Source organism: Mesocricetus auratus, unplaced genomic scaffold, assembly GCF_017639785.1.
Source record: "Mesocricetus auratus isolate SY011 unplaced genomic scaffold, BCM_Maur_2.0 Super-Scaffold_100024, whole genome shotgun sequence".
Classification (NCBI taxonomy): domain Eukaryota; kingdom Metazoa; phylum Chordata; class Mammalia; order Rodentia; family Cricetidae; genus Mesocricetus; species Mesocricetus auratus.
In genome coordinates, this window is record NW_024429205.1 from 29,213,947 (window position 1) to 29,286,035 (window position 72,089).

Genomic DNA, 72,089 nt, shown 5'->3' on the forward strand with positions numbered 1-72,089 from the left:
ATCTTGTCAAAAATTAGGAAGACAGGCAAAGTTAAAATCCCTTAATTTTTTATCTCTGGTACCACTACCACAGTTTACAGGGCAATATACCTGTTGCAATTTAAAGAAAAGGAAAGGCTACAACAGGGGAGCACACATCCAATCCGCACTGCCCTGCATGAATCAATGGCTGCACTTTTTGCACACCGTGGCTATGACAGCCCTGACTAGATGGTTTCCTGTTTAAGCTGCAGTAACTTTTCTGACTGTGGATCATCCTTCCTCTGGGGCAGATTTTTACAGTTCCTCTAACGCATTTGGGACGACTGTCTCAGGGTAACACGCAGCTTTCCTGGCAACTCCTCAAGCTGTAGCCCCTTTCTGCTGTTTTTAAAGCCTTCTGCTACCATATCCACCATTCCCACCACCAAATCCACAGCCACCACCACAGGGACAGCCTGAGCTGCTTCCACCAAAACTGCCCCCTTCATGGGTCCCTAATTTGGTTGCTGTTGTCCACTATGCTTTCCAAAGTCATTATAGTTCCCACCACCACCATAGTTACCTCCACCAAAATCTCTCCTTCACTGTAACCATCATATCCTCCTCCTCCACCACGATATCCACCATCCTGGTTTCCACATCCTGGTCCACCACCACCACAGCCTCCTCTACTACTGTAACCAGGACCACACCATAGTTGCCGCCATCACCTCCAAATCCACTGTATCCGCCATCACCAACTCCATAACTACCTATGCTATCACCACCTCCACCACCATGGTCTCCTCTTCCACCAAAGCTTCCACCATGACCAAAGCTACCTCCACCACCTCCACAGTTTCCTCCATGACCTCGCTGTGGTCCAGCAGGACGCATCTCTTATTCAGAAAGGGTTTTTTTCCATGTGACAATTGTGCCTATTGACAGCTGGTATTTCTGAACAACAATGTCATCAACTATGCTGTGATCACCAAAAGCCACAAAAAGCAAACCCTCTTTTTTCCACTCCCCCCGTCTTCCAGAACTTTCATGGTTTCAATGCCACCGTACTTTTCAAAGTAGTCTCTCAGATTATATTTTTCTGTATCTTCTTTAATACCACCAACAAAGATCTTCTTCACTGTTAAACGGGCACCAGGATTTACAGAGCCCCCTCTAGAAATGGCTGGCTTTGGTTGCAGCACACGCCCATCAACCACCTCTTCAACACATGCGTGAGTCACAAAAACAAAGCCCCTGGGACGTTTTGTTTGGGGGTCTCATTATCACACACTCTATAAGTGCTCTCCATTTCTCGTAAGCTATCTGTGGTCCCAAAGCTCAGATTGCCAATAACACCTTCCTCAGCTGCTCTGCTCCTTTGGATCCTAGCCCTCCATTTGAGACAGACTTGCCTCTTAACTCGTTTTTTTTTCTTTTGTATTTAGAAACATTTTACATATCAGTCCCCCCTTCCCTTTCCCTCCCATCCTCCCATTCCCCCTATCAACCCCCTCAACCTACTACCTACCCACTCCCCAAGGATGGTGAGGCCTTCCATGGAGGATCATCAAAATCTGTCACATTATTTGGGGGAGGGTCTAGCTGCTTCCATCAGCTACTGGATGTAGGCTCTAGGATGGCAATTAAGGTAGTCATCAATCTCTTTATAGGAGAAGGGCGTGAAAGGCAGCCTCTTCACCACTGCCTAGATTCTTAGCTGGAGTCATCTTTGTGGATCTCTGAACATTTCCCTAGTGCCTGATTTCTCTTTAGACCTATAATGGTTCCCTCTATTAAGGTGTCTCTTTTCTTACTCGCCTCTATTCCTCCCCTGTCTCAGTCTTCCTGATTCCTCTTGTTCTCCTCCCCCCTCCTCTTCTCCTCTTCTTTTTTTCCTACCTTCTTCCTTCACCATGCTGCCAATTTGCTCAGGAGTTCTTGTCCCTTTCCCCTTCTTCAGGGGACCATGTATGTCTCTCTTAGGGTCCTCCTGTTTCCTAGCTTCTCAAGAGGTGTGAATTGTACACTGGTAGTCCTTTGTTCGATGTCTAATAAGTGACTGGGTTACTTCTAGTTCCATCCTTTTGCCTGCAAATTTCAAGATTCCATTGTTTTTTCTGCTGAGTAAATATACCACATTTTCTCCATTTGTACTTCAGTTGAGGGGCATCTAGGTTGCTTCTAGGTTCTGACTATTACAAACAAGAACATTGTTGAACATATGTCCTCGTATGAATGTGCATCCTTTGGGTATATGCCTGAGAGTGAAATTGCTGGACCATGAGATAGACTGATTCCCATTTTCCTGAGAAACTGCCATACTGATTTCCAAAGTGGCTGAAAATGTTTGCATTCCCACCAGCAATGGACCCTTTCTCCACATACTCTCCAGCACAGACTATCATTGGTGTTTTTTATTTTAGCCATTCTGGCCAGTGTAAGATGATATCTCAGAGTTGTTTTGATTTGCATTTCCCTGGTGGCTAAGGATGTTGAATGCTTTCTTAAGTGTCTTTCAGCCATTTTAGATTCCTCTATTGGGAATTCTCTATTTAGTTCTGAACGTCACTTTTTAATTGAGTTGTTTGGTGTTTTGATGACTGGCTTCTTGAGTTATTTGTAAGTTTTGGAAATCAGCCCTCTGTCAATTGTGGGATTGGTGAATATGCTTTCCTATTCTGTTGTCTTGTTTACTGTGTCCTTTGCCTTACAGAAGCTTCTCAGTCTCAGGATGTTCCATTTATTAATAGTCCATCTCAGTGTCTGTGCTACTGGTGTTATGTTGAGGAAGCAGTCTCCTGTACCAATTCATTCACTTTCTCTTCTAAGAGATTCAGTGTGGCTGGATTTATGTTGAGGTCTTTGATCCATTTGGACTTAAGTTTTGTGCATGGTGATAGACATGGATCTATCTTCAGTCTTCTACATGCCAGCATCCAGTTATGCCAGCACCATTTGTTGAAGATGCTTTCTTTTTTCCATTGTATTGTTATAGCTTCTTTGTTAAAAATCAGGTGTTCATAGGTGTGTGGAATCATATCAGGGTCTTCAATTTGATTCCCTTGGTCTACCTGTCTGTTTTTGTGCCAACACTAAACTGTTTTCAGGACTATAGCTCTATAGTAGAGCTTGAAGTCAGGGATGGTGATACCTCAACAAGTTCTTTTATTGTACAGGGTTGTTTTGGCCATCTTGGGTTTTTTCTTTTTCCATATAAAGTTGAGTATTATTCTTTTAAGATCTGTGAAGAATTGTTCCAGTATTTTGACGGGGATTGGATTGAATCTGTAGATTGCTTTTGGCAAGATTGCCATTTTTGTTTACTACATTGACCCTACCTATCCAAGAATATAGGAGATCTTCCCATTTTCTGGTATCTTCTTTAATTTCTTTATTTAAAGACGCAAAGTTATTTCACTTGTTTGGTTAGCATTACCCCAAGATATTTTGTTATTTGTGGCTAGTGAAAAGGATGATATTTCTCTGATTTTTTTCTCAGCCCATTTATCATCTGTATATACTAGGGCTACTGATTTTTTTAGTTAATCTTGTATCCTGCCTTTTGCTGAAGGTGTTTATCAGCTGTAGGAGTTATGTCAACTATCATATCGTCTGCAAATAGTGAAAGTTTGACTTCTTCCTTTCCAATTTGTATCCCCTTGATCGCCTGATTGCCTTTTGTTGTCTTATTGCTCTAGCTAGGACTTCAAGTACAATGTTGAAGAGATATGGAGTGGAAAACCTTGTCTTGTTCCTGATTTTAGAGGAATTGTGTTGAGTTTCTCTTCATTTAGTTGGTTGTTGGCTGTTGGTTTGCTGTATATTGCTTTTATTATGTTTGGGTGTGTTCCTGTTATCCCTGATCTCTCCAGGACCTTTATCATGTAGGCATGTTGGATTTTGTGAAAGGCTTTTTCAGCATCCAGTGAGATGATCATGTGGTTTTTCATTTGCAGTTTGTTTATGTGGTGAATTACATTGATAGAGTTTTATATGTTGAACCATCCCTGTGTCCCTGGGATGAAGTCTACTGTCTACTTGATCATGGTGGATAATTTTTCTGATGTGTTCTTGGATTCGATTTGCTAGTATTTTACTGAGTATTTTTGCTTCAATGTTCATGAGGGAGATTGGTCTGTAGTTCTCTATCTTAGTTGTGTCTTGGGTACCAAAATAATTGTAGCCTTGTAAAAAGAGTTTGGCAATGAACTTTCTGCTTCTATTCTGTGTAAAACAGTTTGAGGAGTACTGGTATTAGCTCTTCTTTGAATTTCTGGAAGAATTCTACACTGAAACCATCTAGCCCTGTGCTTTTTTTGGTTGATGACTGCTTCTATTTCATTAGGGGTTATAGGTCTATTCAAATTGCTTATTTGTTCTTGATTTAATTTTGGTAAGTGACATCTATCCAGAAAATTGTTCATTTCCTTTAAATTTTCCAAGTTGTGGAGTACAGGTTTTCAAAGTATGTCCTAAAGATTCTTTGGATTTCCTCAGTGTCTGTTGTTATGTCCCCCTTTTCATTTCTGATTTTGTTAATTTGCTTGTTTTCTCTCTGCAAATTGGTTAATTTGTCTATCTTGTTGATTTTCTCAAAGAACCAACTCTTTGGTACATTAATTCTTTGCATTGCTTTCTTTGTTTCTACTTTATTGATTTCAGCCTTCAATTTGATTATTTCCTGGTGTCTACTCCTCTGGGGTGAGCTCACTTCTTTGTGTTCTAGAGCTTTCAGTTGTGCTGTTAACTCTCTAGTGTGACTGTTCTCCAGTTTCTTCATGTGGGCACTTAGTACTATGAACTTTCCTCTTAGCACTGCTTTCAAAGTGTCCCATAAGTTTTGGTATGTTGTGTCTTCATTCTCATTAAATTCTAGGAAGTCTGTAATTTCTTTTTTTATTTCTTCCTTGATCCAGGAATGGTGCAATTGCGCATTGTTCAATTTCCATGAGTTTGTTGGGTTTCTGCAATTTGTGTTGTTGCTGAATTCTAACTTTAAAGCATGGTGGTCTGATAAGATACAGGGGACTATTCCTATTTTTTTGTATCCATTGAGTTTGCTACATTGCCGAGTATGTGGTCGATTTTAGAGAAGGTTCCATGTTGCACTGAGAAGAAGGCATATTCTTTTGTGTTTGGATGGAATGTTCTATAAATGTCTGTTAAATCAAATGGGCTATAACTTCTGTTAGTTCCTTTGTTTCTTTGTTAAGTTTCTGTCTGCTGGTCCTGTCTAGTGGTGAGAGTGGGGTGTTGAAGTCTCCACTATAAGTGTGTGGGATCTTATGTGTGATTTAAGTTTCTTTTGTGAATGTGGGTGCCTTAGTATTTGGGGCATAGATGTTCAAAATTAAGACTTCTTCTTGATGGACTTTTCCTGTGATAAATATGAAATGACCTTCTTCATCTCTTTTGATTGATTTTAGTTTGAAGTCTAATTTGTTAGATATTAGGATTGCTACACCAGCTTGTTTCTTGGGTCCATTTGATTTGAAAATCTTTTCCCAGTCCTTTACTCCGAGGTAACATCTGTCTTTGAAGTTGAGGTGTGTTTCTTGTATGCAGCATAAGGATGGATTCTGTCTTCATATCCATTCTGTTAGCATGTGTCTTTTTACAGGCGAGTTAAGACCATTAATATTGAGGTATTAATAACCACTGATTGTCAATTCTTGTTTGTTTTGGATTTGGTGGTGGTGGTGGTATTATGTGTAGATTCTGCCCCCCCTTTTTTGTTTTGGCTGTTGGTAAAGTGGAATTATCTATTGCCTATGTTTTTGTGAGTGTAGTTAGTTTCCTTGGATTGGAGTTTTCCTTCTAGTACTATCTGTAGGGTTGGATTAGTGAATATTTATTGTTTAAATCTGGTTTTGTCATAGACTATCTTGTTATCTACATCTATAGTAATTGTAAGCTTTTCTGGGTATAGTAGTCTGGACTGGCATCTGTGGTCTCTTAGTTTTAGTAGAATGTCTATCTAGGACATACTGGCTTTCAGAGTTTCCATTGGGAAATCAGGTGTGATTCTGATAGTTTTGCCTTTGTATATTATTCATCCTTTTTCCTTTGCTGTTTTTTATTCTGTAAGTTTGGTGTTTTGATTATTATGTGGCGAGGGGATTTCTTTTTGTGGTCTAGTCTATTTGGCGTTCTGTAAGCTTCTTGTAGTTTCATAGGCATGTCCTTCTTTAGGTTGGGAAATTTTTCTTCCATGATTTTATTGAATATGCTTTCTGTATCCTTGAACTGTATTTCTTCATCTTCCTGTATACCTGTTATTCTTAGGTTATGCCTTTTCATGGTGTCCCATATTTCCTGGATATTTTGTGGTAGGGGTTTGTTGGATTTAAGATTTTCTTTGGTGGATGACTGTTTCTTCTAATAAATCTTCAACGCCTGAGATTCTTTCTTCCATCTCTTGTATTCTGTTGGTTATACTTACATCTGTAGTACCTGTCTGCCCAGCTTTTCTATTTCCAGCATTCTCTCATTCTGTGTTTTCTTTATTGTTTTTATTTCAGTTTTCAAGCCTTGAAGTGTTTGAATTGTTTCCTTTATTTGTTTGATTGTTTTTCCTTGGCTTTCTTTAGATTCTTTAAGAGGTTTGTTTATTTATTTAATTATTCGGTTTGTTTTTTTCTTCCATTTCCTGTATTTTTGTTTGTTTTTTCTTCCATTTCTTTAAAGGGTTTTCTCATTTTCTCTTTGAGGGTCTCTAACATCTTCATAAATTTGTTTTTAAGGTCCTTCTCTTCTGCTTCATCAGTGTAGGGATGTTCAGGTCTTGATGGTGTAGAGTCCCTAGATTCTGGGGGTGTCATACTGGTTTTTCTTTTGTTGAATGTGTTCTTATACTGTAGTCTTCCCATCCCTTCTTCCAGTGGGTGCAGGTGGGGTCTCTCCTTCTCCTCTTGTCTCCCAGTGAGTGTAGGTTGGCCAAGACTTCTACATCGGCAACTCTGTATGGTCCATTCTCTCCTGGTGTTCCCCTCATGCAGAGGGTGTAGGGGGCCAAGACTGTGACTTGAGCAGGCTCTGGATAGTCCTGGCTGCCCAGGGTGGGTTCACTTCATGCTGAGCAGACCCAGGAAGTTCCAAGGAGGGATTGGGGAAGTTGGGCCTTCGCAGAACCCAGACTCACCTCAACCGGAGGGTGTAGGGAGGCCAAGACTGTGATGCGGGCAGACTCCAGAGAATCCAGGCTACCGGGGCAGCTTTGCTTCTTACTCTTACTCATCCTCTCCACACAGCTCTGCTGATGAAAATCCGTTCCCTGCCTTTTCACTGTTGCTTCTGCTTGTAATGAGTAGCTGGATCTGACATTAGAACACCCAGGGTCAGGCATCTAGATTAGGACTCCATCAACACAACTAGAATTAGAATCATTTTTACTAATAACTTCAAGCTAACCTATAGGAACATGTGTCCATCTGATGGTCCAGCTGGATATGTGTTTATGTATGTAGGGAGATGGTTTTTTCTGCATCCTTAATTAAAATAGGGGAAGAGCATGTCCATAATGCAAGTAAAACAAATATATTGAGTAGGATTCCAATCTTGAAAAATAAAGAACTCTCTATTTGCCAAGCACAAAATGGTAAGTGTTGTAAAGAGAAGGCTTTTTCCTTGTCTGCCACTTTGGTTTAGCACCCGCCAGTCTCCTGGGCTCTGCCGCGTTGTAGTCCCCAAATAACACACAAGACGCTGTATTAATTATGAAGCTGTTGGCCTTGCTTGTTTCTTACTGGCTAGCTCTGACTTAAGTATTTACCCCATAATTGTTAATCTAAGTATTTCTCTTACCGGAGAGAAGTTTCCAGGATTCTTATCCCTATGGCAGCTACATCTTGACTCCCTGTGTTTCTCCTACCCAGAGTCCTCCTCGACTCCTAGTCCCACCTATCTTGCTTCCCTATTGGCCAACAGTGCTTTACTGACATATACACAGGACTTCCCCAACAAAGTGTTTCTCTCGGTGATGGGATTATTTCCTTCTTTGTACTTTTATGATTTTCCCTAAATGGCCGTAGGTTTCTACTGTAATCTAAGAAGTCAAACATGAGAAATATTTGATTAGACTAGTGGTTCCACAATTTTGTTTATTTCTCCACAAATATCCGTTCATATCCTGACATGGTAATACTCCCTACATGTGTGCATGTACATGTATGCAATGCTCGTATACATGAGGTGATTACATGTGTGTAGAGATCGTGTGTATGCAATGTTCCAAAGTTCTAGGTACACCTTCCATCCCTACTAGGGTCCTCTTTGCCTCATGGGAACTCTCCAATCCTGTAAACGCTCAGACCACCCTTCTGGAAAGATGAAAACCCAAGTACTTCAGCTCCAGCATTCTTGTGAGGGTTCTGGCAGTGCCATTCCCAAGCTCGGCTTGGACGGGCTCAACATGGACCTCGATCTTGAACTCCATGGTCACTTTCTGAGAAGTCATCCTTGCTTTGCTGACCTGCCCTTTAACAGGGATGTTTAAAAGTGATGCTTACATTATTAGGACGTAAAGAGGACACTACAAGAGTGGAACCCTAAAACTGACCAGCTCCAAGGATACTATGGGACACCCTACTGGGTGGGCACCCTCAGACTCAACAGAGGGAGCCATAGCACTCCCTGCCTGAGACTTCAGCTGGAGGATTGCTGCCAAAGGTTTGTATTTCTCGTGACATGAACTACATTGTTTCCTCCCTTTGTGTTCTTAAAAGGCAGTTTAAACAGGACCGTGTGCTGGACTCAGCATAAGGTTTGTATTCTTCCGTGCCCTTTTCCTTTTGCATCTGGTAGGTCCTCTCTCACATTCTAGTACTTTCTTTGTAAAAAGCCTGCATATCCTTAGCAACCAAGGCAGTGTCTCTTGGGGCCCAACTCTGATCATCGACACATACCTGTAAATAATTAATAAGCTGTGTTTGGTTAATGAGCAGCATCCAGCTTCAATATCAGTAACAGATTTTAAAATCTAGATATAGCTGGTTACAATTAGGAACACCAGGTTGTCTCAATGTTTCAAAGCATTAGCTTGGAGAGGAAGACTGAACGCTTCCAGATGTGGCCAAGCTTTAAGAAAATAACAAGACAATTGAGTGAAAGGGGGTCTTTTTTTTTTTTTTTTTGATTTTCGAGGCAGGGTTTCTCTGAGGTTTTTGGAGGCTGTCCTGGAACTGAAAGGGGGTCTTAAGATATGCAAGTTCATATAAATGCACATGCAGTGGGATGTCCTTGTCTCTTACAAATACCAGCTCTGTCATCACCCCGCAAGACCCTGTGACTCCTCATCATCATGGCTCTCGTCAGCTCTTCATTTCCCTAGAGCAAGCATATTTTTTTCAGTCAAACCTTGGCGCTCAGTGGTTGGCCATGGGCCAAAAATGAAGACTGCCATGGAAAAGTTGGGAGAAACTGGTTTCTCAATAGTGAGGTTATGAACAGCAACTCCCATGGATCACATTTGCTCAGCCACACTGAGTAGCTTCCCTAGGTTCCAAGCAGAGGGTGGGCTTTGCTCAGCAGGGCTGGTGGCTCATCATTCAAGTTCTTCTGACGACATATACCTCTTCTGCTGTCTCACACCTACCTTTCCCCCACTAACAGTTGAAGTTCTTGCTATGAGTTCCTCCTGCTTTTGCCTGACTTCTCCAGACCCCAGTGGATGGTTCAGTTTGGCAGGGAGCTTTTTTCCACTCTCTGCTTACTGGGAACCTTCTTCGGGTCAGTCCTAACTTTCTTTCCTCTTTCATCCCTCTAACTGCTTCTTCCCTCCTTCAAGGACCAGTTACTTCTCTCTCTCTCTCTCTCTCTCTCTCTCTCTCTCTCTCTCTCTCTCTCTCTCTCTCTCTCTCTCTCTCTCTCTCTCTCTCTCTCTCTCTCTCTCACACACACACACACACACACACACACAGAGCACCAAGGAATGACTAATACAGTAAATTACTTTCTCTTTTGAAGACAAAAAGAGATTCCTCTTTAGAAAAATCAGACCTGATGGGGGAAGTCCTGTGCATTTGTCAATAAAGCACTGTTGAGCCAATAGGAATCTAGATAGGTGGGACTAGGAGTCTAGGAGGACTCTGGGAAGGAGAAACATGAGAGAGTCAAGATGTAACCGCCATGGGGTAGGAAGCTCGGAAACTTCTCCAGTAAGAGACATACTTAGATTAACAATTATGGGGTGATTACTTAAGTCAGAGCTAGCCAGTAAGAAACAAGCAAGGCCAACAGCTTCATAATTAATACAGCATCTTGTGTGTTATTTGGGACTCATGCGGTTCTAGAACCAGGCTGGTGGGAAGGCTTCTCTCAAAGAAAAGGCTTCTCTTTACACAGACCTAATAGGTTACTGACCTGGATTCCTTTTCCTTTTTCAAACTCCCTTCCTGGCACACATAGTGTCTTCTCTTTGCTCATAAAAGGGTGCTAGTCTTCAGTCACTGGCTGGAAGAAGTGCCTCATGGTACTTTCCCGTTCTGACCCGACAGCCCTCTTCACAGATGGGCCCCGGATTCTTCTCTTTCACATACTTCCCCTTCATTCTCTTTGGAAAGAATGCAAAGTTTAACTAGAGTATTTGTCAGGCATCTAATGCCCTAATATATTTTTGTTACAATCAGTGTGACTGGAACTTTGTGGCCCTGGTTGAATTCAGTTTCTTCATCCATAAGATAGAGAGGTTGCTAACAACTCACGGTTTCTGTCAGCATCTACACCTCATGAAGCCCTTCATTCTCAGACTTTATTCCTTGGTCTGTAAATAAGGCTCTTATGGTATTTACATTGTAAGTTATAATGTGTCACTGTAGGATGGAAAGATCTTTCTTAACTCTCAGCAGAATTTATAGAAAGGGTAGGGCACAGGGCTCCCACAAACATCATTTTACACATTTTCTTGACTTAAAGTCCCTCTAGCAGTCAACTTTATCCTGGAGTCACTGATCTTTTAGCCTGTGTTTAATATTCCTATAGAAATTATTCTACAGAGAAAGCATTTCATGGGTGTATTTAAATCCATACCTAGTGTAGTTTATCTTTGTGTGGAGTTTCAAATGGAAGCCTTTCTTGAGCAGTAGCCAGGACTGTGGAAAGTCAAACTACGTTGCGAAGGAAAGTCAAGCAAGAAATGACAGTCATTGTGGGATTTAGTTCTTCACATTGGTTTGCACACCTGAGCAAGCCACATCTTATTTCACCAGCTGTATTGTCAGAAATTATACTGTAGTCTCCTAAAGGGCTGTGCATGAAAATTAGGCAAGACCTTCCCAGGTCTGCATGCACCTTTGATTTGGGGGTGACTTCCTGTCTTAGTTAGTGGTCTATTGTTGTGAAGAGACACCATAGCCAAGTGAACTCTTATAAAAGAAAGCATTTAATTTGGGGCTGGCTTACAGTTTCAGAGTCCACTATCACAATGGCAAGAAGCATGGTAGCACATGGGCAGATCTGGTGCTGAAGAAGGAGCTGAGGGTTCCACATCTGGATTCTCGGGCAGCAGGAAGAGAGAGACACTGCGCTTAGATTGGACTTTTGAAATCCCCAAGCCCACCCACAGTGCCACAATTCTTCTGACCAGGCCACACCTCCCCAGTCCCTCTCAAGCAGTGCCACGGCCTAATGACCAAGCATTCAAACACATGGGCCTGTGGGGGCCAATCTTATTCCAACTACCACACCTCATGACTCAGTTTGATTGGGGGTGACTTTCTGACTTAGTTTCTCTAGACACCCGGAAGAGGAACATAGAAATAGTAACTGGCCAGCAGAAGATCTTATTCAGGATAAGAGCAAGCATAGCTATCAGGTAGGAAGCACCATCTTTGGGCTTCCTGGGGTACAAGGACCTTCATAGCTGGCATGACCCTGTGAGGACCATGAAATACTCATGGAATCCCTTCAGAATATATTAGTTTCTATAGAGTATGGGACGTCTGGAATCAGCATTGCCTTTATGTGACAAAATGCCTGAAGTAAGAAAAACAAAGAGATTATTTTGGTTTATTGCTTCAGTCCATGGTTGATTGGCTTTTCGGGGTCTGCGGAGCACAGCATCATGGCAAGAAGCATATGTTAGGAGAATTACTCATCGCAGTGGAAATGAGGGGCGGGGGAAGGGAGGAGAGAAGCATCCTGATGTTGCCATTAAGGGCACATACCTCCAGTGGCCTGGCTTCTTCCACGAAACCCCACCTGGTAAAAATTCTGCTGTCTCTAAGAGTGCCATGGGCATTTGACTGTGGCCAGGACCCATAGACATGCTAGAACACTCTGCATATCGGCCAAGGTTTATCTGTGTGTCTCCTGGGGTCCAATGTGGGCCTTCTTGACATCATCGGTTTGAATGAATGAGTCTCATGGGTAGACCTCCTGCAAGGTCTTATGAATGGAAATTTTGTCTTTTAGTGGTTTGAACAAAAGCTTTGGTCTCTGAGTTTCTCTTTTCAATTACCAACAAAGTGAATAGATTTTTGTCACACCTGAACTTTAAGTTGGTTCACAAAACACAGTGCACTTGTAAAATAGTTTTGGAAAATTTTATGGAATGTGTATTTTACCACAATTAAAAATCTTAAATTAGAAATGCCTCCTAGATACCCTAAGTTGTGTTTTTAATACCAGATTAATGCTAGTGACCATTTTATTATAAGCAATATGGGAAGAGTTTGTATTGATTTACAATGTTGTCTGCTGACTAGTTGAATTTAAGTATAGTTCACTTTTTGCCGTTTGACAGCTTTAGCTATCAGTCACCACTGGGCCACAGATAAACTCGATGGTTGAGCCCTTTATAAACACAAAGGAGCCTGCTGGGATCGAACTGTGAAAGTACAGGCTACCCAGAGACGAGGGGGTCAAGGCCTGGTTATCCACACTGTCACTTCAAAATAGAAAGAGCAACCAGAAATGGGGGCCAGGATTCTATACAGTGTTGTTTCCCATCCTTCTACCACTTAGTATAGTTTCCAAAAGCTTATGGCTGTAAAATAAGATGCCTTCCTATATTTACAGGACTTGAGGGCAGAATAAATAATCCTACTATGAAGTAGAATGCTAGTTTCTTAGTAATAAAAGTGGCTTTTGGTTTTTGGCCCCTCTTCCTCTTCTTCTTCCCCCTCCCCTTCTTGTCTCACTGTGTAGACTAGGCTGGCCTCAAACTCAGAGACTCTGTCTCCTCGTCCTAAATGGTTTGATCCTTAACCCGTTGCTATTCTCATAAACTAAAAGCATCCTAGCTAACTGGGAATGCAATTAGTCTTGCACTCACTTAAGAATATAATAGAGTGGTCTGGGGGGGGGCATCTGACAGTTTTTTTGCTTTTAAGGAATCTGCTTAAGGCTGCATTATAAACTCGTGGGTCTCAGAACATTAGAACTCACAGAGCTATAGCGAGCAGCTAACGTTGCTGATGCACAGCTGTTAACACACAGTTGTCGTCCCCTTTGACAATTATAGATTCTTATCCCATATGTAAAATGATATTTGTTTAACCTTCATTGATTCTTTGTGGATTTTACGCCATGCATTCCAATCCCACTTATCTCCCTGACCCTCCATGTCTGCATGTCTGCCCTCTGCCCTGTAATCCTCCCCCACAAACAAAACCAAATTTAAGAGAAAAAACAAAAGCCAAACAAAGAAAAGAAACAAAGCAGAGAGAGAGAGAGAGAGAGAGAGAGAGAGAGAGAGAGAGAGAGAGAGAGAGAGAGAGAGAGAGAGCGCAATCTTGTAGTGTGGCCTGCTGAGTCACACTCTTTACCCTTGTGTCCATTCATCTTGACTAGCAAGTGTTCTTGCCACAAGTCATTGGTCTGCCTGGAGGCCTCTGGCTTCTGCTACACCATCCTATCCATACTGGGCTCTCACTGGGGCTCCTCTTGGATGTCCTGTTGTTGTCCTGTGCCATGGAAATCCTGCGGTTTTGGATCCGTAGTTTCTCCCGCTTCATCTGCTCCAACAGTTCACAGATGAGATGGGTATTGAAAAGGAGTAGTCTATTGCTACTTGTTAGAGTCTGAGGGAGGGAGCTCAGCAAGGGTTATCGGTCAAGAATCTTGCCAGCCCCTCTGTGTGTGGTCTACCGTCCTCTTGGGAATGAGTCTTGAGCTACTACCACACAAGTTTGGAGAATCTTCAGAGCCAGATTGTTTTTGTTTTTGTTTTTTTCATAGAAAAACAGGTTAGGGTAGTGTTTCTAGGTTTTTATGATGTCTTGAAAGACAGGGCTCCATTTTTGTGGCCCTCTCTGGGGTGGGAGATAATAGCCAAGAAATGACTCAGTTACAGTCACTGAATCAAAAGAACCCATCCCGGACCTGACAGTTTGGAAGGAAACACGGTACCAAGCAATTCTGATCTCAGTTTGTTGCTAAAGAAACAGAGGTCCAGGATGTATGATTAACACAGTCTTCTGGACTGGGCAGGCACTAGGTTCTTGGCCTCTCTAGTGTGCAGTCAGCCATCATTGGGCTACCTAGGTTATTGTAGGCAGAGCTTTCCTGTACCACCAACCCACTCCTAAATCACCACACAAAGAATCAATATTAGTTATAAATGCTGGCCAATAGCTCAGGCCTATTACTAACTATCTCTTACTACTTAAATTATCCCATTTCTCTTCATCTATGCGCTGCCACATGGATCATGGCTTGTTGCCTCACTCTGTACGTGTCCTGCTCTTCCGTGTCTGGTTGGTGACTCTCAATTCTACCCCTCTTCCTCCCAGAGTTCTCAGTTTGGTTCTCCCGCCTAATCTTATCCTCTTCAGCTATTGATCAGTCAACTTTATTAACCAGTGACAGTAATGCATATTCACAGTGTACAGAAGGATTATTCCACAACATATTATGCTGTATAAGCAAGTCTAATAAAACCCCATTTTGTAATGTGCATTCTTTCTGTTGGTTCTGCTCTTCTAGAACACCCTGGTTAATTCAACCCCAGAGGAAGGACAGGAATCACCAGCAGAGCCCTAACAGTCAGAAAGAAGAAGGACAGGGCCTCTGGACCAAATGGGGGTGGAGTTGGGAGAGTTCAGTAGCAGCATGGTGTGACGGGAGCAAGGAGAAATAAGATGGGGGGAGGGACGCAAGAGCTGTCCATCAAGAGCAAAGACGCCATGGAAAGTCTGGGTGATTTGTGAGTCGTCTTCCAAGGGGCTTCCAGAAAGAGGCGGAGCTCCAGGAGAGTCTGGACTCGCAGTGTCACCGGCAGGAGCACTGCTGTCTGCGTTGTTGCTACACGGGGCAGAATTTTAGATAATCCGTTTAACTTTATTTTATGTGTGCTAGTGTGAAGATATCGGATCCCCTGAAACTGGAGTTACAGACACAGTTGTAAGCTGCCATGTGGGTGCTGGGAATGCAACCCACATCCTCTGGAAGAGCAGTCAGTGCTTTTAACCTCTGAGCCATCTCTCCAGTCCTAGAGGACAGATTTTTTTTTTTAGTTTACTGGAAAACAAGATTGAAATGACCAGTTGTGACATGTTCTGGCTTCCATATTCCCGTGGAAACATCAGAAGACAAACTGGGGTTGCCATGTCTGTCTCCTGCAGCTGCTGTCTGGGGAGCTCAGGGCTTTGTCCTAAATCACGTCTCTCTGAACCTCAGTCTTCTCATCTACAAGCTGAAGCCAGAATTTCTGGGCACCAAATCTGCCAACTTGAAAACTTTGCTGATTCTATTGCTAAATTGGCAGGCCCAGTTTGGGTCTGTTAGTTCAGTAAATAGAAGCCAAGTCATTTCTAGACAGTTATAAGTACTATCCTTTTCACTTAAGTATTCCTTTGAGACTTAAAAAATGGGCAAGAACAGGATACAAGACTTTCAAAAACATGTAAGAGACTTAAAATATTTCATATCACCGAGAAAGAACACAACAAAGCTGATAGCTGGAACTAAAGTTATATTCCAGTGTTTCTCAACCTTCCTAATGCTGCATCCCTGTAATGCGGCTCCTCATGTTGTGGTGAGCACCAACAAAACAATGATTTCCTTGCTACTTCATGACTGTAATTTTGCTACTGTTATGAATTGTAATGTAAATACCTGATATGCATGATTTCTGATATGTGATCCTCCAAGGGGGTTGTGACACGCAGGTTGAAAATCATTGCTATAAGCAGAGATAAATTAACAGTCTAGGTAAATTCTGACAATAGTGTATAATATAAAAAGCTAGAAAGCATGCAAGGAAGAAGATGATGCTAATTTCTTACTTGATTATCAGTATTTTCTTTAAAAAATACAACCTAATGAAGAATGAATTGGTGACAACATTATAATCAGGACAAAGTCTGTTTAAAATTTTATAAATTTAATGATCCCCCTACAGGCATAGCTAGAGATGCCTCAAAAGCCCAGGAGGAATTTCTGAGAGAGTTGGGGTTATGGCGCCTTCTCACCATCTCTTCCACACATCAATGAAATCCTGAGCTCAAGACCTCACTTCACCGCATCTGCCTCCAGCCATGAGTGAGGCTATGGTGCACTTTGGGGTGATGCGGAGGACAGGAAACTACAGGCTCTTCATAAAGCAACCTTTATGAGAACAAGTTTTCTTTTTTGTTTTCCCCCTGGAGGTTCAAGTTCCTGGCACATATTCAGTTAAATAAAAACATACTGAATCAAGAAAAATTACTTTAAAATATTAATTAGGGTTAGCAAAATGGCTGGGAGCATAAAGGTAATTGTCACTAAACCTGAGTTTGATCACTGGAAACTATATGGTAGAAGGAGAGAACCAACTATTTCAAGTTGTCCTTTGACAGTTGCAGGGTACACACACACACACACACACACACACACACACACACACACTGGATGGATGGATGGATGGATGGATGGACAGATGAAAGATAGATAGATGATAGACAGATAGACAGCACATTAACTACTGAATTTGCCCATCTATATCACTCCTCACAAAGCCATCTCTAAACTGTGCCAGCCACAAAGTACACTGTGCTTTTTCTGAAACCATCCTTTGTTACCCGACCACCAAGTCTGCGGACTTCTCCCATATTCATCCACGCACCCTTGAGGACAAGCACCTTGTCTTCTGCTGACCTGCTGGCAGGTCAAGTACCCAAACGGACAGAAAGTACCCAAGAAACAGCACAACCAGCCCTCCCCCGTTTGCAGCTTCAAAGCAACACCAAAGTCTAAAGACATTAAGAACCAAACTGTTCAGGTCAGAGGTGAAAATGGGGGGAGTCCACTCGATGTGCTTTGAACAGGCTGTTGGAGGTTGCCAGGTCCTGGGCAAGAATCATTGAAGAAAAGCACATGCAAGGACACCCCAGTGTCTGTTCTGCTTTGAAGACAAACACCCCCATAATTAGAAACAGCTTTAGTCGCATGCCAGATGTTCATGTTTCCCTTCCAATTACTTTCAGAAACATCATAAAGAACCATTAGCAACAGTGTGAAATGTCCTGGCTTGTTTTTATTTTTTAATCTGTCCATCCTTATGTTTTCAATCTAATGAAAACACTGCAATTCAATTCCCCTGAAAGGTTTTTGTGTACTGAGGATACGGAGTTCATGGTAAGGATATATATGCACCCAACTTTGATCACCAGAAATCCTACCACACACAAAGAGCTTACAAATTTTTCACAAAATGTCTTTTAATAATGTGTGTGTGTTATAGAAACACACACAGAGAGAGAGAGAGAGAGAGAGAGAGAGAGAGAGAGAGAGAGAGAGAGAGAGAGAGAGAGCACAATGAGTCCTGAACCCTCCCTATGGAGAACGACGGAAAGTTCTTGGAATCAGGAGGTCTGTGGCAAGAGATCATGAGTCATATTCCCCCTGAAATCCTGTGCTCATCAGACCCCTGGGGAATATAATGTTAAATTCTGGAACCCATGTTTGGAAAGGGACGTCGATCAATTAGGGAAAGGCCAGAGCATGGGGAAGCACAAACAGGATAAACCATAGGTACTTCAGGACAGAGTCTGTGTACTGGCCCTCTCTTGACCCCATCTGTGCAAACTCCCTTACCCTGAATGGGTGTGTGTAAGAACGTGTGTTACGCATAATTCTTGAAGGTGGTAGGGATGGATAGCATAGGCACACAGAGGATGGGCGGCTCGTTTGAAACCCTTGAAGGGTTGTCACAGCGGAGGGACAGAGCCCTGCTGTCTGTTGGTGTACAGAAGAGAACTGCAACAGTTTAGGGAAAGGCATGGGAGCATGGCTCCTGCTCAAAACTGCTATGGTTTTGAAAAGCACCGTGAATGCTGGACCATTCACAGCACCCGAACTGACGTACTTGAGGAGCAAATAAAGACGTGCAGGCCTGCGGTCAAATTAGTTACCTGTTAGAGAACTCTTTGTTGAACCTGATGTCCAGTGATGCTGGGAGGAGGGCGGAGAGGCAACAATCTTAGTTTGTTTTCCATCGCTTCCATGAGGACACCACAACCAAAAGCAACTTGAAAGAGGGAAGCGTTTATTTGGCTTACATGTCCTGCTCACACTCTGTCCCTGAGGGAAGCCAAGGCAGGAACCGGGAGGCAGGACCTGAAGTAGAGGCCATAGAGGAGTCCTGCTCACTGGCTTTCCCTCCAGCCTTGCTCATCCTGCTCTACTATCCCACCCTGGACCAACTACTCAAGGATGGTACCATACAAGGTGGGTTGGGTCCCCCCTCCTCACTCACTATCTAGAGAGAGCCCCACGGAGTTGCTAACAGGCCAATCTGATGAAGACATTGTCTCAGAAAAAAAATAATTCCCAGATCCCAGATGACTCTCACTCGTATCAGGTTGACAAAACAGGAAACAGGACAGCAGCAAAAAAGAGGCTAGGCTGGCTCTTCCTCTTTGAGACTTGCAGTCTGTTAAGGAGTGCAGAAAATCATGTAGGTGATCGCGCAGGGCAACACAGGCCAGGGAGAGCTCATAATGGGTACCCACGGATTCCAGGTCAAGTGAGCATGTCGTGAGATGGGGCTGAGCGGTGTGTGTGTGTGTGTGTGTGTGTGTGTGTGTGTGTGTGTGTGTGTGTGACTTTATCATTCATGAAATCCGCAAGACAGGCATCAGTGTCACTCAAAGATAACCCTTGGAAAACCCTCTGTAGCCTTGCCATCAGCCATGCCATTAACGTCTAGTTCCACTTATCCTTAGGCTGAAATTTTTCTCACAGTTTCTCCTTGCCAATCAGCCTTGCTCAATGATTGAGACCTGCTTTAGCAAACAAGGCAAATGCACTTAGGCTTACTACGAGGGTCAGTGTCCTTCTCATGTCTACGCCCAGCCCTCTGCCAAGGGAACTGGACCCTTAGAAGGAGAGGGTCACTTGAAATAGTTGATATCTCAGACAAGATGAAGTCTATACAATGTTAGGACACAATTTGCCTGAGTTAAGTGCCACCCATGAGTGACACCACTCTTGGCCTAGTAAGAATGGCCACCAAAAAGCAGCACGATGCAAACACATTACAGAGTTGTGCTGGAAACACAATCTTGTGAATACATAAATGCCACTGAACTGTACACCAGAACACGGTGAACTTTATTTCTTCGGTCTTCAGAAATTCCTAACAACCTACAGCCTTGTCAAGGCATGAAAAATATTTCATTGGTGTTGACTCAATACACAGCCTATTAATTAATAAAATAATTGTATACGGTCTCTGCAGTACTTATCAAAGCTAAACAGTGAAGGAGCTTCCAGGAAGAAGCTGAGGCCTAGATTGTGTCATTGAGATTGCTGATGACCTCAAAACCTCAATGACCTTGCAGGGGTCACAGGACTGTCTAACAGCAGAGACTAAAGCCAGTATGTCTGACTTCAAGATTTCTAACTTTTGAAATGTTCAGAACAACCCTGGAAGACAAGCTGGTAGGAATTACTCATGACAAATTAAGGACCAAAGAATTCAAGTGATTGATTCAGATTTATACCAGGAACAAGACTGAATTTGCCAGAAGTCCTGTAGTGTAAGAAATTTAAAAAAATGAACCCTTCATCCCAGGAACGTACGACTCATGTGATGGGCTTCGAGGGGAGGGTATATGCAGAATCTTAAGAGAAACGTATAAGGTAGGCAAGGACAAAACCTGTTGATGAACTTGAGTCGTGGTGTCAACAGAGCAGATTGACTGGGAAAGGTGACATGCTGAGGAGTTTGCATTTCCTCCAGAAAGGAAAGAAGGAGTTGCTGGGAAATCCTGAGTTTCCCAACTTTGGCAGTCAGTATTCAGCAGAGTTTTTACAGGAAACTGTCCAACTCTCTGGAAATTTTATGTGGCAGAAATATGACTCTGAAATTCTATATATTAGTTTGGCAAAAGGCAGAAATGCTTTATAATACACGGGTTTAGAACTCCTGACATTATTATTACAATTATTTTCCATAAAACTCTCTAATATGAAATTGTATTTTTACAAGGCACTTAATTTTCTGATCCTCATGACTTCTTACAAACAAGCAAAACAAGCAGAATGAATGTGGATTGGGAAAAGCAATTTATTTTCAATAAAAATAAATTCAGTCTTGGCCTGCCTCAAACAGAGCTGCATCCTCAGACGAGTCACTGAGCTTCTTGGTCTCTTGACTTCCTTTGCAGCAAATGGTGGGGTTAGAGGAGGTCATCCAGCTCAGCCTAAGACACAATGAGCCCATGTCACATGATTGAAAGCATTCTTTCCCCTAGCTGTTGGGGAGTTCCAGTCCTCAGGTCTGTACAAATGGAATCTGATGAGTCACTTTCATTCTTCAACTTAAGAACAGAAAGCCCCAGCCATAGTCTACCACCACTTCCAAAAAGACACTTAACACTCATAGTGTTTACACTTCCAAGGGAAAGTTACATCGGAGAGCCACAGAGGGCCTGACTTGCTGGAAGGACAGTCTGGTTTAGTGTTGAAACATCAGACTAGACTCTGGTGTCAAGCAGACTTGGAGTAAATCTACCATAGGCTAATAACCTTGGTCAGGAGAGGACCGTGGACCGAGTGGTCATTCAGGTAGGAAGGGATAGCTGTGTGGCTGTGTGCTCCACGGGAACACTAAGTGCTTATAAAAATCTGTATGAGATAATACATCTAGATTTCCTAAAGGAAATATTACTCTTTCCCTTAACGTTCCTGGCAAAGTTATTCGCCAAAGGTAAGAGGGCCAGCCAGTCAGGAAGGAGAGTGAAACTACATCTACTCAAGGGGAAAAATGTGCAAATTTGTTGCACGCTAATGAGGGAGTACAGTGACAGGAGAGGAAAAGACAGGTATGGGTGGGAAGTTAAGGAACAAGAGAAGAAACGGAGACAGTACATCGTTTCTATTGTCAATAGAAGGCATTTCTGAGCAAATTCTAACCATCTTATCAAGGTTAGAAGGAAGAGGTAATGAATCAGCCACCCTGTGTTCCCACTTAATAAATGCATGGGCATCTTTATGGGCATGTGGTACTTACTGAAAAGCACTGCAGGGTTTGAAACACCTGTGTGTATTCTGGACATGCACATTCCAACCGACAGAAGCTTGTCAGAGCCTCCATGTGTCACTCATCTTACCAGTGTCGCTCTCTGTGCAGACGCCACACCTGGTGAATTGGCACCGGTGGCCTCACACGAACCTGCCAGTTGCCTTTGGGTGACAGAGCTGCACACCAGAGACCAAGGCTTGTCTGGGCAGGTCTGTAGCTGCCAAGTACGGAGGCACAGAAGTGTGACCGGCTGCTGAAACATGGACTGTCGGTCCCAACATCTTCTGAGATGCGTGACACAGGGCAATCACTTTAAAGCTCGATTTCCACATCTGCAAAATAGAGTGGGGGCACGACTAGTTTCGCTGAGGGTCTAGGTGTTTATGGTTCACCCTAAATTCAGAAAAATAAGCCCGTTGAACCGTAACATAAAGCATAGAGGTGGATCTTACAGGGTATACCACGACCTACGCCCCATACCAATGTATATCCATATTAAAGTACAATCTCACACCAATGTAACATCTATACCAATGTACATCCATATTAAAGTACAATCTCACACCAATGTAACATCTATACCAATGTGCATCCATATTAAAGTACAATCTCACACCAATGTAACATCTATACCAATGTATATCCATATTAAAGTACAATCTCACACCAATGTAACATCTATTTTTTCAGTGAAATACCCTAAAATCACAAAAGAGTAGAAAAAAGAAAACAGATCTTTATTAAAATCAGAAATACAATAAAACTACCAAAGTTCTATCAATTCAGTCATATGAATTATAAAATTCTAACAATTTTTATTTGGTTACCATTTAAAAGAGAATATTTTATACAAGAAAAAAATAAAAGCCAAGGAAAATATTGGGCTCTGCCTTTGGAAGAACCACTCCTCCCCACCTGTGGTAGTCTGAATGTAATTGTCCCCCATAATCCCAGAGAGAGTGGCACTATTAAGGGGTGTGGCCTTGTTAATGTAGGTGTGGCCTTGTTGGAGGAAGTGTGCCACCCTGGGGGTGAAATTTTAGGTCTCTTCTGCCCAAACTTCTCTCAGAGTGCCCGACAGTCCACTTTCCTGATGCCTTCTGATCACGATGTAGTCAGCACTGTGTCTGCCTGAATGCTGCCATTTGAAACTGTAAATGTCTTCCTTTATAAGAGTTGCTGTGGTCATGGTCTCTTCACAGCAATAGAAACCCTAAGACACCACACCACTATGCTTTTCAAAACAGTCATCATTTATGGTGGCAGGAAGGGAGGCAACTGCTCTACAGATCTTGTTTCGTTTAATTATCCTGAGAGCCCTCGCTCTGGGCATATTTGTGTCATGCCCGTTTTAAAATGAAGCAACATTTGGAATTCCAGAGTGGAGCTGGCACTCACACGGAGTCAGCATGGCCCCAGGCTCTTTCCACCAGTGTGGCTCCCTCTCACCCGGGGCCAATCTCAAGGACCCAGAGAAAGAGACCAGAGGTACACTGAGAATAGATCTGATCTCCATTGTCATGGTTTGGATTTTAAATGTTCCCTAAAAGCTTATTTTCTGAAGGCCTTGTCCCCAGCAGAGCCATGTTCAGAAAACTAGGTCTCCCTCTTCAGTAACTGATTAATCCATTGATGGGCACATCCATTCAACTGACTACTGGAAGACTACAGAAACCAGGATGCCAGGCTAACTGGTGTCCTCAGAAGTCTGCCCTTGAGGACTAACTCTGTCTTATAGATGTTTATCCCTGGCATTCCTCCCTTCCCACCTCTCCTCCCTCTCCTCCCTCTCCTCCCTCTCCTTCCTTCCCTCCTCTCCCTCCTCCCCTTCCCACCTCTTCCCCTCTCCTCCCTTCCCCCTCTCCCCCTCTCCTCCCTCTCCCCATCTCCTCCCTTCCCCCTCTCCCCTCTCCTCCCTTCCCCCTCTCCTCCCTCTCCTCCCTCTCCCCCTCTCCTCCGTTCCCACCTCTCCCCCTCTCCTCCCTTCCCCCTCCCCATCCTCCCCTTCCCACCTCCCCCTCTCCTCTCTTCCCTCCTCTCCTCCCTTCCCCCTCTCCTTCCTGCCCCCCCACTTCTCTGTGTTTCACTACGAGATTCCCACCACTGCTTGGCCATGCCCCTGAAGAAATGGGACTAAATGTCCACAGACTGAAGCCTCTGAAACTGTGAGCTGAAACAGTTTCTCCTCCTTTAAGTTGATTTTCATAGGTGTTGTGCTCCAGCAAATCAAATGTGCCAATACACCAGGCTGCAGCTGGGACAGAATAGGTGGAGAGAAGCAGAGTGGGCTCTAGTTTCTCTCATCATCTCACCCCTCTAGGGCCTGCTCTAGAGCTGTGGAAGGTGCTCCTCGGCAGGCTCGCATTGCTCTCCCCGCCCCCAGCCCAACAGCTCAGGGCTGTGTGAAGCCAAGCACCACTGGGCCAGATCACTTTTCCTGCAAGCCTCCCTCGTAGTATTACCCTCTCATGCAGTGAACTACGGAACGATTTCACCGTCTGAATCTTTTCTGTAAGACTCAAGGTGCTTCTAGGGGTAGACAATCTACCCGCGGAACCAGAGATGAGGGAAGGAGCCTGCTCGTACTGTTTTCACATCACAGGCTGAAAGATTGAGAGCTACAGAACCAAATAATGGGGCTCTGCAATTTGCAAAACCATCTGTGATGCTATAAAAACGTCTCGCCATCCTCTTGACTGCATAAATCAGTTTTTATTGCCCTCTCCCTAGATAAGATGGGGCTTAGTTTGAGAGAGCTGTTTATTGTTTGGCAAGCTGTTAAATAAAAGGACTTAATTTAAATTCTCCCTTCTAGTGGGTGGTAAAAATAAAGGGAATTTTGCTTAGGACAAAAGGAAGGAAATGTTAGACGCCGAAGAGTCAGCTCAGAGGCCTTTAGGCCAACGTGCAATAACTGAATTTGCCCAAGCACAGGCTTAGGAGCGATGACGAGGGTTTGAATTGTGGATCATTTGTCGCTGCTGGCTTCTGAAGCTCCCTTTCACATCGAATCCCTAAAACAGGCACACACCAGTGAGTCAGTGCCCCACGAGGGTGGGGGAAAAGAGAGCAGAGGCGGATTGCTTCCCTCGTCTCCAACTCTCTTGCTCCCTCTGCTTCTCTCAGCCAGTCTTCCTGGATCCCGTGCCTTCCTTCTTCCTTCCTGTTCACTGCCCCACTCTGAGACAAGCAGAGGCCACGGTCTTCGGCCAACGGTAACACTCAGCGGATGTGGCAACCAGGAAGCCAAGGCTGGGCCCAGCCAATGGCCTCCCTTGAAGCAGTGTACAGTCCTCATAGCCACAAGATCCGTTGCCTTTGGTTTTGTTCGTAGAGCCTTTGTGAAAGGCAATTTAAGATTTAGAGTCTTATTCACCCATTTTTCTTTATGGTCTCCAGGTCTGTGTCTGCTCAGCAAAGTCTCCCCAGCGCTATGTTAGACATAAATATGCTGCACTTGTCCAAACAGAAATTTGGGCAAGTTGACACACTGAAGCAGGACTATCACATTGCGGTTTGGAATATATGAATATTGGGCATGAAGTGGGACTCCTAAGATTTACTCTCTGCCTCCCTTACAACCTGTATCCCAGCTGTTTCATCTTAGCATGGAGAAACATTTTGTTTCTAGACCAGAAACCTGCTCAGACTGTTGTAAGCAGAGAGAGAATGACTTTCCCGTTTGTACAGAAATGTGACGAAACCCAGCTGGAGGTACTCTCTAATCCCTGCCTCTCCACTATCTTTGTCTGAGTTTCTCTCTAGCAGCGACTCTCCCATCCCTGCCTCTCCACTGTCTCTGTCTGAGTCTCTCTCTCTTCCCTCAGTCCAGCTCCTTGGACTATACTCACTGCGTAGAGCCGGCGCTCTCTAGAGCAGTGGTTCTCAGCGTTGCTGATGCTGCGACCCCTTAACACAGTTCCTCATGGTGTGGTGACCCCCAACCATAAAATTACGCTCATTGCTCCTTCATAGCTGTAATGCTGCCACTGTTACCAATTTTAACATGAATATCTGATATTCACATGGTCTTAGGCTACCCCTGTGGAGGGGTCTGAACCCACAGGTTGAGCGCCACTGCTCTACTCCTGTAACCCATAGCATCTCATAGGTCCAACGCCCACAGACAACTGGTGGCCTCAGGCTTTCAGGGTTCCAACCCCAAGTCCGGATACAGAGGCCTGATTGGTTTAAAAGGGGTCATGCGTTTGCTCCTGACTCGATTATTGATGGCCAGGGAGTAGGTCGTGTAGCTGCCACTAAGGGAGGGCAGGCAAGATAAGGTTTGCAAAGAGGGGAGCGTAGCACAGAAGAAACGACTGCTTGAGTCGACCATGTCCTCAGACCCTATTGCACACTGACTTGCGCTTCCCTTGATTTACCTGTAGATGGATTTTCTTTTCCCATGATGCTATTTGTGTGAGGGGGTGTGGGGGTGGGTAGCCTGTGGTTCTATGCCCTAGGGAAAACTCTGACATAAAGTTGTATCTTTATGGGCATCATGGAGAGAAAGGGGCTGAGTTATGGACAGATAAGGACCAGACTGTTGCAGGAGTCATGGCCAAGAGGACTTCTGGGGACATGGTGGCTGTTTAGTGCAGCCATCCGCCCCCAAGAAGGCCACCGCTGAAGTGGAGGGTGGGAAGGATGTAGAGGAACTTCTTTGGCCAGATCCTGTTTTTGCCTCATGCTCCAGTTTAGTCCTGTCTTATGACTGGGGCATGTGAGGGTAGAAAGAAGCAAAACGACTTGAATTCTGGGCACTGTTTCCTGGATCTTCTTTATGGAGTCTAAATGAAATAAAGAAAGAAAGAAAGAAGGAAGGAAGGAAGGAAGGAAGGAAGGAAGGAAGGAAGGAAGGAAGGAAGGAAGGAAGGAAAGAAGAAAGGAAGAAGGAAAGAAAGAGAAATGCTTCTGAGAAAAGAATTTTCTGGTTTTGCAGCCAACCACTTTGCTCTGTGAGACAGAGCTCATCAGACAGAGTATAAATCGGTAATTTGGCTCAGTGTGACTTTGGCCTGTAGGTCTTATTTGCCAACTTCTACAGGAGCTGGCTTTTGGAACTAGAGCAGCCAAACATCCAGTTCGCTTTTGTGCCTCCTAAATGCTTTGGGGTCTCAGATGCCATTTCCCAGGAGGAACTTGGGTATAAGCCAAGCCACCCGCATGTTTCTTCAGGGGAGAAATTGACTACTGAAGTGAACATCAGAGAAGGTACCGGACGCTCTCCGAGCTCCCGACCTCCAAACTGGCACAGCAGTCTGGAGTACTAGAGTACACTAAATCCTCCAGCTTGGTACACAGGCGCTGCAGCTACTCTCCCAGACGGAGAACTGCACGTGTGAATGGGGCCGGTGACATTTGTCATGATTCTCACTTGGGCCCTTAGCGTGCTGCCGGTACAGGGGAGAGAGCGCGAGATAGCATTGGTTGGCGAATGCCACATTTCAAATACTGTGTTTCTTAAATATGCCACCAGATATGTGTCATTATCTTCTCTAATACATCAAGGGCTGTCCCTTCTGCCAGACAGAAGGCTTCAGGCAGCAGAAGCATGAGCTTGGAGTGACAGACACGAACCGGACCTCCGTGGGCCTCTCCCTCAGCCTACCTGCCCCGGTGCTGCTCGCTTGTCTGCCTGGCTCCTTTGGGACCTGGACTCAGCCTGCCTGCCTTCCTGCCTGGGACGGGGCACATCTCTTGCTTCAGACACTTCTTTGAGGGGCTCACACAAGTTCAGAAGACTAACAAGAATTCCCTTAGAGGTACTATGTTCTAAAGTGTGTTTGGCAAGATTTTTTTCTCTTTTATGAGTAGGGGTGTTTTGCCGGCTTGCGTGTCTGTGCACCATGAATGCAGTACTCTTGGAGGCCAGAAGAGGGTGTTGGATTCCCTGGGACTGGTGTTACAGATGAATGTGTGTACCATAAAGGGTGCTGGGAAAGGAATCTGAGTCCTCTGGAAGAGTAGCAAGTACTCTTAACCACTGAGCCATCTCTCCAGCCCTGCTCAGTAAGGTTACCCTGAATTTTTTTTGTTATCATTATAATTCTTTGTTAAAATATTTCTATATTATTATTTCTCTGTATCTGCCTACTTTGTATTTGCGGAGTCAGCCAACTATGAATTAAAATATTTGGGGGGAGCGAACTGCATCTGTACTAAATATGCAGAAACTTGTTTCTTATAATTATTCTCTAAACAATACATCTGTTTAGCCAGCATTTACATTGTATTAGAAAATGTGTGCAAACTGGAGATTATTGAAAACACATGGAAGGATGTTTCTGGGTTACATGCAAACGCCACACCATCCATGCAAGGTACTCAGTCATCTGCAGATTTTCATATCCACAGAGGTCCTGCAGCTAATCCCCTGCATTGCAAGGGATTGCTCTACTACAAGGTAGACACTGAAACTAAAGCAGGGTTTGTAAGGAACGCATGCAAAACCCCCTTCCGTCCATGTGTCTCCATTACAAACAAGCTGAAGAAACAGGGCCAAAGCAGACACTTCAGAAGGGACCACTGGATGCTTACGCCTCAAGTATAGAGAGCCTTGTATTGCTCGGGGGAGATGAATGAGCTGGGACATTATCCTCTAAGTTCATGGTCAAGCTCATCATTTCTTTTTCAAGCACTGTTTGTGCAGCACCGAATGACAGCAGTGTACCCTTCCCCTGGCTGGCTGCTGTCCTGGTGACAATAACTGTAAGCAGCTGCAGCAAGGACCCGCTAAAGCATCCAAGATGACTACAAATTGGAAACTAGATAAGTGTTCTCAGCACATGATTCTGAATATTCAAGAAACGCTAGTTCATTGGTAGGCTCCAAGACATTGCAGATGCTGGGTGTGGATGGCGTGGGCCGGCGCCATTGACGCAAATGTTAGTGCATGTGGGAGACTTTGCCAAACTCTGGGGGCCTGTCGGGTTTGTGGCACACACGTTGGGGCCTCCATTGGGGCTGGGTGGAGGCCAGGGAAGGCACAGTGGCCTGGAGATCCGAGGAACATAAAGAAAGGTCTCAGAGTTCAGTGTGCATGAGAAGCTGGGTGTTTGAGAGATCCGTCTGGGTTGATGGTCCTTTCTAGCTGCAAGTCCTGTAGCTGAAGGTTCAGGACCTAAGTGCTGAGACTCCACGGGCTCCTAACAGTGTGCAAACACCAAGGCCTTCTTGACCTTCCTCCACTCAATGCCTTCTCCTGCTGTCCCCCTCCCCCTCCCCCTCTCCATCTCCCTCCCCCTTTCCCTTTCCCTCTCCCCCCTCTCTCCCTCTCCTCCCCCTCCCCCTCTCAGTCTCTGTCTGTGTGTGTGTCTGTGTGTGTGTGCATGCGCATACATGTAAGTGCAGACACATGCAAGCCACAGTGTTTTTATGGAGGTCAGAGGGACAACCGTGGGTGTTAATTATCATCTTCCACCTTATGAGAGGCAGGGTCTCTCATTGTTCACCTGTATGTAAATTGCTAACCGTGCTATTTGGCCTGCTAGTTTCCAAACCATTTCTGCTGCTCGCTGCTGCCTCCGTGTACACAGGCTCTAAGGATCTGAGGACTCCACTTGCACAGAAAGAACTCAGCCACTGAGCCACCTTCCAAAGCCCTGATCTGTTCTCTGTTTTCAAGCAAATGTGGGCTTCTGAGCCGACCTACCCATTTAGAATGACATTTACTGTAAGAGAGCGGTGAAGGAGCTCAAGGGAATCAGAGGTTTTGGGGAGGGAAATGGATTTAGAGTATGTCTCAAAGCGGCAGCTCTCAACCTGTGGGGCATGACCCTTTCACAGGGACCTACGACCATCTGCATTACAATCCATAACAGTAGCAAGATTATAGTTATGACGTAGCAACGAAATAATTGTATTTTGAAGCTCACAACATGAGAAATTGTATTAAGGGGTCACAACATTAGTTAGGAAGGTTGAGAACCATTCTAAAGGCTGTCAGAGCTGTGATACCCCAGAAACATGAGGACAGAATGGACCTGGATTCTACAGCACAGTTCGATGGGTGATCCTTCAGTCAGGGTCCTAAAGCCTCCCACCTCTCCTTCCCAGTGGGCAGAAAAGAGGACAAAGTGTCTTAAGGGCAGCTTATGTTTAGATGACATGGTGCTGATATGAATACCTGGTATAGCCACCTCAAACTCAGTTGATGGTAAACTTGTAGGGAGCCTCGAGTCAGCTACTCGTAGCTGATACCAGAAATATGGGGACCCTCAAAGTAAACAGTGATGTACTCTGTCATGTAACTAACTATTCCTTGCAGACTGTCACTTTTAAGCATTCTATATAAGCCTGGTGTTGGTGATGCACGCCTTTAATCCCAACACTTGGGAGGCAGAGGCAGGTGGATCTCTGTGAGTTCGAGGACAGCCTCCAAAACAATACAGGGAAACTCTGTCTCGGAAAACCAAAAAAAAAAAAAAAAAAAAACTGTATAACTAATGACCTTGAGGTGGGGGAGGGGCTGTCTTCACCTTTTGTGTTCGTCAGTCTGTTTGTCAGCCGGTGTGCAGTCCCTGGGTGCCAGAGTGTGCCTGCTGGCATCAACCCCCTAGCAGCCTGGATGCCAGCAAATGAATGCCTTATCTGCTTGTGACGCCTCGGTTCTCTTCAGCTTCCTGGCCTCATGTACTTCTCCTCTCTTCCTGGTATTGGAGCTTGGACATCACACACAAAAAAGGTCCCTGACAGACTGCCCCAGATCTGGTTCACCCCAGTGTGCCCCGGGATAGTCAGGGCCCAGGCAGACTGGAGTTACACTGGAGGACTTGCCTCGGCTGCGCTCCCTTCTGGTTCTCTAGCGTCCTGTGACAGGTCCTAAGGTCCTGGAGGAGCGCAGGCCTTAGTCCCTCTGGGATCCTCACTCTTCGGAGCTGACTTAGGCACAGGCTAACGCACCATTTCACTCGATGCTTGTGAACTGAAACGCACGGCTCCAAAATGGCTGCCACTCCTGGTGGAGAAGGAGAGCCGTGAAGGAAAGCAGGAATGCACTCCCAACGGCCTGCTTCTGCCACTCACGGTAACGTGACTGCTGTGCTAACGTCAGTGAATCTGTTTGCTCATCTGTAAAATGGTGCCCGCTTCCCTGCAATGCACGGTGCTCCCAGGAAGATAGCAAGCGGTGGACCGGTGTTTGGTTTGTTACAAAGTAACTGCTGTCAGGTTTCTTAGTTTTCTTGAGCCGGGCAGTGGTGGCGCACGCCTTTAATCCCAGCACTTGGGAGGCAGAGGCAGGCGGATCTCTGTGAGTTTGAGGCCGGGCTGGACTGACAGCCTCCAAAACAATACAGAGAAACCGTCTGTCTCCTAAAACAAAACAAAACAAAAAAACAAAACTGTTGGGGTACCCCGAATTGAGGAGGGGTCTCCAAGCAAGATTCGTCACCCCAAGAATCAAGAGTCCACACGCCAATTGATGCAACACGCAAGAGGCTTTAATTAGGCATCTGCAGATGGGCCTCTCGGTCAGCTTTTAGACCGATTGGCCCCGAGGTTCAGTTACAATCAGCTTTTAAAGACAAAAACCACAAGCTTTTGGAAGGGGTCCCTATCTCGTGACGGGGGAAGGGGGTACGAAACTCCTGTCCCGGGGAAGTAGGTGTCTTCCTGACCTACATGTTGTAAATTCCTCAAACCTTGGCATGAGTTAATTATATCTCCCTAAGTAAATAGTGTTATCTCCTTGTTTCCCACTAGTCTTGTCTGCCCATCTCTGACGCCCTGGTCAGTTCTTCACAGATGGCAGCCCATAATTGGCTTTTTGTGGATTTACAGCCCTTCTGCAATTAAGGTCTCTAAACCATACATTCCATTCTGTGGTATGGCCGGTTCCTGGGATGGGGTCCTTTGTTCACTTCCCAAGTTCTCTAGTGGGGTGCCCTCCCTGTTTAAGCTTAAATTTTATTTCTATAAATTCGGGGTCTTACAAAAACAAAACAAAAAAACAATAATTTGCTAACCCACTCGCTGTGTGGGTCTCTAAAACATGTATTTAAATGTCTTGTTTTGTATAAAACAACAAAAAAGCTCATTTATTTTTTTATGGTGGAATTTCATCTTTGAACTGCTTTAAAATGTTCTTTGTAAACATATGACCAAGTATCTTTTCTTTGCTTTAAAAAAAAATGAAGGGAAGCATTCTTTTTGGTTTAAGAACAGTTACCGCTGAAGTTTGGAGGCCCAGACTTTTGGATCTGGAGGAGGCTAATGTGCAGAGGAGGCCACCACTGCAACCTGGTTTCCCATGGAGGTTCCCGGGAAGATGCGCCCCACTAGGTTACGGGCGATGCTGTTTTTCTTACCTTTCCTAATCCACGGTAGGGGTGGAGGAGCTCACTTACTCTTTAGGTAGTCTCTGTACTTTCTAAACAAACGTGAGGCCATGATGCCACTCACCTGTCCTGTCCTTACACAACAAACAGGAACACACATTGTGAAGTGAACGAGTATGTTCAGGTTCCTAGCCCTCCTGAACCAGCTCTCTTTAACTGCCTTCCCTGTTAGTTACTTTTATTTAACTCTAGCCAAATACTAGGGGAAAGCAACTAAGGATGGAAAGGTTTTACATGACTCACAGTTTTGCTAAGTTCAGTCCATCATAGTCAGCTTGGTTGTTTCTGAGCGTGTGCGGGGAAGTGTGTAGCAGGGCATGTGCAGGGAAGTGTGTAGCGGGGTGTGTGTGGGGAAGTGTGTAGCAGGAGCGTGTGCGGGGAAGTGTGTAGCAGGGCATGTGCAGGGAAGTGTGTAGCGGGGTGTGTGTGGGGAAGTGTGTAGCAGGAGCGTGTGCGGGGAAGTGTGTAGCAGGAGCGTGTGTGGGGAAGTGTTAGCAGGGGCATGTGCGGGGAAGTGTGTAGCAGGGCGTGTGCGGGGAAGTGTGTAGCAGGAGCGTGTGGAAAGCAAAGAAGACTGAAGAGGCAGACAGGAACAAGATCTCTCCCAAGGACCTGCCCCAGGAACCTGTTTCCTTCAGATACCATCTAAGGTTTCCAGAACTTCTCAAAATAGACTACCATCTAAAGATAAAGTCCCAACACATGCACCTTTCCCAAGGGAGACAGTCTATCTCCGAACCATAACTCTGTCTCTGTCTACCTCTGCATTGGGTTTTGAAGGTCGGTGCAGAAACAGGCCTACCCAGAAGGGTGGAGTCCCTGGACAAGTATGCACATGTCACTGAGCATACTTCTCCCTCGCTCACTATCACAGAAAGTGATGTTATGAATTATGAGGCAATAATTGGGTGTATTTGACTCAGCTCAGAAATTTGTCTTGCCAGAGTATATTTACTTAGAAGCTATCCAATTAGCTGGGCGTTCTGTGGCACACACCTTTAATCTCAGAACTCGGGAGGCAGAGGCAGGGGGATCTCTGTGAGTTCAAGGCCAGCCTGGTCTACAGAGCAAGTTCCAGGACAGCCTTTAAACAATACAGAGAAATCCTATCTCGGAAAAAAAAAACAAAAACAAAAACAGAAGCTATCCAATTAACAAACAAACAGACAAACAAAAAACATCAAAACTAAATGTGAGGGAGAGATACTTGAACAAAGGGCCTTTTCTTCCCGAGGCTGTCATGGACTATCACAGCTTCAGGTCTCTTCTGGAAATGTTGTTCCCAGGCAGAGAATGTGGGGGTGGGAGGGGAAGGAGACGTTCTTGTAGCAGAAGCAGAAAACACCAGACTGTCCTCTGGCAATGGACCTTCCCTCCCACCCAGAAGAGGCCTCCCGGAAGGGTAGCTAGTCATCTGGAGGTCAATGGAGCGCCCAATGTGGTCTCTCCCAGCTGTTGCCGTCAGCCTTATCATAGCACTCATCTTAGTGAGTCCGACCCGCCCAGGTGTTGGAGACTATTTTTCCTGAAGCTAGAGCAAGCCTCGAGAGTCTGTGACCCTTGAAAGGAATGTGCTCCCAGCCTCGGGGAACTCGGAGTTCCCACTTGCTCTTTTGGAATTATTTCACCTCCCATCTGTGGGCTGAATCATCAAAATAAGTTCAAATGTTGAAATAAAATTATTGACTTATTTCCCTGAGAACTGAAGAGCCCAGGAACAAAGGGACATCTTTAAATATGTGAATTTAATGTGTGGAATGAACGAAAGCCCCCTGTTCCAGACAGATAGGTCAGCTGGCAGCACTTAGTTAAAAAGAGAAGTACAGTCCGTACTTTGTTTTTTAAAGGAGCAGTTTGTTGGCTGTGAGTTCTAGTCCAGTGAGGAACAAAGGTGGCTGTGAAGGAATTGGTTGGTGCCTTCAAATACTTTGCCCCTTACTAACTGGAAAGCTAAGGACCACTGTTGTCTTTCTGCTTAAAAGTGTACGAAATTCTGAACTCGTCCAAGAAGCACAGGAGGAAAATACCACAGGAGAGGAAGGCATTGATAAAAGCATCTAAAACCCATCTAGTTTCACCATCAATAAAGCCATCAGACTTCATGATAAGTCTTCTGTTGCTATGGTGAGACACCATGATCACGGCAACTCTTACAAGGAAAGCATTTCATTGAGAGGGCTCACTTACTGTTTCCGAGGTTCGGTCCACGGTCCTCACGGCAGGGAGCACGGCAGCGTGCAGGCGGACACAGTGCTGGAGGAGTAGCTGAGAGTCCCGCACCTTGCAGGCAACAGAAGTTCACTGAAGGTAAGATCAGAAGTGAGCTAGGCACAAAATCAGGTCTGTACTCAGTCATGGCTTTCAAGTTCTACCATAACCACCTGCGAAGTTCTGCTTACAGGGTTTTCCTAGGACTTCTCTAGCCTGCATCGCCAAACACTTCCAAATTTCTCCTGCAAGTCAGTTGCAAAGACCTATAGACCACATAATCAAGACCTTGAAGGAATGGTACAAATTAAAGAGCGTAAGTGGATGTTTGGAGTGACTTACGGAAAAGACAAAGGCACGCCCTGCCTTGGGGCCCAGTGATATCACTTGTGGCTTTGGGGGACTCAGACTGGCTCTCCCTGTGACCCAGGGTGTGCTTTTCAAAGATACATCCCACCACACTAGATTTGGGAGCCGCCTCTTTCTGAGGCTGGTCACGTGGTCGCCTGGTTCTTTGATGGATTTCCCCTGCTCACCCCGGGAATGATTTTCAATGGAGTCACATAAGCAGGGGGCACCAAAGGCAAATTCCTAACTGTGAAGTCAACAGGGTAATTAGCTGCTTCTAATGTGCAGTGGCATAAGACAAACATTCACAGGGGCAAGAATGAGGCCGTCCCAAGGAGGAACTGGACCAAAGCAAGACTGAAACCCAGCAGGGAAAACATTAAGTCTCACAACTCAATGTCCAGTTTCTACGGCTCAGGTCTAGGCTGTCTCAGCATCCTTTGCATCCTATATGACCACAAAGCAGGCATCTTCTGTTCCTGCATCTCCAAGACCCTGGCATCTCTGTGGCAACCTGGGTACCACTCTCACAGATGCACATAAAAGCTTCTCGGGTATCTCTTGTGGAGGACCCACCCATGCTTTCTCCAAAACCTTGGTGGAAGCCTCCAGGACCCCGTCACTCAGACTCTGCATGTCCACAGAATCAGTTACCGTGTGGATGGTGACAAGTTCCACTGTCAGCTCAGGGAGTGGCTGAGCCTCCTTGGACGATGGGACTGTAGCAGCTTTTTAGGTGTCTGAGTGGCTGAGCATGGGAAAATAATTCCCTTGGTGGATCTTCTTTAGCAGGGTGTTGGGAATTCTGTCTTTTCAAAGAAAAATCTTGTAAATGGGTTTTCAGTTTTACATCACAGAGCCTGCAGCACATGGGATCTTGCCAGTTACGAAAAGCCCCCAGCCACCTTTTCTATTTTCCCACCAAAATTACTTGGCATAAGTCTCTTTCACAATCAAGGCCTCTTAGTTTCCAGCTTCAAAAACAAGCTTCCTTCCTGACAAACAATATGGCTGCTGCTATTGTTTCATCTTTCTGTTTTACTTTCTGATCCCAATTCTCACTGTAAACCTGGCTAAAAGTGGCCAGTAATAACCATGCCACTGATTGAATGCTGCGCTAACTTGAAATTTCCTCCTCAATTTCACTAGTCCATTACTTCTAAATTAAATTTCACTCAAATTCTCATAATATAGATGGAACCTAGGCAAATTATTTGCAGAGTATAGCACGCATTTCCTGTCTAATTCCCATCTGAAACCTCAGGAGTCTGTCATTCATTGTCTAAGCATTCTGGTTTTCTGAAGTTCTACCAGAATCATCTACTAAATTCTGCTTGCAGGGTTGTTCTGGGACTTGTCCAGCCCACATCATCAAACACTTCAGAATTTCTTCTGCAAGTCAGCACAGTCAGGTTTCGGTCACAGCTTTTGCATTTTAAAAGAGGAAAGTTTCACTTTGCCTCAAGGTTTCTGAAAGTCCAGTTCACTGCTGTAGAGATCACATGTAGGGTCACTCAATTCGTGGTGTCAGAAGAGCACAGCATGTCACAGCAGACCAGCAAATTAAACGTGAGTCAAGAACCAGGGACTGGGTAAAACCTTCGAAGACCTACCAGGAGAATCTATTTCTGCCAACTAGGCCCCACTTGCCAGTTTCCAGAATCACGGGTTATGGGCTAGTCGTTCAAAATATGTGGGGGAACGTTTCAGATCCAAACTGTAAAATATTTCTTGGAATTCTGAATGACAAAAAAAAACCCTCCTTAATTTGTGTCCCAGACACACACACACACACACACACACACAAAAAAAAAAATTCACAACAATGACCTAGAACCAGTGCCAGGCGGCTTTGATGTGGAGTTTTACTTGTCTAGGCTCATTGTATTGGGAATTTCCCAAAAAAATGTTTTCCTGAGAATTTTTGTCTTTCCACAGATGTCTTCCAGTACAATGAATCCTTTTTGTTTTTAAGTTGATGGATGAAGAGTGATGTCACAATAATACATTCAGGATGCTTTTCCTTAACAACACAGTGTTATAACCGTTTGGACTAAAATGCAGAAGAAAACGGTAATGGGTAGTTTGTCATATTTCATGACAATAGAAAACAGTGGTCAAGGTCAAAGTGTGCAATAACTTCACACAAGGCTTTGCCTCCCACTGAGGATGAAGCCTCCAACACACAAACCTCTATCTGACACCCAAATCAACCAAAACAGGTTTGTGTAGTTTGGCCTCAGGGATCCCATCTTTGATAGCTTACCATCTTTCCTTTCCACAATAAGTTCTGTCCTTCAATGATTCTGCTGTGTGTACTCACTATAATTTCATGTGATGATGTCTACGAGTGCTGAAAGTCAGATAGTAGAAGGTATGGTTAAATGCGGTTACTCTGGGGGCACACGTGGGACCTGTTAGGAAACATGTCTTTTTAGCAATTTGGTCCCCAGGAACCAAGTACAGCTGGATGCAGAGACCTTAGTGTTTGTAGCTGTTGATTTATTTTGGAAGAAGGAAGTAAGTCAAGTGTTCCCTCTAGTAGAATGTACATGTCCTGTGTTCCTTCATCTCGAGATCCAGATTGACAATACCAATGGAGTTTGCAGCCTTGATATGGTCACTTACAGAGAAACAATCACAACATTGCTCAAGTTACAGCATGGGGAACACATTTGGCTGCAATGGGACAAAAGAGTACCAAATGGACAAAATACTATGTAGAAAATATTTAAAATTGCTTTACACTCCATCAACACATAGTAACCTACACAAGAGGCTCCAAAACATGTAAAACCATGATTGACTAATCAGACAAGAATCTGAGAGTAGCCTAGTCATCTTAACAATCACAGACCTAAGCATGTCCTTCCAAAGTTGTTGAAGTAAAATGTGATCAAAAGCTTTCCTGGATGTTAAGAGGACACATAAAAGAAGAGAAAGAGGGAAAAAAACAATTTATACAAAAAATAATATTTTGCTATAAAAAGATCTGCTTGAAACCCAGATATGATAGCCAACATCTATAGTCAAAGCATCATCGGGAGACCAAGGCAAACTGATCACGGGTTTGAGGCCAGCTTGCCCTATAGAATAAGATCGTGTCTCATTAAAAAAAGAAGCGTTCTTGGAAAAGAGCTCCAGGCTCCTGGGAAGCCCTGACTTCCCAGCCTCCTTTCCTTCCTTGTGCGTGTGCAGAGAACTCTCTGATGCTCCTTTGGACCCCAGACCGCTCGTGCTTTCCCCCTGCCGGGGCCTTGTCCTGACTGGCCTGGCTGTTGATAGCCTTGGGAACAGTCACACGGCCAAAGCAAATGTTCATCAAACCAGCAGGAACATCAAGCCCACTCTGCTTGTTAACCCCGCCTTTTCACTCACACCCAAGAAGAATTTCTCAAGAAAGCTTCATTTTCTCCTTCTCTGGGACTCCTTTAACTTGAAGTTTCCAGTTTCATAAAAACATTTAATAATTAACAACATTTGTTGATTTCTTGTTGACCACAAAGAACCAAGAAAAGTTTTATAAAACACTTAAGAAATTAGTAGACATTTACTTACAGTAAACACAACTAGCTGAAATGCCTAATTTCTCAGATGTCAAATCCTAGATGACAGAACAGAGACTGCTCTCGTAATAGAGGGAATCAAACAAACAAGTATTTTACTATGGTAGGGCTGTCCTGAACACTACAACTCTCTGATCACATCCTAATCGTACTGTGAGGATGTCTATATTTCTATAAAGGTTGGTTTTTGTTCCATTTTTAAGCAGATGAGGCACAGAGTGGCAAGACATTTAACCAAAATCCAGAGCCAATCACTGGCAAAAGTAATAAATAATAAAAGAAATAAATGCCTTCAGAGTCACGTGTTTCTCCTTCACACACTTGGCATTGTTCCCCTTAGATTGAGAGACAGGATGAACTGTGTCATTCTCCCGCCATCAGTCCTTGCCCGGCCTCGAACTCACAGAGATCGGCCTGCCTCTGCCTCCTGAGTGCTGGGATTAAAGGCGTGAGCCACCACCGCCCGGCCTAAATCTTATATTTTTAGTGTGATCTTACTCAGAAAAAAAAACTTTCTGCAGGCGTAATAAAGTTAACTACCTTAAAATGAACTCATCCTTGGGAGCGTGGAGGGGCTAAGTCCAATAACTAGCATCTTTGTAAGAGAAGAGGAAATAGATGTGAAATCTCAGAATGGAAAGCTGTGTGAAGACAAAGGGCTATGTAAACCTAGGTCAAAGCACATAGAGTTTCCAGATTCTACCAGAAGCTAGGAGGCAGGCATGCAATGGATTCTACCTCAGAACTTCCAAAGTGACCTCGCCATGGCAGCACCTTGATTTTGGACTTCTGGCCTTCCCAACTCTAAGGGAATACATTTCTGTCATTTTTAAGCCATGAAGTTGTAGTAGCTTTAGTATAACTGTGGTCCAAGGAACTCGTTCAGACTGTCAAAGTGAGAGCATTCTCTACAAAGACACAGACATAGAAGAGACGGGAAGGGATGCAAACATAGGAGATTTTAGAGTGTGCTACCTAAAGCAGAATGAAAACATTGTCCCCTGAAGAGGGGGCTTCCTACAGCCTGTGGACAAGCCCTGGGACTCCTGCATCTGGATTTAGTCCTGAATGGCTCAGCTCCAACAATGTGTTTTGCCTCAGAGCTGCTAATCTATTCAGTTTCCTCCACTTAATGGTTATTGATTGACAAAGGTGGGAGCCAATCCCTGGGCAAGTACGATCTCTACAGACACTACTTCTAGGATTATTATTCTCTAATAAGTGAGAAAAATCTATCATAGTTATAGTTTTGTGAACACCCTGAGGATATAAGCTTTCCACAGCTGATGTTATGGTCACTGGAGATGATTACCACTGATCAAAAATAACTCCCTCCGTGGTTGTTGGTGGACCTGAAACTTTTATTCGTCTATTTTTACAGGCAGTCTCTGAGTTAAGTTGCTCTCAGAATGAAGCCATCATCAGCCATGGTCATAATACTCCACGGGGAGCAGCTCCTCAGTGATTTATTGAGAAATGAGAGGAAGGAGAAACGCTACAGCCAAGATGGAAGGAGACACAGCTGGGGGACTTGGGTGCTAGGCAGCAGCAACAGCTTGAGGAATTGACTCACACAAAGATAGTGAAGACTAAGAGCAAGCCATTCTGATATCTAACTCTTTTTGTATTGGTTTTCCAAGCTCCAGCGTGGCTATTGATTAAATCCCATGTAGAACTTAGTAGAGACAGAATGCCCAGTTTGTGGATGTCAGTGGTGCAGGGTGAACGGTGCCAACACTCAAAACAGAAGATAACTTAGGGAGTCAGGCTGCGGCTGGCGTTTGATTAGGAATAAGGGGAAGGCAACCACCCCATGTCCTTCACCTGCTGGGTGAAGCTACCATGAGACATTAGTGCTAAGAGTTCCATGTAACCTTGCTGAAAAGAGGCCATGGCCAACAAGGGCTCCCCAGAACCCTGACTGCCCCAAGATCCACCCATGGGTCAGGGATTTGTCAAAGAAGGGACAGTGTGCCATTTTGTAGAGAACAGGACCCAGCCACACAGACCTTTCCCTTTCTTGGGGGGAAGAGTGCATCTGGTTTTGAGGAAAAACACCAGGAGTTTGAGAGAAAGGTTGGAAAAATGTTTTGGCTTGTGTGCCGAGATGTTACAGGTCCTTTCCAGGGAGAAAAAGCAAGCAGCACATCCTCCATGAAACCTTTTTGGGTTTGGGGGGCACAGATCAACATAGACAGTGAAATCTAGGGCAGAGAGCTAAATGAAGAGAATTAAGAACAATTCAAATTCTGTTGTCATTGCTGTTGCTTCCATACAACCCAGTTTTCCCATGGGACAGCTTCTGGTCTCCGCCCACCCCAACTTCCCCACATGGAGCATAGACAGTCAGCATGAAGGAGTCCAGATGGAAAAACCAACAGGGGAGTTCGTTATTCATCACCCCAGGCAAGAAGAATAAGCTTGCTTAATCCAGTCCCCTTAGAATTGCACATTCTGCCCATTTTTCATCATTTGCGGATAAATATCTCTGGTCAGCCTAAGGAAACCCAAGCTAACTGCTATATTTTCCAGTTCACATTTTCAGCTATGGACATAACTTTGGAAGAGCAGCTTACATCCTTTTAGCTCTCTCACTCCATCTCAGATTTTTAAAAAAATGTATTAAGGAATCGAAGCCAAGTGAGGCAGAGTTCAGGACTGGAGAGAAAAACACTGCATACAAGATTCAGCAGTAGTAGCTGGGTGCTGGACCTAGAGAGTGGGGAACAAAGCAGACGGCGGAGACAAATGAATGCCAGCCAACGGAGCCAAGATAGCCCCATTGTAAAGTGAGCAATGGAGAACTAACTATAATGAATTCCCTGAAAACACGGAGAGCTGGAGGCCACGCTTAGGTTATTCGAACTCTGCAAGGGCTCTGAGAGGTCTGCAGAGGGAGCCACAGAATCTCCATCAAGCCAAGCCGAAGGAGTCTGCTTGACTCAGGAGAACTCAGTCTAAGCCTCCTGGGAAAGAATCTGCAGACTTGGGTGGAGCGCTGGCTTTCCGGTTTAGTACAGGGGTGAATCCGTGCTCGTCTGCGGCTCTCTGTTCCCTCCCTGATGAATCCTCTGCGGTGAGTGTCTGCTCAAAACAAGCCCAACTATCGCATTCACTCCAAGGAAGAGTGGAGGAGCTGGGACAGAGATGCTAGCCAAAGCTGAACAGGGAGAGGAGGAAGAGGGCCTCCTGCGTTGCTGTTAGTGACCACATTCGGGATGGGAATCCAAAAATAAATAAATAAAGATTTTGGTGGGGCTGAAAATGAGGAAGGGTCTTTTTTAGTAAAGCTGTAGGGGCCCAAGGCTGCTAAACGTTTTTCGTTGCAACCCCGTACTTGGTTGGCAGTGAAGTCAAGTACTGTCTATGATGACCAGGCCTTTTTTTAGACAGAACTCTCTTCCTCTCGTGCTTCCTTGCCAGATACCCATGGAGCACGGACCTGGGTCCCAATTGGGGGAGAGGAGGACACATTAAACTGAGAGGAGATGGCTTGTGGGACCTTTGGACCCAGTAGCAAAGCCCCAGATAAGCATGTTGCCACCAAATGCCAGAGAAAACCTTCAAATAAAGCCAGATTTTCTTTTTTTCCATTTTTCTTTTTAATCCCCTTTCAACTTTTAAGTCCCTTGCTTTCAGAGATGTTCTCCAACTCTACCTAGCCTGTCTGAGTATGTCACAAAACTCAGTGTTCCACCCCGTTCCTCTATGTCCTGGGCAATTTCTATTCCCAGAATATTGATGTCAATCCACTGAGGATTTTTTCTAATCTTTAATTTATTCTTGGGAAATTGTATACATGGATGTAATATATCTTGATCTTACCTTCCCCTCCAACTCCTCTGGTACTCCCAACATCTTCCTCCCAATATCATGTCCTTCCTTCCTCCCTCCCTCCCTCCCTTCCCCCCCTCTCTCTCTGTCTCCCTCTCTCTCTCTCCTTTCTCCCTTTCTTGTCTTTTATTTCATTTCTTTCCTTTCTTCTTTTTAAATCACCCAGTGAGCCCAGTTAGTGCTGCCCAGGCACACACACGGGTGTGGGGCTGACCCCTTAGGGTCACACCCTTAAAGAAAAGGGACGTCCTTCACCCCAGCAGCCCTTGTCTCTGGATCCTCTCACCAGTTAATATCAAGTGATGTCAAATTCAGTTAAATCAGATCAATTCAAAATAGTCTCTAGTGAATAGGACTATAGTTGAATGATAGTGTGTATTGGTTTAGTACAAAATAGGCCCTGTGTTCAATCTCTGCACCACACACATGTGCACACACACACACACACACACACACACACACACACCTCTCAATGGTCTAACAAGTATGGGGATATTTTTGCATTATTTTCCTGTGACCTATTTCTTAATCATTATTTCATGAAATAAATGCAATCAACTGAAACCCATCCACTGTCACTTCACCTCCAATGCCTGCATCAGAAAACCCCTCCTTACAGAGGTGTGGGCTATCCAAGCAGAGGAAACATTTCCATATTGGAAGGAAGAGGTACTCTGCTATCAGCCGCTCTTTCAGAGCAGTAGGCTTCACAGCACAAAACACATGGGAACTGAAAGCACGTGGGGCTGTAGAACCCTAGTGCTCCATGGCGTAGTCCAACAGCCCGGTCCAGCAGCCCAGGGGAAGAGCCCCACGGAGCCGGAGGGCATAGGGACAGAAGTAGAACGAGGTAGTCCATCTGGCTCTTGGGTCAGCCCTGCATGTCAACACTGCCTCCCTCTGTTCAGGAGGGTAGGCTAAGTGCCCTTGGACCCCCCACAGTTTTCAGGTATCAGCCCTGCTTCCAGATGGGACGCCATGTCAGGTTAAGGAAAACATCATGCTATCGTATCTACTGGTTGCCTAGCCTTATTTATGCAAGGGTCAGTGTGTATGTAATATTTGTTCTCTGACTTAAGAAAACTTGAAAGGAACCTGTTCCATTACTTGTTTTCAGCATGGGCTGATTTCAAAGTCTCGGAGAAGATGTTTTCTCCCTGTTTACCTCCCACACCTGCAAACCAAACTGCCAGTCACTAGCTTCCTTCCTGGGGTTCTCATTAACTGCCAGTCCCTAGCTTCCTTCCTGGGGTTCTTATTAACTGCCAGTCCCTAGCTTCCTTCCTGGGGTTCTCATTACGCATTCATATCTGTCTCTTAGCTTCTACTTGACTGTAATTGTGTGGTCCATGGCAGTTGCTGATTCATTGATTCCCCAGCTTTCCTTGTGTGACCCAGTACGGTTTGGACCTATGAGGACCTGGTGGAAATTCAAAGTCATGTCATCTTACAGAGGACAGTTCCTAGAGCAAAACACCACAAAAGTGGATGTCATCGTGTCAGGCTCCTCTCTGAGACCCCAAAGGAGACTGATTTAGTGCTGAGGGTTAAATGATATGGCTAGAAATACCCCCTTGGAGAAATAAGACAAAAAAGAAATATAGGTGTCTGTCTGTGTCACGACGAAGGCAAACGTGAGAACCACAGATTCAGAGCACTTTCCTGGCTTCTACAATCATCCACACTTGCTTTCTGTCTTTCTTGCAAACATCTTGTTCGAGTTTGAGCTTGCAGAATGGAAGCTGGAGTAGGAATGGTGAAGAATAACAGGGCAAGACTCAACTTGGTTCTATTATCCCCTTGGTTTCCATCCATCACTCCATCCTGTGGGAGTAGGTAAATAGCAAGGGAGAAAATTCTAGAAGTATTGCTAGATATCTCCAAAAGGAAAATTCTTGGAATAGGACCAAGCTTTATCTTGACTCCTTCCCGGGGCTTCTAAAGATGATTTCAGTATAACTTCAGCTTTTATTCTCCTCCAGCTTTTCGTTTATGTGGCATGCAAGGGTCAAAGAGGCCATAGAAAGCTGGGAATCATTGTCTTCTAATTAGCAGATGCCTTAGTGACTGGAATTATATGTTAGGAGCTGGGCCAGAACAGTGCTGGTATGTTAGTTACTGTCAACAGTCCCAAAGCTTGTTTGCAGAACAATAATGATTGCAACGATGTCACCACTGCAGTAAAAGACTCATAAAAATCTTTTGTCCTGTGTCTATTAAATGCCATTTGGCAGTGACTCCCAAATTTGATTTTGGGTGGACTACAAAGTCAAATGTGCCCCCTCCTGAACTCTAAGAAGTGATCAGGATGCGAGGGCTCTGCCGTTACGGAAGGCTTTCAACCAGAAATGGGCTTGTTATGAAAGGCCACGTTCACTCTCTTGTTCTCCCACCTTCTGACATGGGGTAACACATCGAATACCAGTCCCCTCAACAGTAGACTCCCCAGCCTCCAAAGCTATAAGAAAAACTTACCTCAACACTTAAATGTCAAGTCTAACCTCAGCTGCTAAAGGAGGAGAAGTGTAAAAGTTCTGAGACTAAACTTATGCCTCTTTGACTGCTTTAACCATACTTTACCCATGTCAAAAAGGGGCCTTCCCTCAGTCCCTCACTTGACCCACTCCAGCCCAGTCTTGCAGCTGTTTGCTTAAAACTAAGACCATTCTGGTTCCTGTACTAGGCTAGGTCTCAGTGTTCAGTGTGGGGGGTATGACTTCCGGTTTCAGACACTTTCAGAGCTACACATGAACATCTCTCCAAAGGATGCCCTCAGAACCACACATGAACATCTCTCCGAAGGATGCCCTTTGCACTGAGCTGGTGGACTGTGACATCATGCAGGAAGTCAACAATTCATATTGTCTTTCCCTATCGATCCTCCCATGACCCATAGTCTCAGAGCCAGCTCTGGTTATGAGATTGTTTCATTATTCTAAGATGCAAATGTTTTCCCTCTTCTTTGTGTAAGCTTACATCTGCAAACAGATGTGGGGAGATGAGGGGGAAAAGTTCAGTTGTTGGCTTCTGTGCCCTATGCAAAAAGTTCTATCAACAACAGAAAAAAAATGCTTTAAAACTTACCTTCACCCATCCCCTCAATCTTCCAGGGGCCCGCTCCTGGCATCCAGAAGACCCGCACACACAGGAAAGCCATCAGCACTTCCAGACCCCAACCTCCGGCGACCCCAGCTTCAGCTTCAGGAAAGAAGGAGACCAGTGGAGACAGAAAGACCCCACCTGCACCCACTGGAAGAAGAGATGGGAAGAAGACAGAATAAGAGCTCACTCAGCAATAGAAAGACCAACAGGATCCCACCAGAATCTAGAAAACCAATGCCAGCAAGACCTGAAAAGCACTACATAGACGAAGCAGAGAAGACAGACCTTAAAAATTATTTTATGAAGATGAAAGAGACCCTCAAAGAAGAAACAAGGAAATCCCTTAAAGAAATAGAAGAAAAAATAAATTAAAAATACATGAAATGGGGAAAAAAAAGAACCAACAAATTCAAGAAATGAACAAATCTCTCAAAGAATCTAAAGAGTACCAAGAAAAAACAACCAAACAAATGAAGGAAACAACTCAAACAGTTGAAGGATTGAAAGCTGAAATAGAAACAATAAAGAAAACACAGAATGAGGGGATGCTGGAAATAGAAAAGCTGGGTAAATGATCAGGAACTACAGATGCAAGTATCACCAATAGAATAGAGGAGATAGAAGAGAGAATCTCAGGTGTTGAAGACTCATTAGAGGATATACAGTTGTCAACCAAAGAAAATCTCAAAACCAACAAATCCCTAACACAAAATATCCAGGAAACATGAGACACCGTGAAGAAGCCAAACCTGAGAATAATAGGTATAGAAGAAGGTAAAGAAATACAGCTCAAAGGAGCAGAAAATATATTCAACAAAATCATAGAAGAAAACTTCCCTAACCTAAAGAAGGATATGCCTATGAAAATACAAGAATCTTACAAAACACCAAATAGGCTGGACCAGAAAAAGAAGTCACCTCTCCATATAATAATCAAAACACCAAACCTACAGAGTAAAGAGAAAATATTAAGAGCAGCTAAAGAAAAAGGCCAAGTAACATATAAAGGCAGACCTATCCGAATTACATCTGACTTCTCAATGGAAACTATGAAAGCCAGAAGATCTTGGACAGATGTCCTACAAACGCTAAGGGAACAAGGATGCCAGCCCAGACTACTATATCCAGCAAAGCTTTCAATTACAATAGATGGAGAAAACAAAATATTCCATGACAAAGCCAGATTTAAACAATACATATCCATGAATCCAGCTCTATAGAAAGTGCTGGAAGAAAACCTAGACCCAATGAAGATAACTACACTCACAAAGACACAGGCAATAGATAATACCAATTTACCAAACACCAAAAGAAAAAGGGAGGATAAACTACAAACAATAACTCCACAAACAAGAATCATCAGTCAATGGTCATTAATATTCCTCAATGTCAACGGTCTCAACTTGCCTATAAAAAGACATAGACTAGCAGAATGGATACAAAGACAGAACCCATTGTTTTGCTGCCTACCAGAAACACATCTCAATGTTAATGACGGATGTTACCTCAGAGTAAAGGGTTGGGAAAAGATTTTCCAATCAAACGGACCCAAGAAACAAGCTGGTGTAGCAATCCTAATATCTAACAAACTAGACTTCAAATTAAAATCAATCAAAAGAGACGAAGAAGGACATTTCATATTCATCAAAGGAAAAGTCCATCAAGATGAAGTCTCAATTTTGAACATCTATGCCTCAAATACAAAGGCATCCACATTCGTGAAAGAAACATTACTAAAGCTCAACTCAACTAAAGCACATAAAATCCCACACACTAGTAGTAGGAGACTTCAATACTCCGCTCTCACCACTAGACAGGACCTCCAGACAGAAACTTAACAAACAAAGAAAAGAACTAATAGAAGTTATGACCAACTGGGTTTAACAAACATCTATAGAACATCCCACCCAGACACAAAGGGATATACCTTCTTCTCGGCGCCACATGGAGCCTTCTCTAAAACTGACCACATAATAGGAAACATAGCAAATCACCACAGATACAAAACAAAATTAGAATAACCCCCTGTATCTTACCAGACCACTATGCATTAAAATTAGAATTCAACAATAACACAATCCTCAGAAACCCTACAAACCCATGGAAATGGAATGATGCACAATTGCACCATTCCTGGGTAAAGGAAGAAATAAAAAAAAGAAATTAAAGACTTCCTAGAATTCAATGAGAATGAAGACACAACATACCCAAACTTATGGGACACTCTGAAAGCAGTACAAAGAGGAAAGTTCATAGCACTAAGTGCCCACATGAAGAAACTGGAGAACAGTCACACAAGAGAATTAATAGCAATGCTCTAGAACAAAAAGAAGCAAACACAACCAGGAGGAGCAGACGCCAGGAAATAATACAAATGAGGGCTGAAATCAATCAAGTAAAAACCAGGAAAACATAGAGAAGAATCAATGAAACAAAGAGTTGGTTCTTTGAGAAAATCAACAAAATAGACAAACCTCTCTCCAAACTAACAAAAAGACAGAGAGAGAGCATGCTAATTAACAAATTCAGAAATGAAAAATGGGACATAACAACGAACACTGAGTAAATCCAGAGAATCATCCACAAAATTCGAAAATTTAAAGGGAATGGACAATTTCCTGGATAGATATCACTTGCCAAAACTAAATCAAGAACAGATAAACAATCTAAACACACCTATAACACTTAATGAAATAGAAGCAGTCATCAAAATTCTCCCAACCAAAAACAGCCCAGGCACAGATGGCTTCAGTGCAGACTTCTACCAGAAATTCAAAGAAGAGCTAATTCCAATACTCCTCAAAGTATTCCACACAATAGAAGCAGGAGGCTCACTGCCAAACTCTTTTTATGAGGCTACAATTACCTTGATACCCAAGACACACAAAGACACAACTAAGAAAGAGAACTATAGACCAATTTCCCTCATGAACATCGATTCAAAAATACTCAATAAAATACTAGCAAACCTGATTCAAGAACACATCAGAAAAACCATCCACCATGATCAAGTAAGCTTCATCCCAGGAATTCAAGGATGGTTCAACATTAGAAAATCTATCAATGTAATCTACCATATAAACAAACTGCGAAAGAAAAACCACATGATCATCTCACTAGATGCTGAAAAAGCCTTTGACAAAATCCAGCACCCCTTCATGATAAAGGTCCTAGAGAGATCAGGGATAACAGGAACATACCTGAACATAATAAAAGCAATATACAGTAAACCAACAGCGAACATCAAACTAAATGGAGAGAAACTCAAAGGGATACCTCTAAAATCAGGAACAAGACAAGGCTGTCCACTCTCTCCATATCTCTTCAATATTGTACTTGAAGTTCCAGCTAGAGCAATAAGACAACAAAAGGAGATCAAGGGGACACAAATAGGAAAAGAAGAAGTCAAGCTTTCACTATTTGCAGATGATATGATAATTTACATAAGTGACCCTAAAAACTCTACCAGGGAAATCCTACAGTTGATAAACACCTTCAGCAAAGTGGCAGGATACAAGGTTAACTCAAAAAAATCAGTGGCCCTATTATATACAGATGATGAAGTGGCTGAGAAAGAAATCAGAGAAACATCACCCTTTACAATAGCCATAAACAGCATCAAATATCTGGGGACAATGTTAACCAAGGAAGTTAAAGACCTGTATATTAAGAACTTTGAGTCTTTAAAGAAAGAAATCAAAGAGGAAAATCAGAAAATGGAAAGATCTCCCATGCTCTTGGTTTGGTGGGATCAGCATAATAAAAATGGCAATCTTGCCAAAAGCAATCTACAGATTCAATGCAATCCCTATCAAAATTCTGGCACAATTCTTCACAGACCTTGAAAGAACAATAATCAGCTTTATATGGAAAAACAAAAGGCCCAGGATAGCCAAAACAACCCTATACAATAAAGGAACTTCGGGAGGCATGATTTCAAGCTCTATTATAGAGCTATAGTCCTGAAAACAGCTTGGTATTGGCACAAAAATAGACAGGTAGACCAATGGAACCGAATTGAAAACCCTGATTTTAACCCACACACCTATGAACACTTGATTTTTGACAAAGAAGATAAAACTATACAATGGAAAAAAGAAAGCATCTTCAACAAATGGTGCTGGCATAACTGGGTACTGGTATGCAGAAGACTGCAGATAGATCCATGTTTATTGCCTTGTACAAAACTTAAGTCCAAATGGATCAAAAATCTCAACATAAATCCAACCACACTGAAACTCTTAGAAGAGAAAGTGGGAGATACTCTTCAACGAGTTGGTATAGGAGACCACTTCCTGAACATAACACCGGTGGCACAAACACTGAGATTGACAATTAACAAATGGGACCTCCTGAAACTAAGAAGCTTCTGTAAGGCAAAGTCACAGTCAACAAGACAAAAAGGCAGTCCACAGACTGGGAAAAGATATTCACTAACCCCACATCTGACAGAGGGCTAATCTTCAAAATTTACAAAGAACTCAAGAAGCAAGTATCCAAAAAACCAAAAGATCCAATTAAAAGGTGGGGTACAGAACTAAATAGAGAATTCTCAATAGAGGAGGCTAAAATGGCCAAGAGACACTTAAGAAAGTGCTCAACATCCTTAGACATCAGGGAAATGCAAATCAAAACAACTCTGAGATACCATCTTACTCTTGTCAGAATGGCTAAAATCAAAAACACCGAAGGCAATTTATGCTGGAGAGGATGTGGAGAGAGGGGAACACTCCTCCACTGCTGGTGGGAGTGCCAACTCGTACACCCACTTTGGAAATCAGTATGGAGATTCCTCAGGAAAATGGGAATAAACCTACCACAAGACCCAGCAATTCCACTCTTAGGCATATATCCAAATGAGGCAAATTCATACAACAAGGACATCTGTTCCACTATGTTCATAGCAGCATTATTTGTAATAGCCAGAACCTGGAAGCCACCTAGATGCCCCTCAGCTGAAGTGTGGATAGAGAAAATGTGGTACATTTACACAATGGAGTATTACTCAGCAGAAAAAAACAATGGAATCTTGAAATTCACAGGTAAATGGATAGCACTGGAAGAAACCATCCTGAGGGAGGTAACCCAGTCGCAAAAAGACAAACATGGTATGTACTCACTCATATATGGATTTTAGACATGGATCAGGATAGTGCCAGTCTGCACTTCCACTGACAGAGAATCTGGGAAACAAGAAAAAACCTAAGAGAGATATGCATGGTACCCCAGAGAAGAGGAATGAGGCAAGATCTTCTGAACAGATTGGGAACACAGTGAGGGGTGGGGGGAGTGGGAGCTGGGAAGAAGAGAGGGAGAGAAGAGGAAGAGAGAGTAGGTCATGGAGGAACAGGAAGGTTGAGTGGGGGGGGTAGAATAGGGCGAAGAGGGAATCATAGGTTAGAAGACAGATCAGGCACCAGAGTGACCTCCAGTGATCTAAAGGGATGACACCAACTGGCAAGCTAAGCAATAGTGGAGAGACCACCTTGAATGCCCATTCCTGATAATGAACTTGATATCTATAACCATCCAGGAGCCTTCATCCAGTGACTGATGGAAGCAGAGTTAAACACCCACAATTAAACACTGAACAGAACCCATGGAACCCAGTGACAGAGAGAGAGGAGCGATGAGCAAATTGGCAAAGAATGGGCTGGCAAAACCAGCAGAGACAGCTGATCTGAACAGGGGAGAGCTCTTGGATCCATACCGACAGCTGTGAAGCCAGCATGGAACTGATCCAAACCCCCTGAGTGTGAGAGTCAGTGAGGAGGCCTGGGCAACCTATGGGGTACTGGGCAGTGGATCAGTGTTTATCCCTGGCATACAAACAGACATCGTGTTTCCATAACACAAAGAGGGATGCTCTCTCTCAGCCTGGACTCTTAGGGGAGTGCCTGGACCCTGCCCTTAGTGAAATGACAGACTCTAGATATCCCCTATGTGGAAGGAAGTGGCGATAGGGTGGGAGGCTGGGGGGGGGATGGTGGGAGGGTGTGGGAGGAGGGGAGGGAGAGGGAACTGGGATTGACATGTGAAGCAAGCTACTTAAAATTAAAATAATAAAATAAAATAATCTTACCTGCAAACTCCAGAAAGACCAATGAAGCTGTTCTTCCCAGAATTTCAGGCATTTTTTTCATCTCAAGGAGTCTCTTAGAACTCACAAAAAACATCTTCCCAGAGACCAAGCCTCCAAAATACAGGCGCTTGCGGGGGGGCAGTTAAGACCCAACTATAAGCTAGGCTTAGCCATCAGGTTTGATGGCTCACACCTGTAATTCTAGCACCATGGAGACTGAAGTAGGAGGGTCACTGTGAGGCTGAGGCCAGCCTGGGCCACAGAGTGAGATTTTAATCTCAAATAGCAAAAACAAGCTAATGAAAACAAAAGGACTCATATCATTGTCTTGATATGTGTCCCCCGATTCTGGCTGTTCTTTAAGGGATGTTTTATTCCACAGGCAGCAAATCCGCACCTCTAAGATGTGCCATGTATCTGTTACTTAGAATATGACCAGGGACTGGCTCGGAAGTACACATCAGAACCAAGTGAAACCAAGCAGAATGAGTTCTGGCCTCGGCGCTGAGTGAGACTCTTCACCTCTGGACTCAGGCTGTGAGACTGAAGCTGGCAGCCAACTGGTCACAGAAAGTTTATGTTAAAAGAGAGCCCTCGGGGAAGAACAGTAAGCCAAGAGTTAGAGAAACTAGGTCCTTCTGACATAATTTGGAACTGTGCGTCCAGCGATGACTCAACTGGAACTGTGGATTTTTCAACCACAGAAGAAAACACATTATCCATTTGTTTAAACCAATCATGCCGGTTTTCTGTCAGGAATGGAATTACTACCCTCTTTCGATGATGATTGGATTGATGCTTTTCATGCAAAGAGATACTGTCGTAGGACAGACGGACATAAAAACTGTTCTCTACTGAGCCACAGCTGGACTCAGAATCTTGGCTGCGCATGATTGGTGAGCGGTAAACTGAGGGCCATTGCAGAGCGCTATCCAGGCATGTTAGTATGAATCCGCCTCCTCGAGTCAGAACTGAGTGAAGAAAGAATATATGGGTTCTGTGTCTCCTGCGGCGTGTGGAGCTAAGAGAAGGGGGCAGTCTAGGAAAAGGGGAACGGAATGGATGGATAGTGAAAACAAGCTGAATCTTGCCTGAGGTCATGCTTCCATTAATTGACTTTTGGAATTGCATCAAAAATAGCAGAAATGAAAGCCCAATAAAAAATAGAACCCACGGAGTGAAAAAAAACTTTTTCATAACAACCCAAGTGAGAGCAACAATGTGAGCTAATTCAATTTGAAGTATAAACGAAGAAGTTATTCCATGCTACAGGACTGAGTCGTTTTATTTCTGAGCTAAACACCATGAAATAGATGGTAGATGGGGAATCTGGCTTAAGTATCTGGGGGTGAGGGAGGTGGAGATGAACTATTCTACAGGAGGGCAGAGGGAAAGGGGATGACACATCCTTCAACAGCAACTGGCTATAGAGACTCCATTTTCTATTTACAACTAATGAACTTGGCTTCCCCGGCCCAGATTTATTAACTGGCTTTCAGATATCAAGTTCTGTGAGAAGTGCGAACGTTTTTTAAAAGCTTCCTTTTAAATAGTGCCTTCCATCCTTTTTCTGCCATTATGCACACAGAAAATGAATACTTTATACAAGTGAAAGGAACAGATCGTATGAGGCACAAGTTGCTACCTCAGACAGACAGAGTCCCCCAAACGAGAAGTACCTCTTTAGGCCACAAGTGAGCTGGGAAGCCCAGATCAAGTTTGTGCTGAAGCCTCAGGGGAAAGAGGAGGGAAAAAACCCCAAACTGGACGAAGAAGCCAATGCCCTTGGTTAAGACACTGAACCAAACTCCATCTTGGAGAAGGCGGCCCCAAAGGGCGTGGCACTATTAGATGCGGCCTTGTTGGAGTAGTGTGATATTGTGGAAGGAGGTGTGTCACTGTGGAGACAGACTTTGAAATCTCGAATGTGCTCAACCCACGCCCAGTGAGACAGTTTACTTCCTGTTTCTCGTAAGATGTAAGACTCTTGGCTACTTCTCCAGCACCGTGCCTGCCTGCAGGCCACCATGTCCCGCCATGATGACAATGGACTAAAGCTCTGAAAAATAAGCCACCCATTGGATGTTTTCTTTTATGAGAGTTTCTGTGGTCATGGTGTGTCTTCACAGCAATAGAAACCCTAAGGCTTGACCTTGTTCCGCTTATGTATAAAATGAAGAAATACCTGTACCCTTACAGGGTCACTGTGAAAATCGGGGGTGTCATGTTTCTTAACGCATTTTACAAGCAGAGGGTGAATAGAAATATATGACCCTACAACAACAGAACCTTGGCTCCCGTTTAGATCCCAACTTCTAAAACTGTGGATTGCAAAAAATTGGTCAAGGGAAAAGTTTCTGAGCACTCAACAACCAAACCCTAATTCCTTGGATTGGTTTGTGTTGGACTATTTGATTTTCAAAATCGCCATCTGGGTATTTGACTTGAATTTCATTTTTAAAAAATCACTAAGTGGATTTTGACTTTGAATTAGAGGAAAAGTTCCAGTGATTTCTGCAATGGTACTAAACACATTTCTGCCTTTTGCCCTGTAAGGAGAGAAAGTCAAATGTTCTCAGCATTGATGTTTATAAAAGCCAAATATTGGGCAACTCTGAAAAAGACACTGTGTCCTGCAGGATGAAATATTCAGCCAAATTTCATTCTTTAATGTGAAAATAAACAAGTACATTCATCTCATTTGTATCAAATTTGGTCTCCTCTTTAATTAGTGGAAATAAATAGATGATAGATAGATAGATAGATAGATAGATAGATAGATAGATAGTAGATATGATTTGTATATTTGATTTAAAATACATTTGTTGTTGATATACTAGCAAATGTTTCATTTATATGCCTGTTTTATGTTGCTCTGTACCAAGGTCATGCAAAACTGTCTTAAGCAAATGGGAAGAAGTCTGGATAGAGCTCCCAGACTCCCGGTGGTTCCCAGCAGCAGACAGGCAGTGCCATGAGAGCAGCGCTGGTGAACCTTGACGAGCGAGTGTGTGGGAGGCGCTTCTCTGTCTGGGCTTTGAGTTGGGCCAAAGAGCTGAGGGGGTTTTGGCTTCCTGAGTACCTCTGTTGAAATTCCCTGGGGAATTTGATTTTATGAAATTCCCAGCAACTGTGAACCTCACTGGCTAACGATTCAAAGCCTAGCGAGCTCACTGGTAGGTGAAAACAATGTTTTTGAGGTCTGCTGGAAGAGCTGTGGGAGGGAGTTGAGTTTGTCCATGATGCCCATTGTATATTGACAGAAGCAGCCTCTTCAATCTTTATTGCCAATTACTTTTGCTTCCAAAGCCAAAGAAAACTATTTGTGGTGAGCCTTTTGGATTGGGCCGGCTAACACCAGGATCCCAGGTAGTGAAATCTTAATGAACAAGTGGGTTGTGCAATTTTCAAGATTGCATTAGAAATGATCTTGTAGGCTAAATTCTTAACACCAGAGGTGCTGGCATGTATCATAGCATAGCTGTCAGACATCAACAGAGAGTAACGTCTGACTGCTCAGCACAAGGTCTACATTGCTAAGAACAGAAGTGGGTGAAAGGTTTGATATTAACAAATAGTATCATTGTGAAAACAGGGAAAGGTTGTTTGTAATGACTTTCCAGCCAAAGCCTTAGCAGTGCCTAACAATGGTAGGTATATCCACACTTCTCTTCAGTTTAAGGAGGATGTCCTATGAAATTTACTAGCTCTTCAGAATGACATTCATCAATGGAGGAAGTCCTAGAATCAATCCCTCATCTTTCACTGTATGTATGAGGCTGTAAAGAAGCATCATCACATAGCAGCTCAGAAGCAACTAAAGCCATTCCAGATGCTCCATGAAGACGTTTGTTTAGGAAACCTGAAGGTTTTCTCCAAGATGCTCTCATAGTGTTCTCTGACTTGCCTCTGAGGTTCGGATTGTCTGGATCTTAAGCCATTTTCTCCAGCCCTGGACAATTCAATAGTTATATGATCTTATTTAGATTCTTTATTTAAACAAACCAACTATATTATAACATTCTGAAGATACAAACAGACATTTGGGTGTAGATTGTGTATTTGATGATACCAATAACTTATTCTTAGTTCTGACAAATATGGTATGGCATTGTAGCTTTGCAGGTAATCACCCATACTTTTAACAATCCACACTTTGATGCACAGGGTGAAATGACATGATTCTGGGATTTGCCTTAGTATTAAGAAATAGAAATTAAGAATAAGGAAAGACCATGGATGAAGTAAAAGTAGGAAAATGGTACTAGTTTTGGAATTAAGCAATTGCTATTTGAAGTTTATTTGGGGATATTCTTGAGTTTTTTCCTAGGGAAAAATGTTTTAAGGAAAAAAAGAATCTAGGACATGCATAGCTATAATCCTAATACTCAGGAGACTTGAGGCAGGAGAATGTTGAAACAGTATGAGATACGATGAGCCCAGTGTAGACTCCATGTTCCAAAAAAAATCAAAAGCAAACTAAGACTGACAGAAAGAGAGTAACAAGTACAAATATCAGGACATCACCTAAAATAAACAACCCTGAGAAACACATTTAAAGCAATAATAAAAGATGTATGTTGTTGACAGATATAACCATCAAAATCCTCATTTATCTGAGTGCCCTTCATGGAGCCACAAGTTGATAGCACAGTGTCAAATGCATTATAGTGCAAATTATTGACATTCAAGAGGCATGTACACATGACATTTCAAGTTTTTATAGTTCTTATTCCTAAAATAGCCTATTTCCATCCATAAAATATTTCCTAAATTTGTATTGAGCTTAAAATTCACACTGTTGCAAATCCCTCCCCTCAGGGCACAGAGAACCCTGCAGGAGGCAGGCAAATTGTAATAACCAGGGCAGATGGAGGACCCAAGAGAGCAAGGGCCTCTACAGCAACATGCCAGATCACCTGTGAACTCAGAGAGACCGATCAGCGTGCACAGGGCCTGCACGGGTTTTCACCAGGGACTTTGCACGTGTGTTATGACTTACAGCTTAGTGTTTTCATGGGACCCCTAAGTGTTCAAGAGAGTGGGTCTCAGATTCATGCTTGTTTGTCTTGTCCAAGTCCAATGTGGTAGTTTTTATAGTAACCTATTCTATTCTATTTTATTATTATTCATAGAAGTCTGTTTGTTTTCTAATGAAAGGGAAAAAAGAAAGTGGATCCAGATGGGAGGAGGCGTGGGGGCGAAACGGGAGGGGTACAGGGAGGGAAAACCATAATCAGGATGTTATGTGAGAATAAAAGATCTATCTTCAATAAAAGGGAAAAAAGAATGTGAAACTCTAGAGTTGTATTTATTGATTTAAAATTTTAAAGGTAATAGATTTGTTTTCTAAAAAAAGAGCAATACAGCATCCCTGGATTGAGTAGTAACAATCACGATAACGAAGCGATGAGAGGTGAGGAGGGGCTAGGGAGAAAGGGAGCCAGGCAAATTTCAAAGTGGAAGTGAACCTCAAATTTTGAGAGCCTTGTTTTCTGCAAGATTCATGATCTTCCTCCCACACTCTGGTGTGCCGCCAGCGTCTGGAGGAAAAGTATTGCTACTCTAAGCAAGATTCAGAAAGAAACAGCCACTGGTGTTCCGGCCTTTCTCAGGCTCCTCAAAGAGCTCTAAAAAAGCACTGAAATATGAAGAAAATCCATTTTGAAACAACACATACAAATCCGTCAAATCACCCTCGTGTACATAATGTAAAATAGCGAGACTCACAGAAACAGAGAGAATGGAAGAAATGAGATGTTTACGAAGGGTAGAAAGTCTCAGCTCTGCAAAATGAGCGGGTTTGTAACATCTTCCATGTGGCCCGGCAGCTATACCTAACGACAAATTAGAGTGCATTTGCTGTTTGCTAAGAGGGAAGATCTGGAGTGTCCTTAGCAACAAAACCAGTAAAGGCAGTGTGGTAGGTAAGCTAACTAACTTGGTGGTGGTAATTATTTAACAGGATTGCATAGATCAAAACATCAAGCTCTACTGCAGTTTTTATCTAAGTTGTTCTATTTACCAATAAAGACTCGGGAATCAGATATTGGGGCGAAAACCTGCTAGATCGAAGAAGAGAAGCAACCAGCTGACCTTTCTTTTTGTCTGGAGACCCAGCAAGAGAGCATCTCTCCACCCCTCCCACGCCAAAAAGGACTGTGAGTCTCTAAGTCCCTCCCTTCTCCTTCCTGTGTGACTCTCTATCCATGTGCCTGGCCCCTCTGTATTCTCTATGGTTAATTCCTGTCAACTAGTCACTGGCTCCGCCCCCTGATCCAAGGTTAATTTTATTAACACAGTCTCAACGTTTCACAGTGCGGTCAAGTATCCCACAACATTATATGCCTTAAATATATTCAGCTTCTCTTTACTCAACTATCCTTTAACAAGGCAAAAATGAAGCCCGTGGGAAGAGCTGCACCCATGCGATCTAGCACTGGCTTACGCCACCTTTGTGAGGTACACAGTCCAGTGCCGCTAAAAGCAGAGCGCTCAGAAGCAGAGGGCTGTGCTGGATGAAATACTGCCTGGAGAACAATCAGGTATTTCGCATACCTCACAGTCTCAACTATTTTTCCAGGGCTGACACATAGCGAGCCCTGTGTGTCAAGCACTGATCTCTTGAACTGGCTTCATTGAGAGTTTACTCAAAGTGGTTATTTAGCGTCTTGTTAGACGAATGGGTGCATGTGGACCTTTGGACATTAGAGCTTCTATACTAACGTGGAGACTTAAGGGCAGGAACGAAGGCTCCCGGAGCTGCAGAGGCAAGGTGAGCACAGATGACCATCAAGAAAGCATGTCATTATGTCAGCCAAGTGTAGTTCTGTGCAGAGATTTCAAAAGGGGAGAACCATTAGGCATCAGGGAGACGCTGTTTAGTCAGACGTCCAAGGACAGAAAGGGAAATCAGAGAGAATGTAGCATGCACAAGTGCACCAAGACTGTAATGGTGACAGCCAGCGTGTGGGGAAGGGAGGAGGTCCCGCTGTAAGCCGGCGGAAGGTTAAGTCGGGAGACTGAGGGCAAATCTGTAATGCCAAAACAGAACTGTTGTGTGTTGCATAGCGCAATGTTAAAAGTGTGCTTTCAATACGAGATGCGCCCTTCCACCCCAGCTCATGTGCTGAAAGCCCCTCAGCTGACGGCACTATTTGGGGAAGCTGTGGGAATTTTAGGAAGTGGGACCTAGATGGAGAAAGCAGGTCATTACGGGGAGCGAACTTGAGGATTTTTGTCCCTGGCCACTTCCTGTCACTCTCCGCTTCCTTTGTATAATGAAGTGAAGAAGCTCATTTCATAAGCTCCAACCACCATGTTCAAAGTGTAAGAAACCAAGCAACCCTGAAACAACCCCTCTGAAACTGTGAGCCATAACAGAGACTTTCTTCCTTGAAGTTGTTTGGGCCAGAGACATAGAAAGGGGGGCTAATGTAGATTACAGTATTGAGGATGTTATAAACAGGATTCAAGGTGGCCTAGCGAAGATAAACTCAACCACAGTGAATAAAATGAACTGGAGTTGTGAGAGGGCTCGCAGTAACAGCCTGCTGAGTTCACATCACCGGGTATTTGAAGGCATATATATGTCTTAGGGTTTCTTTTGCTGGATAGAGACACCATGACCATGGCAACTTTACAAAGGAAAACATTTAATTGGGGCTGGCTTACAGTTTCAGAGGTTTAATCTGTTATTGTTATGGCAGGAGGCGTGGAGGTATGGGGACAGACGTGGTGCTGAGGAAGGAGCCCAGAGTTCTACACTCAGATCTTCAGGCAGCAGGAAGTGAGTGCCACACTGAGCCCGGCTTGAGCTCCTGAGACCTCAAAACCGGCCCCCATGGCACACTTCCTTCAACAACACCACACCTACTCCAACAAGGCCACACCTCCTAATAGTGTCACTACTTAGGAGCCTATGGGTGCCATTTTCTCTCAAGCCACCACAGCATACCTCTAGATACCCATCGTTTGTCTGAATTCTCATAGTACGAGACATTATTACTATCCCACTCTAGAGGCTGAGGCTTGGGGTGACTGAACGTACAGCTAACTAAGAAGAGTCAGTGTTTTCATCTAGATGGGTGTACCCTCTCAATTGCTACTTAATGGAGCTGGGATGAGTGATGTCAGCGGAATTCTCATTGGGTGTTGATAGCTGTGGCAAAAGGAATCCAACTCTTGAGAAGTAGGATCAACAAGATTTAGTAAACAATTGCCCGTGGCAATGCTTGATTCAGAGTGTTGGTGAAAGAAAGAATAATATTCCACTAATCTATATAAAAAGCCAGAGGAAGGTTGGCTATAGTATACATGGTTACTAATTTGCCTTTGACTCCATTGAACTGTGAATAGCATTGATATATTTGGGGAAGACATCTTCCTGAATTCTGGGAAAAGATCATTTATTTCATAAAAGAATATGAAGCTAGAAAGAGAAACTGGAATGTTTCGTGTAACACAGAAGACAAACAATCCAGGTTTCCTGGTCTTTCCGCTCAGAAGAGATGGCTTTTCCTTGGCTGTGTCTTCCCAAATTATCTAACCCACTCAGAAATGAAGCAAACACAACACAAAGTTTTATAAAAAGCCGTGTAGAATAATTCCTTAACCTCCCATCTGTGGGAGAAAGAGGCAGGTTTTATGAAATCGAGATCCTAAATAAACTTAACACGCAATTCTCTCTGTCTTTGCCTTGTGTTTCCTGAGGAAATAAAGCCTGAAGGCCTGGTCCATTTCCCTGAGGAAATAAAGCCTGAAGGCCTGGTCCATTTCCCTGAGGAAATAAAGCCTGAAGGCCTGGTCCATTTCCCTGAGAGTCACCCCACCTTCACTTCTGACCAGAGCAGCCTTTGCTTGCAGGGGCCAACAGAGCTCAGGACTCTTGGAGGTGAGGCCCTGCAGGGGAGGAAGAGTCAGCTCTCTCACACACCAGCCAAAACGAGGGAAAGGTCAGAGAGAGGTCAAAATTGCTCTAGGGAACTCTTCAGAAGGCAAATAGATGGCAGTGTCAACGGGGACGAAAATGGAGCAAAGGCTGACAGCCTGTGCAGTGTCTTGTAGCTTGCCACCTCATCCTTCTCTGACAGGAGATTCCCATCACTGCCCTGACCCGCTCACCCCTCTGATGTGCGTTTTCGTCTCAGATTGCATGCGCTGCTCTGAGTACTCAGGGATTACAGTGGGATGGCTGGCTGGAATTACAGGAAGCAAGATCGCTTCCTGAGAACCAGGCTTTACAGACAATGCAAAAATACAAGTAATCCCTTTAAAGAACAGTGTGTCCCCGCCACAGCAGGGCTCAGCTGGACTCTGGCTGCTGAGGTTAGCCTCATGCGTGAGAAGGGGAGTCGTGCTAGGCTGGAGAAAGACAACTGTCTCCGTGGTTACTTGTGGGTGCCTACTGTGTGCCAACAGTCCTCTCACATGCCATCTGGGGAGATGGAAAAATCGACGTACATGGTTGGGTAAGGATACTGACGAGCACATGTCCCGTGGAGGATCCAAAGAACGAGGGCAGCATCCAAGGCTGAGAGGAACTGAGCCAAATCCTTTGCTACGGCCCAGGAGCAGGGGTGGACATGGACCCTCAGAGCTGCACCTCTAGTGCTACCGTGACCTACATGGAGAGACAGGAACATGTCAAAGGGGTTCCCACTTGTAATCCCAGCTACTCAGAAAGCTGAAGCCAAAGAGTCATGAGTTCAAGGTCTACTGAGTGGCAGAGTGATGTCAAGGCCAGCATGAACAACTTAAGTGAGACTTTGTCTCAAAATTTAAAAAGCAGAAAGTGAGCTGGCCATGGGATGGGAAGAGACTCAAGAGTTCCCATCCCTAACTGAGGAGTTAGTGATAGACGGTATTTTCTAGTAGTGGTAGAAACATTTTTCCCTAAGGGTGTGGCCCCTGGTAAGTTGACTACACCCCAGTGGATGGCCTGACACCTGTGAGTGTCTGTGCAGCATAAACTGAACGTGACATGCTATGAACAAAATGGAAAGTATAGCGTGTTGGGAGATGTGGGAGGTAGGAAGACTGGATCTGGCAGAGGTTATGGGAGGAGTGAAGGGTGAATATGATCAAAATACACTATACGAGAGGCTGGAGGGATGGCTCAATGGTTACGAGCACTGGCTGCTCTTCCAGAGAACCTGGGTTCAATTCCCAGCACCCACATGACAGCTCACAACTGTCTGCAATTCCAGTTCTAGGCATCCCAACACCCTTACACAGATGCACCAATGTAAATAAATGAATCATTTAAAAAAATACAGTATATGAAATTCTCAAACAATAAGAAATAAGTTTTTAAGTAGGTTAGGGATATGGGTTGGTGGTAGAACACTTGCCTGGCACACACGAGACTCTGGGTTCAGTGCCCAATACCATAAAGAAGTGCACAGCTCGGAAGAGTTTTCCTGAGTGAGGTCACCTTGTAAGTGGATGCCCTCCTCACATCCTCTTTGACCCTGACAAGAGCAGCACAGATCGTATCTGTTGGCACACTTTATGTACCAGGGCTCCGCACACGGGACCTGGCCTCTTTGCTTGCCATTACCATTGTGAGGTACATACAGTCATGACGCTGTATCTGTAGGTGGTTTTTTCACTACTGTATTGCTCACTGTGTGACTATAGCCCAGTCTACTTGTTTTTCAATGGCCACCCTCTATTCCTTTGACAAATTGTTTCTCTGCACAAATATTTCAGAGCTGTCACTAGTTTTAGAATAATTTAGATTTGTTACCAGTTTAGAACTAAGACTCTTGCCTGGCATTCTTTCATTTCAATTCTTAAATTTTATTAGATTATTTCGCTTTTTTGTTGATTAAAACAGTGGGGGGAGTTTGCTGTTTTTTAAAACGAAAAAAGAAAAACACTGTTTTGTTTTTTTCAACAATACTGTTGAGGACGTAGACTTTCCTTCGTGACTTTAGCCAGTGAACTGTGTCAGTGAATCTGTCAACTGTGGGGTCTGGCGATCTAAAACAACATTCCACGAAGACAGAACTCTCAGTTCCCAGTCTACAACAAACTTTTGCTCTCACTGGGTTTTCTTGGGCTGCCACCCAAGTTGGTCAGGAAGCCTTCTCCACGGGGTCAGTGAAATAACAGCTCTGGAGAGCTTTGTCAGCAGAGAGTGATTTTCATCGTGATTGCACAACGATGGAGGTCTTGAGGTGGCAGCTCTCTCCACAGTAACCATTCTCCCAGCTGCTGCTCTTCTGAGCGCAGAAGACTATTACCAGTAACAATCAAGCGACGGGGGAAATGACAAGTTTTTCTTAAAGGCAGTCATGTTGGTAGTCACTCATCACTAGGGTCTTCCTGTTTTTCAGGCATTCGGCATCTATAGGAGTGTATGTCTCCTGAGGAGGGCTGTGGGCAACAAGGACAACTGTCATTGGATCACGTTCCTCTCTGGCCAAGCTATGTTAACTACCAGTGCAGTCATCTGAGGTTAATTTCTGAGCCATGAGTTAGACTATCCAGCAATTGCTCTCTTTGGTTACCGAAAGAGGCTGGCATGTGGTGATAATGTCAAATACTTACCGAACCCTGGGTGTGTGTGTCAGGTCTTACTATGCACAGCAAGGATCCACAAAACAGATGGGTATTAGTTACTTCTCCTGTTGAGATGACCAAATATCCACCAAGAATTAGAGGAAAAAAGTGGTTTATTTTAGCTTATGGTTTGAGAGTGGTCTGGCATGGCAGTAGAAGCTTCCCGTGGCTATGGCAGCAGGGACACGAGGTTTCTTGCTCACATCTAAGAGAACCAAGAAGCAGAAAGGAGAAAAAAGCAGGGCCAGACCTCAAGGCCCCAACTCTGAGAACTGCACCTCCTCCAGCTAGGCCCACTTCCCAGTCTATCACCGTCCAGAAGAGCGCCACCCGCTGGAGACCAAGTGTTAAAACACATGAGCCTGACATGGGGGAGCAGGAAGGTTGAGTCAGGGGAAGAATAGAGGAGAGCAGGATGAGGGATACCATAATAGAGGGAGTCATTATAGGTCTGAGGAGAGATCTGGTACTAGTGAGATTTCCAGAGATCTACAAGGATGACACCAACTGGCAATCTAAGCAATAGTGGAGAGACTACCTTAAATGCCCTTCCCTGATAATGAGATTGACGACTACCTTATATGCCATCCTAGAACCTTCATCCAGTGACTTATGGAAGCAGAGGCAGAGACCCACAGTTAAACACTGAACTGAACTCCTGGAACCCAGTTGCAGAGAGGAAGAAGTGATAAGCAAAGGAGTCAAGACCGGGCTGGCAAAACCCACAGAGGCAATTGACCTGAACAAGGGGGATCTCATGGACCCCAGACTGAGGACTGAGAGACCAGCATGGGATTGATCCAGACCCCCTGAACCTGGGTGTCAGTGAGGAGGCCTCGGCAATCTTTGGGGCCTCAGATACTAGATCAGTATTTATCCCTGGCATACAGATGGACTTTGGAAGCCCACACAGAGGGATGCTCTCTCAGCCTGGACACATGGAAGAGGGCCTAGGCCCTTCCCTGGATGAAATGACAGACTCTGGAGATCCCCCATGGAGGGCTTAACCTTCCTGGGGGGAGGAATGGGAATTGGGGGGGGGTTGGAGAGGTTGGCGGGGGGGGGGGGGGAGGAGGGGAAGAAGAGGGAGCTGGGATTGACATGTGAAGTAAGCTTGTTTCTAATTTAAACTTTAAAAAGATAAATAAAAACACATGAGACTGTGAGAGCCACTTTGCATGCTCAACTGTAGCACATTCTCACTTCTCTGGGGGTCAGTCTCCTCCCAACGGAGACCTGGGTACTACCTCCTTGTCCTCCCATGAACTTTCTTCCTACGATTAGCCCTTGTCTCTCCCGAATAATGGAAATCTCCTCTTTCTTGGGTCATTTCCATGGCCTGACAGGCACGTCCTCCTGTAAAACAAGAAGAAGACTCCTTTGACACTATGCTCCCTGCAGACACAGTCTCCTTCCTCAACTTTTGCATCACAGCTTCTTCCTGTAAAGGCTGCCTGTGGTCACCGCTGCTCTCCCAGCCGTCTGTTCCTGCCTCAGCGTACTCCACCAGCCTCCTTTACCCGCATGCTACTTCAAGGCAGTGAACACCCTGCTTTGCCCAGTCCATACCCTACTTAGGTGTCACCGTTTTTCTCAACTTTTCAGAAGCATTCCCCCATGTTGGCCACTCTGTTTTTTAGATCTCTGTTCCTCCCAGGGATTTTCCACACTGCTTTCTCCTCCTTCCCCCCTAACCTGCTACCCACAGGGCCCCAGCCTTCCTGCTTTTCTTAGTCTCTAATGGGGGATGACTCTAGGCTGTGTCCCATCTTTCCCTGGTGTCCATCTAGACCTCATCTTTCTGTGCCGGCCCTCCCAGACACCCCTTCTTCATGCTCATTAAAGGCAGCCTGAGAACAGCTACAGTATAAGCTACATCAAGGCGTCTCCTCTCTGGCATCTCTTCTGAGTCTCAGCTCTGAGAAAAAGAGAGGAAAGCTTCACTCTCTACTGTAGGAACTTGACGCTTAGATGCTCCAAACAGAAGTTACCAAAAGATGGGCCTCCCACTTGAGAGATAAAAGACCCTCACAGTCAAATGGCAAATTGAGGAGAATCAAGAGGCTGAAATTTCAGTCCGAACCCAAGAGGTAGAACTTGCAAGTAAGGAGGGTTACAGCAGCAGAAGACGCTAAACCCATATTTCTCAACCTGTGGGTTGCAACCCCTTTGGAGTCCAATGACCCTTTCATAGGGGTCACATATCAGATATCCTGCATATCAAGGATTTGCATTATGATTCATTACAGTTATAAAGTTGCACCAAAAATAATGTTATGGTTGGGGTCAGCACAACATGAGGAGCTGTTGTAAAAGGTTGAAGCATGAGAAAGATTGAGACCCAGTGTTCTAACCCTTCCAGAGGATGTCGAAAAAGGAATCCCAGACACTGAGAACAGTTCATCGATGTCAGCATTGTACCCGAGCCACGCCAAAGCCAGCAGAACTCACTTAACAGGGCCTGAAATCTGTTCTAATGCCAACATAGTCCAGTTTAACAACAACAAAAAATGCCAACCACTTTTATATAAAACACATTTGAGGCATGAACAGTTTTGATCTTTTATAGGTGTAACACAGAAGCTTTCAGTGTTGCTCATGGCTACATCGTTGCATAAGCCTGGGCAAGTCTCACAACCTTGTAGGCCTTCATTATTTTATTTCTGAGCTATGGAGAGCTATGCCTACTGGGCTGGGAGCAGGTGTGGCTGGTGAATTAGGTGTGTAAGCTGAAGGTCAGGTGTGGTCTTCAGTGGCCAATTCCAAGCATCTTCTGTGGTCAACGTGTGATCTCTATGAGTTTAATAGTAAACAGCAAGTGGGATTAAGTGTCGTGAGCTTGTTGTCCAGTGATGTGAGTGTGTGGTTAGCAGCCATCAACCAAGATTTGTGGGACATTAATTGGAATACATTGCACACTCCATGAGGATTAAAGAACATGAATTTTGTCTTAACTTGTCTGACCTTCAGGATTAGCTCAACAAGGTAAAAAAAATTTCTCTTTCAAGGTTATTGAAAGGACTACAGACGTCATAAACTTGCCGGCACAGGAGAAATAGCAAATAAATGCCATCAGCAAGAAATGAGACAGAAGTGAAGACTCCACTGACTACAAAGCCCTTCTCTTCTCCAAGAGTCCCAGTGTCATGGCCCACATCTGGGGAAGCTCTTGAACTCTTAAAGAAAAACTTGGAGGGCAATGGCGCAGGGTGTGGGCATGGGGAGCCAGCTGCTGCACCGAGGCTGTTTACACAGTGGGTATGATGTCCGTGCTGGCACACTCAGGCACCAGCAATCACAAGCCTTCCTGAATGGACCAGAATGTTTCATCTTATGCCATCCATCATCCAGTGGCAACATGGAGTATGGTCTTGCTACCTTCCTTCTGCACCTCACCTTGTGATGTATTCTAAGCATACTTTATCAACTCTACACTATTGCAACTTTATGTGGTAATTCTAGTTCTGTGTTTTGCCAAGGAAAATAGCAGCCTATTGGGAAGACATCTTTGTTTTTAATACCAAATGCCTTTATTATGTTCTCAACTTTGGAAATGACTATTGTACCCATCAGAAGCCTGAATGAGGAGAACGGTGGTACAGAACTAGCTGTGTGGGATGCAGAGATGGTAGGGAAGATTTTACCTCCATGTCTTTCTTATCCCTGAGTCCCTTATGCCAAAAGTGTATTCCTGCGACCTGCTGTCTCCGAACTAGGTTTGGTATGATGGATGGAGGAATTTGTCATCCCATGGGTGAATCTGGCTCCCCTCTCTTCACTAAAGTGTCACTGTGTGCATGTGACTCCCTGTCACATACTCCGGTGCCCCCTCTGGATAGAAATATTCCCAGGGACATGAAAATACAATGTTTACAGTTCCATTTGTCTATCTTTGCCTTTGCTGCCCATGTTTTGAGTATAATAGTCAAACAATCAGTGTTTATTCCAATGTCCAGAATTCCCCCACTGTTCTTCTAGAAGTTTTAGAACTTCAGGTTGTACATTAAAGTATCTGGTCCACTCTTGATTGATTTTGTTATGTGGTGTGAGATAGAGGTTTGGCTTTATTCTACATATAGGTGACCAATTTTCCTAAAACCATTTCTTGAAAGGACTATTGTTTCATTGATGTATATTCTTGGATAATAGCATTATAGCTTCTGAAAAATTAAAAATGACCTTATATCAAACAATATCGTCTCCTGGTACATTTCCAAGGAGGTTGAAATGAAGATCTCAAGGGTATGTCTGCCTTCCCATGTTCATTTCTGAATTGCTTGTAATAGCTGAGATGTACACAGCACAATAGGAATCCGCCTTGAAAATCTTGCAATTTGTAACAACTTGCATGAACATGGAAGACAGGATGCTGTAACAATAAACAGCACACTTGATGAGGGTCTAGGTAACTGTTTATTGTAGAAATTAATTACAAGAGAAAACGGGCAACCAAGGTGAGTCAGCAGCTTTCGCCACAGAACCGGAAGCCAAGAGAGTGCTTCTCTCCTCTTTTATTAACTCCTCCTTACAGGCCTCTAGCCACGCCCAATTTCTTAGCACGTCTTAATGTCATTTCCTACAGAATGCTACATGAAATAAGTCAAACGAAAATGATAAATCCTGCACGTTCTTACACATATAGAGAACCTTAAAATGCCACACTCACGTTAACAGAGCAGAACGATTGCACTAGTCATCTTGTCCTGAATGGCTTGGTCCTGGAAGCCTGACTGGGGCAACTCAGGAATGAGGAAAGGACAGACGCACAGACACAAGGAAGAAAAGCTGGGATCAAGTGGGCTGTGCTCACTGTGATGCAACCTCCTGGAAACTGGGTGTGTTTTATTCTGCACTGCACAGGTGGGGGAGTTAGCTAGTTGGTGGAGGAAAGCTGTCTCTGGTTGCAGTCATCCAGAAGGAGGAAGCTGCAGTTGCCAGTTTTTGCTCGCACTGGTTAATCCTTCATAAACACTCAGAGCAGAGAAAGGTTTTGGTATTCCTCTGAGCCTCACATGGGGAAGGCATTGCCACTCCCATGGATCTGAGTCACTGGGGTCCTTGACACATCTGTGCCCATGTCAATATTACAATTTCACTCAGGGCTTGATCTGCTCCCTACAATAAGGCCTTGGGGACAAGGGAATGAGAGATACTGATCAAGAAGTACAAAGGCCAGTGAATTCCAGAGTTCTATGTACAACAACGTGACTATCGTTGACAGTGTTCTACACTTTAAGCTCACCAACAGGGGACATTTTAAGTGTTTTCTGTGTGTACAAGAAAATATTAAGTATATTAGGTGATGCACACTGAATTAACTTTTTGGGAAAATCTCATAATGTACATATATATATATATATAATATATATATATATAGCCACTAAACTGTATATCTAAAATACATGCCTTTTTTCTAGTGATGAGATCAAACCCAGTTCTTCATGCATGGCAGACAAATACTCTATCATTGAGCTACTCCAACTCCAGCCCCATCAGTCACTATTTTAATATAAATCATTGACCCACAATGTTGGAGAAAAGCTTGAAAGTAATAAAATAAGAAACAACTTCCATACCCTGGAAAAGAATGAGAAAGATCAAAAGTGAAAGACTAAAATTGAGTTGTGAAAAAGAGAAACTGAGGAGTTAGGGAAGACTACATTTTAAAATTTGTGAACTATGACTCCTCTGAGTTGAAAAAAAAAACTTGGAGTTGGAGGAGAGGACATCAAGAATTTCTGAGTGGTAACAATCTTGGTTAAGTTGAAAGAACTACATTGAACTTCACATGAAAACAGTGTTCAAGGAGATAAGCACAGGGCACACCCGAGACAGGAAGGGGCAAGCTGTGGAGGCAAACACACTCCAACGCTCAGGACACTCCTCCGGAGGAAGAGAGGGAGAGAGAAGGCGTGGTTATGAGAAAGGGAATGCATGCAAAGACAGTCTAGATGACATTTCAAAAGAAGCGTTATTCAAAAAATGATTAAAGCGCATAGATACAAAAAACATTTTAACAGTTTCCTTTTCCTTGACTTTGAAATTCACCCAAAGCCAACTGCTAGCTTTCCTGCTTAGATTCTGTCTCTCTTCTTACATCTCCCTGCTGTCTATCCACCCAAAGCCTTTGTTTGAAAAGTCTAAGAAAAAGGACATGAAATGCGAATAACCTTATTTTCCTGGTGATTGGCCTTTTGGCTAGAGGTTGTGAGCTGGGAGAAGTGGCTGACGTGTGGTTTGTGGAGTGTGGCTTTTGGTCTGGTTGATCTTCTTTCTTTGAGCTGTTGCATCGTAGGTCCCCAATCTACCACATCAAGTCTTGTTTAGGTACAAAAGAGAAAGACTCAACAAACATTTGAATAGTTTGAATCTGCTCTATTCATTCTAAACAATGGAATTCTAGCAACTTCCCAATACAAAGGCATACTGCAGTCTGACTGATGCAGTCCTGGTGTGTGTTCACCAGGAACTGGATCCTCCTAGATTTAACGTTTGCACCAGCAAAGACTTTATGATGCATCTGTACTGTATAATGCCAACAATAATGTAACTAAGAGGAGATCTTGTTTATGAAGACTTATTTAACTAACAAACGTGTGTTTGTCTGTGCGGAGGTGTGCACACATGAATGTGGTGCCTGTTGGGGGAAGGCATTGAATGCCCTGCAGCTGGAGTTAAGGGCACTCGTGGACATGCAGATGTTGATATCACAACAACATTAAGTGCTCTTAACTGCTGAGTCATCTCTCCAGCCTCAGTAAATAAAAGGAGTTCTAAACTGCTCAGTAAGATAAGTTGCTTTCAAACATTTTAGCAGTAAATATCCACATACAAAAAAAAAACACATTGAACATATATTTCTCTTCTCAATAAGACAAGCTCATATTTCTCTGCTCATTAAGACAAGCTCAGCCTGGGGTCTTCTTCCTAGTTATTAGTGCAGACCATCACATATACAGGTTAGCTCTAACATTGCTTCTTCCTATTATTCTAATGCTTTAAGTCATTCCCTAATCTGGCCTCTTTTTCATGTACAAAAAATGCATCAGGTTTTGACTATGACTTAAAAAAATGTAGAACAAGGCAGAAAAGAACTTGTGCATCTAATGGTGTGGGGGGGGAGAGAGACAGAGACAGAGACAGAGAGAGAGAGAGAGAGAGAGAGAGAGAGAGAGAGAGAGAGAGAGAGAGAGAGAGAGAGAGAGAGAATAAAAGCTAGGTTTTGACCAGTATGATGACTTAGGGATGAACTAAAAGACCTCTGAGGACGGTGAAGATTACAAATGTGCTTTGGAAGAAAGTGCTCATCAAACCCAGCTTGCTGCTAGAGTCTTCTCCAGCAGCACTGTTGCCACCACAGGCCCAAGTTCCCTCTATATCACCATGACCCACAATCTGGAGAAAGACAACACACCAGCACATGTGGAGATTCAGCAGCCTCGGGGTACCCAAGACGTTTGTGGGGGCTATCCCAAGTTGTCGAGAAGAACTACGTCATGTCTCTGCCTTGGTGATAAGCACTTTTTAGAGTCATCATCAGATGATAATGTTCCTTTTTCCCCCTTTGAAGACACGAAGAGTCAGTAAGCAGCAAAGAGAAAATGAAGAGATCTAGCACGGCCCAGGAGTCCCACGGTGTCCCAGACGTCACGTGTGAATCTGCATTCCACTGAGCTCCCACCAACCTCTGAAAAGCAGTCCGTTCTACTCAAATTCAACTCATGAATTAGTCTCACCAAGATGGATCTTTTGAGAAAAGTCACAGAAGACTGTGGACTCTCCATACAGTAAGGACTAGATCTCTACTGAGGTGAAACTTACCTGACTCAGAGAAGAGCATTTGCCCTCTTGTTGTCTACTTTAAACAGCTCTCAGTCCTTTGGCTGTTGAGTCACCCCCTCTGCCTTCACCCTTTCATTTTTCTTGGAATAATTATCTCATAACCCTATTGAAAGCATCTGAGGTTAAGGTATGACCAAAAAATCAAATTTAGTTTTTCAAGCTCCATACCCTTAGAGTGACCTTATTCCTGACAAGGTGAATCAAAATCCATGGTGGAAGAAATTCCAGAAATTAACGTGCAAGGTGGCAACAACTGTAAGATGGGCAACTGTTAGCCTACCTGGGCTTCACTGAACCGAAGGAGCATGCCCAAAAACTCAGGATAGGAAACTGTGTTAGGGACCCATAAGAGGTCACCGTGGACCTGGATTCATCCCTTTTTTTTTTTTTTTTGTCTTCTCAGACCCAAGGCCAAGGATGAGAGGTGGCACACCTCTGGGCTGTTCTATGTCCCCCTTAATAAACTACCCCCTTCCCTGTAACCACCCATGTGTTCCTGCACTGTTGCTATAAAGAGTCACAAGAAGCAAGGGCCTGGGTGCCCCAGCTGTGGCCTTCTCAACTCACATCTGCATCTGTTGAAGATCCGGGCCAAACATTATCTGGAAAGACCAACTGAGCGACACCACGCAAGTCTGCGGCACAGCTCAGTAGCTGGCTCTCAGTGTCACTCACGGATCGATCTCATGTCCTCTCCAGGAACATAAAGAAAAAGATAGCAGTTGTGTCTGCTTTTCTTTTCACATATTCAAGATGACTTCATTTTTAGTTGACATCAAAATGGGCCTGTTCTCCTTTGGAGGAGTGTTAATCTTTATTTTGACCACAGAATCAGCACAATGGGCCATCGTGTATATAAGTGCACCCGCAAATCAGGCTGTTAAACAGACAATGCCTGAAGCTGTAGATACACTATCTACACTGCACGCAGCCTTATTCATTTGTTTAGTCTACGGCAGGGATCCAACTGCCTCACTTCAGAGTGCGGATGCTGAGATACTGTACAAACAGCGTGCAACTTTCCAAGCTTCAGGAAAGTTCAACTGACGCTTTGACTGGAAGGAGCCCATGGTACGTTTTGCATGAGAAGCTGCTGTTTGAAAACTCCCTCAAATGTGATGAACTCATATCCACAATGTTTGTACTCCACCTGCATGAGGCCTTGGCAGGAGCCTGTAAGAAGAGTTCCCTGTCAAGGGGAACCGGAAAACTGGCTTGCACTTTATCTTACTGCATTCGCTTGCACCCGAGTGTGCGGGCACGCACACACACACACACACACACACACACACACACACACAGTTTCCTATATTTAAAAAAAATAAAGAATAATGTCTGCTCTCAATCACTGATCCGTGGCTTCCTGCTACAGCATGTCCCAATAAAACATAGTGAACATTCGTGTGTTTTTTAAAGAGTGAAGTAGTTAGATGTTAACCAGGCTATATTTTGTTGTTGCTGTTGTTATGTCAAAGTCATGAAGGTTTAAAATGTCTACTGTTTTCTTTTAATAACATCTGAAAGTGTTACACATTCTCCTGTGACTTGGGGCTTCTGGGGCCCTGCATTGTTAGCTTCAAGGCTGCTGGCCTTTGGTTTTTACCAGGATAATATTCCCTTGAAACATAGGTCTAGAAACTGACCCTCAGCTGTAGACAACTCTTTTAAAAGGTTGTCGGAAAAGGTTAGACAGGTAGTCTGTACATGAAGTTCTCATTCTCACAGAGCTGTGTTCTACCCAATGTTTCAGTTGAACCTGTGGGCTGTCCAGGTTATAGAGCTGCAACAGC

The 72,089-nt window shown here is 44.0% G+C and overlaps 1 long non-coding RNA gene and 1 pseudogene across 3 annotated transcripts; both read right to left on the reverse strand.

Moving 5' to 3' along the window:
* Nucleotides 1-369: 369 nt before the first annotated feature.
* Nucleotides 370-8,398, reverse strand: LOC101829528 (annotated as a pseudogene).
* A 12,036-nt stretch (nt 8,399-20,434) lies between these two features.
* On the reverse strand, nt 20,435-44,851 carry LOC121133821. 3 transcript variants are annotated; one of them, XR_005870818.1, is made up of 3 exons: nt 44,790-44,851; nt 33,937-34,050; nt 20,435-21,741 (listed from the first exon to the last, which is right to left on the reverse strand). It is a non-coding gene; the product is annotated as an uncharacterized LOC121133821 (long non-coding RNA). The 3 variants fall into 3 exon arrangements; XR_005870817.1 differs by lacking the exon at nt 44,790-44,851 and having other exon boundaries at nt 20,435-20,588; nt 21,398-21,741; nt 33,937-41,681; XR_005870816.1 differs by lacking the exon at nt 44,790-44,851 and having other exon boundaries at nt 33,937-41,690.
* Nucleotides 44,852-72,089: the final 27,238 nt, after the last annotated feature.